Source organism: Haemaphysalis longicornis, unplaced genomic scaffold, assembly GCF_048455015.1.
Source record: "Haemaphysalis longicornis isolate Haplotype H1 unplaced genomic scaffold, Haemaphysalis longicornis Haplotype H1 scaffold_11, whole genome shotgun sequence".
In the NCBI taxonomy this organism is placed as follows: Eukaryota; Metazoa; Arthropoda; class Arachnida; order Ixodida; family Ixodidae; genus Haemaphysalis; species Haemaphysalis longicornis.
The window spans coordinates 83049298-83121386 of NW_027526214.1; the positions used below are offsets into that span (position 1 = coordinate 83049298).

Here is a 72089-nt window from a genome sequence, read left to right on the forward strand (position 1 = left end):
CTGCATGACGAACCCTCGTTGGCGAGGACGCTCTGCGTAGCTGAAGAAGCCCGCCGACTTGCTCGCCTACGTACTCTCGCGTCCAAAGAGCGCTCCAAGAACCGATTTTACAGTCGCCGACGTGATGTTACGTAGTCGCCCGGTCACTTTGCGTGGCTATAGACGCCATTGCGAAAGCGTGGCTGTCCGAGAAGCTTCTGTCCCACTGATGGAGCATCTCAGCGATGTTGGGTATCTTATTTCACGCTTAACTAAAAGTGGGCGACAATCCAAAAAGACACAAGTGGTTCATGCTGCCCATCAAAACGTTGCCAAGAGCTCAGTGTAAGCTAGCTTGCCCAGAGGGCTTCGTCTGGGACAGGAGAAATGTTACGCCAATATTACACGCCAGGGGTTGCAACCAGCCAGCCTCAGCACCGGAGTTAGAGAAACAAGAGAATGAGGTTGCTCTCCGGCTTGGCTCATCATTCACGGACCGCTGTACCATCTGCGCTCGTCGTACACCGTCCAACGTTAGTGTAAATAAATCCATCTCGTAACAATATTTATCTTGTATAAATAAATATATATATATATATATATAGATATATTTATATATATATATATATATATACATAAATATATATATATATATATATATATATATATATATATATATATATTTATATACTTGAGAAAATGGTAGACGCACGATTAAAAACAAAAACAGTGGTTTACTGACGTTTCGACTGCGGGACCAGTCTTCATCTTGAGTAACATACAACGTTGGAGCACGCACGCTTATATAGGTGCAGAGGGTGTGCTGCAGTGTACCCTTTTTTAACAACATTGGCGGGTTTGGGGCGAGGGAACAGGGAAGGGAGGGCATTATACATGTGGCACTATACATGATGACAAACTCTTTTCTAAAAAGCCCTGCCATATTCAACTTCATCCATTAAAAAAAAAAAAGAAAAAAAAAACAAGAGAGAGAACAGGGTAGGGAGCTGTTCAAATACACTGTTCATACGGATTACACGAATAAATGGATGGTGCAGGGAACGACTCGACACACGAAATGCAAAGTACACGAACAACAAATAAATACAGAACAGAAGCCGCCGGTGACGCATCCATTCCTGAAAACACCAATTACAAGCGGTGTGGGGAATGTCAGGGCACTTTACAGGTTCAGAGAAGTCACAGAAGAGCGCACGTGCCAGCAACGCAACCAATTATTTAGCCAGGTAGGAAGTAACTAGGTGTGTCCTGCGTGGAAGCAACTATTGAATCGGTAACCAGTAAGGGTCAACAAGTTTCTGTGTATACAATAAAAGCATGTCACAGCATGATGGAGGCATGCAAAGAAGTGAGTAATGATTGACAGTCCAAGAAGCGGAGAGGTGGGGATCCGCGCAACACGGAAGAAGATGGTGAGTGACCGCGCGGACGGCGCGTTCGCGATAACGATTTTAACCCCCCAAAGGGGGCTGCCAACCGCGGGAGTGGAGGCGTACTGGGAATGCAGCTACTATTCCACGAAAAAAAAGGGGAGACAGACAAGGGTGGGGAGGGGGGGGGGAACGTGTGGTGGCTGACAGTGTTCGGTAGGGCGAATGAAACAAACAAACAAACAAGAAAAAAAAAACACGGTGAAAGGCAAACAGTGAAAATGGCTTAGGTACCCGCCAAAGACGATAATTTCCCCAAACTCTCATTAATGCCTGAAGATGCGGATTTGAACTTATAAATGAGATACGATTCGCGGATTAGTCGATCATGGTGAGAGCGAAACCCAGATTCTAATATCGTGGCTCGGAGGTGGTCAAAAGAGTGCCCAGGAAGGTTAACGTGTTTTGATAACGGGAGAGATGGCAGAGTTTTGGAATGTGACTTGTGATTATTAAACCTAGATCTGAACGAGTTTTGTGTTTGCCCGATGTATTGTAGGTGGCACACCGTACACTCGAGCAAATATACCACATTGGAACTTTCACAGTTCAGGTTTCCTTTGATTTTTAGACGAAAGTCAGAGGCTGAACTGACCGCGGTATCCGTTGTGGACATGTGCGTGCATATTTGACATCGAGGCTTCCCGCAAGGACTGCATCCGCCGGTCGTTTGAGTCCTTATTTTGGATGAGGTCAGGACATCCCTAATGTTTTTGTTTCTCCTGTACACAACCCGTGGGGGTTCGGGAAAAATATGTTTTAGGCGCTCACTTTGGGTAAGAATGTTATAGTGCTTTTTTAGTATAGACGAGACTTTGGGAACAGATGCGGAATGTGTTAAGACCAAGTTCGTTTGCAGTTTGTCGTGGGAGGTTTTGGTGCCTCTGAGAATGTCTGAGTCATTCAGGTTTCGTGCTCTGTCTATAGCGTTGTCAATTATTTCAACGGGATATTTTTGCTTCAACAGTGCACTGCGTAGCTCCTTACAATTATCATTGAAGTCCTCTTCCTTTGAGCAAATTCGACGAAAACGATGAGCTTGGCTATAGGGAATTCCGGTTTTGCAGTGTTTGACGTGACTGCTTTGAAAATGTAGGTACTGTTGCTTGTCGGTCGGTTTGCGGTACAGTTTAGTGATCAGTTTCCCCTCTGACACGGTGACGTTTACGTCAAGAAAATTCAGAGTAGACGGGGAGTATTGGTAAGAAAAAGAAATGGAGGGATGCGCAGAGTTGAACGCGTCTATGAAGGTTATCAGGTTCGTCTGCCCGTGGGTCCAAATCAGGAATACATCATCAATGAAACGCTTATGATAGAGTGGCTTTAAGCTCTGGCTATTCAGAAATTCACCCTCTAGGACGCCCATAAAAATATTGGCATAGTTTGGCCCTACACGTGTTCCCATAGATGTGCCACTTATTTGGACGTAGTGTTTTCCATCGAACTCAAAATTGTTAAGCTCTAGAATTAGCCGAAGAAGAGTGCTTAGTGTAGAGCCATCAACAAGTTTATCAAAGGTTGCTTCTCGGTAAGCGTGAGTTACTGCTCGGATTCCATCGTCGTGCGGAATATTTGTGTAGAGTGACGCAACATCCATTGTAACTAGGAGGGAATTGCTGGGAATATCCAAATCTAAAACGTCCGAAAGGAAGTGGTTAGTATCTTTAATGTAGGAAGGAAAACTAGGCGGTATGATGCTAATTATCGAGTCCACGTACCGCGAAAGGTGTTCCGTGACGGTGCCTATCCCCGCGACGATTGGGCGGCCGGGATTATCTTTTTTGTGGATTTTTGGCAGCAAGTAAAACCTGCCAGCTACAGGATTAAGCGGAACAAGTGAATGGGCGGTTCTTTCTGCCATTATTCCATCCTTCACCAATTGAGTGAGATGTTCTTTAACGGTTTCTTTGAAGTCGGCTGTACGATCATTTTCGAGTGGTTTGTAGAATGACGAGTCTGATAGCTGCCTTTGTGCTTCTTTAACGTAGTCAACCTGGTTAAGTATTACTATTGCACCACCTTTGTCAGCTGGTTTAATTACAATATCAGTGCGGTGAGAGAGGGTTTCTAATGAATTTTTTTCACTGATGGAGAGGTTATGGCGGAAGGTAGACTGCTTTTTGTAAGCTTCAATGATGTCTTGTTGCACGGCTTTGATATACATATCTAACCACTCATCCCGCTGGGGGGGTGGTGTCCAGTGTTGAGGGCTTGGAAGCAATTTAGCAGTGTCACTACATGTTTCGCGGTCATGAAAGTATTCCTTCAACCTCATGGTACGGGCAAAATTTTCCAGATCTTTAAAAAGCAGGAATTCGGAAAAACCCCCTGTTGTTGGGCAAAAACTCAAACCCCTAGAAAGTATGCTTAAATCGGCGTTGGACAAAACCGCATCTGACAAGTTGACTATGTTACTACTCTCGACATCTTCTTGCTGTATGACTGGTAAGGTGCTAACAGGGGACCCGTCTGGTTTAGGGATAACATTATCACGCGAGAATTTTTTGGCCTTGACATGAGACAGCTTATCTCGAACCTTTAATTCGTGCGAGGCCAATGACTCGATCTCATGTTTGTTGAGATGGGGAAAGAGAAGTTTTTCGTTCCTTACCAAAAGTTCAAAATTTGTCTGGTAGTGATCGATAATTATGCGTATCAAGTCCAATGAAGCGGATTTGAGCACACTGTCCCACTTTTCCTTATTTGCAGGCGACAACTCAGATGTGGCTGGTTTTAATTCTATTGCAAGACCTTTGGGCACAATGGAGGAATTGAGGTACTGTTTAAGAGTGGAGGCATGCATCTCATATCGGACACGTTTGTCGGTTAGTTTTCTGGCATCTAAAAATTTCCTAGAGACATTATGGTTGGTTACGTTACCGGCATCAGTAGGGCACAGTCAATCCTTGCGGCCGCGGGGCGGGAACTTTGAAGTGTTCGAACGGAGGTTGTACTGCCGGCTCGAAGAAGCTGCAGTGGAAGGCACCGCAGGGGCAGCGGCCGAGGCGGCGTAGCTGCGCGGCGGTGATGTTGAGGCCTGAAGGGACGGCTCCGCCGGCGCGGAGTTGGTCGGCCAGGTCGAAGACCAGGTTGTAGACGGGCCCCTCCTGCTGAGGCACATGCCATGGGGCACATGCCTGAGGCACATGCCATGGGGCACATGCCACTTCCAAGTTCCCGCCCCGCGGCCGCAAGGATTGACTGTGCCCTACTGATGCCGGTAACGCAACCAACCATAATGTCTCTAGGAAATTTTTAGATGCCAGAAAACTAACCGACAAACGTGTCCGATATGAGATGCATGCCTCCACTCTTAAACCGTACCTCAATTCCTCCATTGTGCCCAAAGGTCTTGCAATAGAATTAAAACCAGCCACATCTGAGTTGTCGCCTGCAAATAAGGAAAAGTGGGACAGTGTGCTCAAATCCGCTTCATTGGACTTGATACGCATAATTATCGATCACTACCAGACAAATTTTGAACTTTTGGTAAGGAACGAAAAACTTCTCTTTCCCCATCTCAACAAACATGAGATCGAGTCATTGGCCTCGCACGAATTAAAGGTTCGAGATAAGCTGTCTCATGTCAAGGCCAAAAAATTCTCGCGTGATAATGTTATCCCTAAACCAGACGGGTCCCCTGTTAGCACCTTACCAGTCACACAGCAAGAAGATGTCGAGAGTAGTAACATAGTCAACTTGTCAGATGCGGTTTTGTCCAACGCCGATTTAAGCATACTTTCTAGGTGTTTGAGTTTTTGCCCAACAACAGGGGTTTTTTCCGAATTCCTGCTTTTTAAAGATCTGGAAAATTTTGCCCGTACCATGATGTTGAAGGAATACTTTCATGACCGCGAAACATGTAGTGACACTGCTAAATTGCTTCCAAGCCCTCAACACTGGACACCACCCCCCCAGCGGGATGAGTGCTTAGATATGTATATCAAAGCCGTGCAACAAGACATCATTGAAGCTTACAAAAAGCAGTCTACCTTCCGCCATAACCTCTCCATCAGTGAAAAAAATTCTTTAGAAACCCTCTCTCACCGCACTGATATTGTAATTAAACCAGCTGACAAAGGTGGTGCAATAGTAATACTTAACCAGGTTGACTACGTTAAAGAAGCACAAAGGCAGCTATCAGACTCGTCATTCTACAAACCACTCCAAAATGATCCTACAGCCGACTTCAAAGAAACCGTTAAAGAACATCTCACTCAATTGGTGAAGGATGGAATAATGGCAGAAAGAACCGCCCATTCACTTGTTCCGCTTAATCCTGTAGCTGGCAGGTTTTACTTGCTGCCAAAAATCCACAAAAAAGATAATCCCGGCCGCCCAATCGTCGCGGGGATAGGCAGCGTCACGGAACACCTTTCGCGGTACGTGGACTCGATAATTAGCATCATACCGCCTAGTTTTCCTTCCTACATTAAAGATACTAACCACTTCCTTTCGGACGTTTTAGATTTGGATATTCCCAGCAATTCCCTCCTAGTTACAATGGATGTTGCGTCACTCTACACAAATATTCCGCACGACGATGGAATCCGAGCAGTAACTCACGCTTACCGAGAAGCAACCTTTGATAAACTTGTTAATGGCTCTACACTAAGCACTCTTCTTCGGCAAATTCTAGAGCTTAACAATTTTGAGTTCGATGGAAAACACTACGTCCAAATAAGTGGCACATCTATGGGAACACGTGTAGGGCCAAACTATGCCAATATTTTTATGGGCGTCCTAGAGGGTGAATTTCTGAATAGCCAGAGCTTAAAGCCACTCTATTATAAGCGTTTCATTGATGATGTATTCCTGATTTGTACCCACGGGCAGACGAACCTGATAACCTTCATAGACGCGTTCAACTCTGCGCATCCCTCCATTTCTTTTTCTTACCAATACTCCCCGTCTACTGTGAATTTTCTTGACGTAAACCTCACCGTGTCAGAGGGGAAACTGATCACTAAACTGTACCGCAAACCGACCGACAAGCAACAGTACCTACATTATCAAAGCAGTCACGTCACACACTGCAAAACCGGAATTCCCTATAGCCAAGCTCATCGTTTTCGTCGAATTTGCTCAAAGGAAGAGGACTTCAATGATAATTGTAAGGAGCTACGCAGTGCACTGTTGAAGCAAAAATATCCCGTTGAAATAATTGACAACGCTATAGACAGAGCACGAAACCTGAATCGCTCAGACATTCTCAGAGGCACCAAAACCTCTGAATGACAATAATGAGAGAGCACGCGCACTCAAGCACTTCTTCGTCCTCACAGTCGTGTCTTGGCGCCGATGAAACACGTGACAGTATACCGTAGTTATGGGATACTTCAATGCTAAAGTAGGCAAGAATCAGGCTGGAGACGGGGCATTTGGGAACTAGGGTCAGGGCTGTAAAAATAGCAGGGGGGATCTACAAGTTGAGTTTGCAGAACGGAATAACCTACGTTTAAGGAATACCTTCTGTAAAAGGGAGAGACGGAAGTGGACGTGGAGGAGCCCGAGTGGGGACCAGAAAAATAAAATAAACTTCATATTATGTGATATGTGGAAGTGCTCTGAAAGGTAAGGTGCAGTGACCACAGGATGGTAAGATCTCGAATTAGGGTAAAGTTGAGGAGGGACTGTAACAAGCTAGTACGAAAAAGCTGAAGAATGAAGTAACAGTAAAAATATAAAAACAGAAGAATTCACGATCGCACAGCAGAACCGGTATTCAGCTCTTTCCGAGGAAGCCGAGCTTACGGCACAGGAATCTATCGTAAACCTTACACGCATTATCACGCAGTGTGCAGTAGAAGTCGTTGACCCGATGGCTGAGACAGGATAGTGGTAAACGTTCACAGTAGACGAAAGATCTAATTAGGAAATGGCAAACCATAACAATCTCCACCGCAGCTGACAGAATAGAACTAGCGGAGCTTTCGAAGTTAATCAATAAGCGTGAGTCAGCTGGCATACGGAAGTATATTATGAAGAGGGTCGAATACGCTGTAAAGAACGGAGGTAGCCTGAAAGCAGTAAAGAGGCATCTTGGCATGTTGAAAAATCGGAGGTATGCACCCAAAGATAAGAAAGGCAATGTCATCACAAAATGGGATAAAATAGTACCTCTAGCTGACGAGTTCTATATGGATCTGTACAGTAGCTGGGGCATCCACAATAATGCTGAACGAGAAAGATGTTCGAAAGAGATACCCATCCCACCAGTAACGACCGAAGAAGTAAAAAACGTTTTGAAAGAAATGAAAGGGGGCAAAGCAAATGTTGAGGATCAGATAACAGCGGTCCTCTTGAAGGATGCGGGAGAAATTGTACTTGAAAAACTGGCAAAAATGTATACCCAATGCCAAATGACCGCAAGTGCACCGGAATCTTGGGAGAATGCGAACATAATGCTAATCCTTTAGAAAGGTGACGTGAATGACCTGACAAATTACAGACCGATCAGCGCACTGTCAGTCATGTACAATGCACTTACCAAGGTAATCCCTAACAGAATTTCTGCAACCTTATATTTCAGTCAACCTAAAGAACAAGCAGGGTCCGTAAATGTTATTCAACAATTGACCATATCTACACGATCAGTCAGGTGATCGGGAAGTGCAATTAGTATTCTGAACCCCTATATACAGCCTTCATACATTATGAGAAAGCATTTGACTCGGTCGAAACGCTAGCAATCATTCAGGCATTACGGAACCAGGGGTAGATGAGCATTATGTAAGAATACTAGAGGATATCTACAATGGGTCCACAGCTACCATCATCCTCCATAAGGAGAGCCGTAAAATACCTATAAGGAAGGGCGTCTGACAAGGAGACAAAATATCTCCAATGGTATTCACAGCATGTTTAAAAGAAGTATTAGGAAGGTTGGATTGGGAAAAGTTGGGAGTAAGGGTTAATAAAGAATACCGCAGTAACTTCAGATTTGCTGATGACGTTGCCATCCTAAGCAACTCGAGGGACGAATTGCAAAGCATGCTTTCCACACTGGGCGAACAGAGTAGAACCGTGGGCCTGAAAATTAATATGCAGAAAACTAAAGTAATGATCAATAACCTCGGGACAGCGCAGAAGTTTGAGATAGGGGGCGAGGCAGTGGAAGTCGTAAGCCAATATATCTACTAAGGGTAAGTTGTGACCCCGGATCCCAACCATAAGGCAGAAATGATTAGAAGGACCAGAATGGGGTGGAATGCATACGGCAGAAATTCTCAGATAATGAATAGCAGCCTACCATTGTCGCTCAAGAAGAAACCGTATGACAGCTGCATTTTACCTATATTCACCTACGGGGCAGAAACTTGGAGGCTCACTAAGAGGGTTCAACTTAATATGAGAACGACTCGGCGGGCAATGGAGCGGAAAATCATAGGTGTAACATTAGGGAGCAAGAAGAGAGCGGAGTGAGTCAGGGAACCAACGCGTGTTAGGGACCTATTATTCGAGATTTAGAAGAAGAAATGGACCTGTGAAGGCCATGTAATGCGAAGGGAAGATAACAACTTGTCATTAAGGGTAACAGAGTGAATTCATGGAGAAGTAGAGAAGGCAAACGCTGCAGGGGCGGCGGAACGTTAGATGGTCAGATTAGGTCAAGAAGTTTGCGGGGATAAATTGGCCACAGTTGGCCCAGGAATGGGGTAATTGGAAAATAATGGGAAAGGCATTTGCCCTACAGTGGGCGTAGATATGCTGGTGATGATAATAACGATGCTGATGACCTTTTGTATTTCAATTCATAGCAGATAAGGAGCATAGCATAAGTGATTCAATCTTGATATTCCATGTTGGTAGCAAGTTCCTCATCCAGGAACTCTCTGTCAGTAAAAGGTTCAATATCTTTATTCAGCAATCTCACCATAACTTCTGTTCTTTGCAACTGGCCCATAAATTCCTTCAACGCATCACATACCTCCCTTGTCATTACGGTAAACCTCAAAGTAGCTTCTCCGTTTCTGCACAGTTTTTGAGCAAGTATCCTCGCTGTTTCCATGTAGTCTTTTGTTTCTGGACGTGCATACCAGACATATCAAAACTCAGATCGTGTTGCAGAGGAAGCACGGCGTTCCTTCCGCTAGGCCCTGCGGCACTCCCCTCACTGTTTTCTTGGAATCACTGTCCATTACGGGAAATCATCGGAGGTGAGGATACGTCATCATAGAGACTGCCCATCGCCTCGGTCACTTTTGGGTACCACCAACGGTTCAGGCCATAACATTGGTCCGTCGTCGCTATCAAAGGGTCCTTCTAAAAAAGCAGGAACTTCTGAAGACTCCGAATCGCAGGATCGCCCTTTTCGCGGGTTTCGGCACCATAGAAAATAAGAGAAGAGACCAAGGGCTGAGACTTCCCTGTGATGCGATGGCGGTTCCATTAACAAGATGGTGGAATGAGGAAGATACAGTTGCTGAAGCGACAGCTGCTGAGGAGAGAATATTGGCACGGATTACGATATTCGCATCGTGCCACAATTATGATTAGAAAGTTGCTACATATATATATTTATATATTTTTCTATATATTCCAATGGTGTTTAATTCGATCAGTTGTCCAAGCGAGAGGCGAGGAAGAGCAGTCTCTTCAAAAAACGCCGAAGCCAGAGATAACCTTGCAAGACGCACAGACAGGCACTGATGATGACTGTTGCAGGTCCGCAGCACACACCCGCGCGTAGATTGGCCATGGTTCCGCACATACCGTTCCCTGCTCCAATTGTTCATTACAATCACCCCCCACCGAAGAAGGAGCCATCCTGGTGACTTACGGCGAGTCCAGGACGAGAGGGTCGTAGTATCGCTTTAAGCGGCGCGACATGAACAGTTTCGCGACCACGACGGCGGAGATCGGCTGACGGAGTTAACGGTTCAACCACGTAGTTTACAGGGGATGGAGAACTGATGACACGGTAAGGGCCGTGGTATTTGCAAAGCAGCTTCGTAGAAAGACCGGGCGTTGTAGAAGGTATCCATAGCCAAACTAGATCACCAGCATGAAAAGTGGGCGAGGAGTGGCTCTGGTCATGGTGCTGCTTCTGACGACCCTGGTCATTTGCCGTGAACGAACGGGCAAGCTGTCGGCATTCCTCGGCATGATGCCTCACTTCGGAAAGATGGCGGCGTTCGGAAGCGTCAGGGCTGTATGGTAGGATAGTGTCCATGGTACAAGAAGGTTCGCGGCCGTAAAGTAAAAAGAAAGGTGAAAAACGCGTTGTGCTCTGTGCCGCCGTGTTGTATGCATACGTCACAAAGGGGAGTACCACGTCCCAGTTCGAATGGTCTGAAGCGATGTACATCGCAAGCATGTCCCCCAACGTACGGTTGAACCTTTCGGCGAGCCCGTTCGTTTGCGGATGATATGCGGTCGTGGTGCGATGCACAATGTTGCATTCGGTCAGAAGCGCTTTAACAGCCTCAGAGAGGAATACCCGCCCCCGGTCACTGAGCAGTTGCCGGGGTGCACCGTGGCGTAGAACAAGGGAACGGAGAATAAATCCCCCGACGTCACGCGCAGCGGCAGCGGGCAACGCGGCTGTTTCAGCGTAGCGCGTGAGGTGATCTACAGCCACGATGATCCAGCGATTGCCAGAAGGGGTGTGTGGTAAAGGGCCGTAGAGGTCGATACCGACTCGCTCGAATGGACGAACGGGGCACGGCAAGGGCTGCAGCGTGCCAGCTGGCTTCGGAGCAGGTGTCTTGCGTTGTTGACACTCGGGGCATGCGCGAACGTACTTGCGCACGAAGGCGTACATTCCCCTCCAGTAATACCTGTGACGCAGCCTAGTATAAGTCTTCAGGACTCCTGCATGGGCGCTCGGCGGATCCGCATGGTGGGCGAAACACACCTCTTTTCGTAAGCTCCGTGGCACCACTAGCAACCACTTCCGACCGTCTGACATGTAGTTCCGGCGGTAGAGGAGGTTGTCTCGAATAGAGAAGTGGGCAGCTTGGCGACGGATGGACCTAGACGGAATTCGTTTTGAAGCTGCCGACAAGAAGTCAACGATTGCAGCCATCCATGGATCCTTCCTTTGTTGGGAGGCCATGTCTGTGAGGGTCAGCGATGACAATAGGGGAGCCGTTGTGTCAATGCATGTAGCATCAACAGGCACAGGGGAGCGCGAGAGTGCGTCGGCATCAGAATGCTTGCGTCTAGACCGATAGATAACACGAATGTCATATTCTTGTAAGCGGAGGGCCCAACGGGCCAGTCGTCCCGTGGGATCCTTTAGGGACGACAACCAACACAGGGCGTGATGGTCGGTGACAACGTCAAAGGGCCGGCCGTAAAGGTAGGGGCGAAACTTTGTAAGGGCCCAAATTATCGCCAGGCATTCTTTTTCAGTAACGCTATAGTTGCGCTCAGCCTTGGTGAGAGTTCTGCTCGCATACGCAACGGCATTTTCGTCGCAGTCGGGCTTGCGCTGAACGAGCACGGCACCGATACCAACACCACTGGCGTCCGTGTGCACTGCAGTAGGAGCGCTGGGATCGTAGTGGCGGAGAATAGGGGGTGAGGTTAGTAGACGTCGCAGGGATGTGAAGGCGTCGTCACACTCAGAAGACCACGCGGATAGACTGTTGTCGCCGTTGAGCAGCCGCGTGAGTGGGGCGACGATGGAAGCAAAATTGCGAACGAAGCGCCGGAAATAAGAGCATAGCCCTATGAAGCTGCGGAGGGTCTTCATTGAATTAGGCTTGGGGAAGTTGGCAACGGCACGCAGTTTTTCGGGATCGGGTGACACGCCGTCTTTCGAAACAACGTGGCCCAGGATGGTTAGTTTACGGGCACCAAAACGACACTTCTTGAGATTGAGCTGTAGTCCAGCTGCAGTGAGACAGCTCAGTACTTGGTGCAAACGAGCAAGATGTGTTTCGAAGTCAGGAGAGAACACAACGACATCATCTAAGTAGCAGAGGCAGATATGCCATTTGAGGCCGCGCAAGATGTTGTCCATCATTCTCGCAAAGGTGGCTGGCGCGTTGCATAGCCCAAAGGGCATGACGTTGAATTCGAAAAGCCCATCGGGGGTCACAAACGCCGTTTTGGGCCGGTCACACTCAGCCACCGGCACCTGCCAGTAGCCGGAGCGCAAGTCCAGGGAGGAAAAGAATTCGGCACCGTGAAGACAATCGAGAGCGTCATCGATCCGAGGTAAGGGATAAACGTCTTTACGAGTAATCTTGTTAAGGCGTCGATAGTCGACACAGAACCTTAGGGACCCATCTTTTTTTGTAACCAGAACTACTGGCGACGACCAGGGGCTTTGTGACGGACGAATGACGTCGCGTTGCAGCATGTCTTCGACGTGTTCATTAATAATCCCGCGTTCTGACGCCGACACTCTGTAGGGTCGCTGCCTCAAAGGTGCGTGCGTCCCAGTGTCGATATGGTGGACCACCGTTGACGTTCTACCCAAGGGAGCTTGTTGACAGTCAAATGAAGAACGGAACGCGTGCAAAAGGTTCAGTAGCTGCTTGCGCTGGGTAGAATCCAAAGCGGTGTCGAGAGACTTCGTGAACACGTCGTCGGATAGAAGCTGGTCGGTGGGGCGGGATGACGTCAGGGCGGTTAGCGGCAGGGTAGGCGCGTCATTGCAAATGTCGAACTTGAGAATGGAGGAAGTAGGTTCAATTTGGCCAATCGACTCGCTGCGAAGCAGACTGACAGGGTTGTCTGTGAGGTTGGTAATAAACATCGTGGTGTGTTCAGCACGCAGCGTAAGGACGGCGAACGGAAGAAATAAATGCTTTTGGCGAACAAAAAGGTCGGATGGTGTAAATAGAACAGGGCCATCCGGCAGGGTACCACAAGAAAGAGCCACTAACACTGAACTTCGCGGCGGAATATCGACGTCTTCGGAAAGTACGAGTTTTGTGTCACCAGAGACGTCACACTGTGGAAAAAGTTCGAGTTCAGCTCGGGCACAGTCGATAACAGCGTGATGACATGAGAGGAAATCCCAGCCAAGGATGACATCATGGGAGCATGAAGATAAGACAACAAATTCAATGGGATAGCAGGTGCCTTGAATACTCACTCGAGCAGTACAGGCTGCTATCGGGGACACGTGTGCTGCACTTGCAGTCCGAGGCGAAAGTCCAGAAAGCGGCGTCATTACTTTTTTCAGCGAGCGGCAGAGTGTAGCACTTATAACAGATATGGCGGCACCGGTGTCGACTAGAGCGAGGGCAGGGACTCCTTCAACAACTACATCTATAACGTTCGGTGGATAGGCACGAGGACTTTGAATTTTCTCTGAGTACGCAGTTCGTGCCTCTGGAACTGCGGGTATTAGTTTCCCACTTCCGGAAGAGCAGGCTGACGGCGCATAGGTGACAGGGAGCGGCGGCGGGGAGAAGGCGATCGGCGATTAGTGAACGTCGGCTGGTCGGTCTCATATGACATTGGGGAAGGCCTCGAGGATACGCGATGCTGAACGTGCCTAGGCGTATATCCTGGAGTGTTGAAAACCTCAGCATGCGGCACCACACGGCGGCAGTAACGGGCGACATGTCCGGCGTATCCACAAGAGTAGCATATGGGGCGATTGTGCGGCGTGCGCCCCGGATTGGATTGCTGCGCGACCACTTGCACTGGACGTCGAAACTGGGAGACTTGCTGATAGCTGGACGGCACAGTCACTGGGATGGTTGGTTCGAACGAATGGGTAAACGGTCGGGGTGGCTGTGTGACACATTCAGCATACGTCAGGGGACCGGTTAATGCAGCCGGTGAAGCCAGGGGAAGAGCAACAGTAGCTACATGGGGAACAGTAAGGGGAGCAGGAGCTGCTACCACTTGGCGATTAGTTGGCAGGGCCTCGGTGACCTGTTCCCGGATGGTGCGCTGAAGAGACGAAGGAAGGCATGAAGGCGGTGCCTCCGTCCGCTGGCGTGGCTCTTGAACGAACGGCACAATCGATAGTTGGCGTGCTACTTCCTCGCGGACAAAGTCCTTTATCTTCGTCTCAAGTGAAGAGTACTCGGAAGTGAAAGTCAAAGCGGAGAGTTCTGCATTTGTCCCCAGAGATCGCCGGACCAGCACTCGTTGCCTGCGCAGCTCATCAAAGCTTTGGCAGAGGCTCACGACCTCCGTCACGGTCTTCGGGTCCTTGGCAAGCAGCATAGTGAACGCATCATCATCGATGACTTTTAAAATATGCTTCACTGTATCTGCTTCAGACATGGCCACGTCGACGCGCCTGCACAGATCTACAACTTCTTCGATGTGCTGATGAAATTCTCCCCCTGCGTCTGAGCTCTTCCGCGGAGGCGTTGTTCTGCTTGTAGTCTGCGTACGGCCGGGCTGCCAAATGCTTGAAGGAAGCGGGTCTTAAAATCGCCCCATATTTTGAAGTCACGTGCGTTGTTCAAAAACCACGTCTGAGCCAATTGCGTGAGATAGAACTCGACGTTGCTTAATTTGGCGGGATCATCCCACTTGTTGTGAGCACTCACCCGCTCGTATGTCGACAGCCAATCCTCACAGCATCATGATCGTCCTCGCCATTGAAGAATGGGGGATCGCGCTGACGGATGGAACCAGCGCAGACGATCTGTGGCATCGCTGGGGCTTGTTGATCAACAGCGTCAACAGGGGTAGTGGGCATTGGGAGCCTGCGGCTTCGAAGCTCCAGGATTCGTGCTGGTTGACGTTGAAACCGCACCTCCACCACTTCCAATGGTGTTTTATTCGATCAGTTGTCCAAGCGAGAGGCGAGGAAGAGCAGTCTCTTCAAAAAACGGCGAAGCCAGAGATAACCTTGCAAGACGCACAGACAGGCACTGATGATGACTGTTGCAGGTCCGCAGCACACACCCGCGCGTAGATTGGCCATGGTTCCGCACATACCGTTCCCTGCTCCAATTGTTCATTACAATATATATAAATATATAAGACAGAAATAAGAGTTGGCAGTCAAGAAAACGGCAGAAAGCAAATGGGAGGATGTGTTAGACCATTGAAACAGATAAAGAATTTGGAAAGAAAGGGGAGAAAAAATGCCCGCCAGGTGGGATCCGAACCCACGACATCCAGAATACCGGTCTCGTGCAGTAACCACTACGTTACCCGCGGTGCTGTTTTTCCGTCTACTTCCTGGTGTATTTATGTTAGGGTATTTTTGTTTCATGTGCTTGGGGTGGTAGCCAGCGCCACTCGGACTTAAGAGGGTTCAACGCTGGTCGACCACTCTGGACATGTCGTAGATACTGGAGTCATGGCCCGGGGGTTAAAAAGAAGGTCCCCTTCACCCCGAGTAGTCCGAGTGGCGCTGGCTACCACCCCTAAACACCGGGAAAAAAATTCAGCAACACAAATACCCCAGGAAGTGGAGGGAAAAACTGCCCCTCGGGTAGCGTAGTGGTTATTGCGCCAGACTGGTATTCTGGAGGTCGTGGGTTCATATCCAACCTGGGAGGCATTTTTTCTTCCCTTTCTTTCCGAATTTTTATCGGTTTCAATGACCTACTACGTCCTCCCCTTAGCTTTCCGTGGTTTTCTTGACTGCCAACTTTTATGTCTGTCTTATTTTCAACAAGCCCCTCATTTCCCATTCTGATTCGCTACATGCATAGCGAGGGCCGGTGTTCTGGCAGTCTTGGTATCATAGGAATCTAAGAGGGTTCAACGCTGCTCGGCCACTCTTGACATGTCGTAGACACTCCAGTCATGGTCCGGGGGTGAAATAGAAGATGTCCTTTACCCCGAGTAGTCCGAGTGGCGATTCCAACCACCTCCAAGCACTGAAAACAAAAATAACCTAACACAAATACTCCAGGAATTGGAGGGAAAAAATGCCCCGCCGGTAGCCTAGTGGTTATAGCACCAAACCGGTATTCTGGAGGTCGTGGGTTCGGATCCCACCTGGTGGGCATTTCTTCTCCACTTTCTTTTTTCCAAATGTTTTAACTGTTTCAATGACCTACCACATCCTCCCCTTTGCTCTCTGTGGTTTTGTTGACTGCCAACTCTTATTTCAGTCTTATTTTCAACGATCCCCTCAATTTCAATTCTGATTCGCTATATATATATATATATATATATATATATATATATATATATATATATACAAGGTAAGTAGAGACAGAGACACACGAGAAAGACATTAAAAATAAAAACACCACAAGTTAACTGACGTTTCAGGAAGAGGACTTCCTTTCTTCAGAATACAGGATAAGTTGGTTTCAGGTTTTATATATACAGAAAATGTAGCAAGGGCGAGGGCAGGGCACGGGAAGGAAGAGTTCGCATAAATGGATCATGGTTTGCGGGCAGCAAACGAATGAAAGGAGTAGAAGAGAGAGCGTAAAAAATAAAATTTATGAAAAGGATAACAAGAACTAACAGTCACACGGTACGATCATGAAAAGAAACAAGGAAAAAAAATTAACGACGTAATTCCCCCCTTCCCCGTGGCAACAGTGGTAAAAGAGGGGAAAACAAGATATGCCCATGCACGTGTAAGACATCGGCAAAAATATCATTCACGTGGAACGAAGGTCCAAAGAAGATGTGCCCATGCACACAAAGGGCGACATCTGCACATACCCACCCGTTCTAAGAGTCTGGGTAAAATGATTAAACATGAGACACTTGGCTTCTGTTGGTGGGAGGCCAGGGTCGCGCCCGAAAGCCGTAGGACAGGCAGTTTTAACAGGAAATGAGTGTACATTGGTATACAAAGAGTGGGGGCAAAAGAAAAAGGGAAAGACATGGTCAAACAGGCCATGAAAAGGAAGAAAATAGAAGGCAGGTGCACACGTATGACGCGCCACCGGGTGGTATGAATCTGGCCGGCGCATGGTACCAGTTCAGGGAACGCGGAGGTTGTCTGCAACGAATATTAGAAAACAACAATACACACACAAAAAAAGAAATAGGACAGGAAAGCAATCACACACGCTGGTGTGCAAAAATTGATTACAAGGTGAGAGTATAAAAAATAACAATGGTACTTCAGCCTTCTACCCAGAACTTAATCTCCAGACTTGCTTGTGAGATTTGCTTCAGTGAAGCCATTGTGCTAAAAAACATGGTGCTAGCACGAAATTATACCATCTACGGGCGCTCGCGAACTGATGGGAGAATATCATCGAGGGAAAGAAATGAACAGGCATAAAACTAGCCTTAGAAATGCATCCGAAATTTTATTCCAAGGAAAGACACGTCAATTTCCCATAACTTTCATTGATGCCAAACGACGCTTACCTAAACTTATAGATGAGGTAGGGGTACGTGACAATTCATAAAACTGCCGTTTCATCGAACGCCGTTTTATCGATGGCGTGTCCTTTTCGTCGAAACCATTTCATAGAACGCCGTTTCATCGAGCTGACTTCGCCCATTTTATCCAATGCTGTTGGGAAACTGCGGTCTCATTTAGTATTGCTGCTAGGAAAGGTAAAGTTTTCTTGTCATAAAAAGGGGCATGAAGCATGAAGGATTATAATTTTGGGTCGCGTAAGAAAAGCGCGTACTTTTCAAGCTCGAGTAGGTGTCACTGTCACTTTCCGTGACGATTATAGGCAACATAAAATGAGTTGTATTTGTTCCGTGTGATGCTGCCTTTTGTATTGTGATTACTGAATTTGGTTAATATTCCCTTTCTTTCGGTTCTCTATAAATTGTTTTATACAAAGTATATAGTTTGGGTTTAGTTTAAAGTTTAGTTTGGGTTTATAGGGAACAAATAGCCAGAATGCACACTTTTCCAGAATCACTAATATATAATCGACCGAATGACTGAAATCATAAAAGTTTATTTTGCTAGGACTATATGAGCTGTATATGCAACTACAATGTACCATGGCATAAAGCTTTCCGCAAACTCTCTACCTGCGAGTTTACATTGGTACGAGGTGTGCTCGAAGGCGTGTTCTTGTGTAACATAGCTTGCCTCTGCTTAGGCTGCTGCTTTCTACGCAAATTTCTTTCAGCCGGTCGTCCGTGGCTTTCTGTTCCTGTTGCAGGTGGCTGAGGAACCGCGCAATGCCGGGATGTCGGATTCCAAGAGCTTTTAAAAACGCGCAGTGCCAACTTTCTGCAAATATATTTTCTCAAGGTAACCTTTCTTCTGCTAATTGCTTAACGGGAGAGAAGGCCGGCCGAAAACGAGGTGGCGCGCGGATCGCCATCCCACCGTGCAGCTCGGGCAACTGGCGTGGCTTTCCAACGACGTATTTTTTTCGAACAAGCATAGCAGCTTCGAAACGGCTCGCGGAAACTCCTTCGTCAGCTCGTCAAACGCCTGACAGCCTGCAAAATTCTGTCTATACGCGCTGAACCTGTAATCTATTAATGTTCAGTCGAATTCAATCGTGAGGCAGGAATGTTAAACCGCAGGTTTTATCCGACGGAGGCCTAAAAATTGGCGTCGCTTGCTGAGGGTGAGAGATTCATGTAGCTGGCAGTATCTAGCGAACTCGGAAAAGCTTAGCTAGATGCCAAAGTGATTGGTCCCATGCTGCAACAAAATAAATTAGCGGTTTTTTTCGCATTAAAATGGTCATGCCAAAATTATCATAATGTAGATCGAAGCGCGCAAAAAATGAACAATCTCATGTGTAGCCGTCCCTGCGGCCTGCAGGCTCTGCTCTTTGTGCACGACCAAATTCAATGAGATTTCCTTGATGAAACGTCCTTCTACCAAACGGCGTTCGATGAAACGGTGTTCGATGAAACGGCTTCTATGAAATGGCATTCGATGTAACGGCGTTCGATGAATTGTCTGCAACCAATGAGGTAGCACTAACGAACCTCGCGATCGTGATGCGTTTTAAAACTAGATTCAAGAATTGTGGCTTTCCGTTGTTCAAAATAATGACAAGAAGTGTTAACATGCTTCAATACAGGCAAAGAAGGGCAGGTTTTTGCATGAGAGCGGTGATTGGTAAACCTCAAATGAAAGGGTGTTTCATTCTGGCCGATGTATTCTTTGCCGCAGAGGGTGCATTCCAGCAGGTATACGACGTTGGCGGAATCACAGTTAAAGTTCCCTTTTATATTAACATAATAGTTTGAAGCTGTGCTGGCGGCGCACTGTGTGGTGGTCATTTGTGGGCATACCTTACACCATGGTTTGTTACAAGGCATGCAACCAGTAGTCTGTGGTCGGCTGATGCTCGATTTGGTGTGAACGTCTCCAAACTTTTCGCTGCGTCTCTAAACAACGCGTGGCGGCTCGGGAAATATTCGTTAAAGGCGTCCACATCGAGCAAAGAGATTGTGATGTTTCCTGGGTGTCTGCCTGCTTCAATGGGATCAAATACATCTTTGGTGCCTGCTACCGCCCTCCTGACAGTCGATCCGAGTTCATCGATCACCTAACCACCTCGCTCGAGGAAGTTACAGCAAAATTTCCGAATTCCATAATTATCTTGGCCGGAGACTTTAATTACCCTGCCATAGACTGGTCGACATTGTCTATTAATGTTCAGAATAACCGCGTCCAATGTGTACAGTTTCTTCATTTGATGCAGCTTTTTCAGCTAACTCAGCTTGTACTTGAGCCAACACGCGGTGACCATACATTAGATCTAGTTCTAACAAACAATCCTGATAATGCCTCCGTTCATATACTAGAAAAAATCAGTGACCACAACATCATTCACTGCACGCTGCCACTATCGCGTCCCGATAAAACAACATTCGAGAAGTGTATACTTGATTACGCACGCGCTGACGAAGAAAAGATGAAAGAAATGCTAACGGCTTTCTGGCCAAACTTTCACCAAAGTTTTAACACACGAACAACTAATGAAAATTGGACTCTCTTTCGCGATAAGCTCAAGGAAATAGAACGTGCATGCGTGCCAAAAGTATTCATCAGAGCACAAGTGAGCGACCCCTGGTTTTCGCATGAAGTTAAGGCAGTTTTAAACAAAAAGAAAAGGTGCTATAGAAAAGCAACACGGTCTGGGAAGCCGGAGGATTGGGTGCAGTACAAAGAAGTAGCAGGTTTAATGGAAGCCAAAATTTCGGAAGCCAAAAACAAGTATTTTAATTTTACTCTTTCCAGCATGCTTCAAACTAATCCCAAAAAGTTCTGGCGCAACATAAACCCTAAATGCACAGCCAAAACTCCCTCTTTAGAAAGCAATATAGGTACCCCTTTAATAGATGTTGAATGTGCTGAACGTTTTAACTTATATTTTAGTGGAGTATTTACCACTGAACAGCCATTAGGAAATTCTATAACCACTGAGCAAATTCCGATAGCCTTTCCAGATGTTCCCGTCGTTGTCACTGAAAATGGTGTAGCTCGGGCGATTGACCGCCTGCCTCACAGCACAAGCCCGGGTCCTGATGGTATCAGTTCTAAATTGCTAAAATTTACGCGTCATCTTTCAGCCCCAATACTTACTCTAATCTTCCAACAGTCAATCAACACAGGATGCATACCTGAGGACTGAAAAATCGGCCATGTAGTCCCGATTTATAAATCTGGTGATAGCGCCCAACCCAGTAATTACCGTCCTATATCACTAACGTCGATCTGCTGCAAGCTACTCGAGCACATTTTTATCACCATATCATGGCTCACCTGAACAAAAATAACCTTCTGTTTGAAAACCAGCATGGTTTTAGGCGTGAGCGATCAGGCCAAACACAGCTTTTCGAGCTTTTGAATGACCTTCACCGCTCATTGCATTCTTCACGTCACGTCGATGCTATATTCATTGATTATTCTAAGGCCTTCGACCGTGTGCCCCATAAGCGATTACTGCTGAAGCTCTCCGCTCTTCAGCTAGACAGCCGCACAACAGAGTGGATCGAAGGATTTTTAACTAACCGTTTTCAGTCAGTCAAACTCGATAATCATGTATCTAATCGCATGCCTGTAAAATCCGGTGTACCACAGGGTTCAGTTCTAGGCCCTCTACTCTTCTTAATATATGTAAATGACATTGCTCATAATTTAGCCTCAAACGTCCGCCTTTTCGCAGATGATTGCGTTATTTATAGAGAAATAACACATCCGGCTGATATAACTGCGCTCCAAGCAGATTTAACAGGTTTGTCAGAGTGGTGTTGCACCTGGCAAATGGAGATTAACACAGATAAAACTAAGCATGTAACGTTTACTTCCTCTAACAATTTCACCCCAAATCAGTACACTATTTCGAATACCCGTATAGAATCAGTGCTGTCATTTAAGTGTTTGGGTATATTTCTTAGTTCAAACTTGACCTGGAACACTCATATAGAATACCTAACAGGTAAAGCTTTTAAAAAACTGGGCCTTCTAAAACGACGTTTACACCTTGCAAACTCCGAAACTAAATTGCACGCATACTGTTCTTTAATTTGTCCTTCATTGGAGTACGCTTCTATTATATGGCACCCGCACCAGGAATATCTAACAGCCTTACTCGAGTCAGTACAGAACAAGGCTGCTCGGTTTATTCTTTCATCATATTCCCGCTATACCAGTGTTTCGGCAATAAAAGCGTCCCTCAAACTTCCGCCTCTCGCAATTCGAAGAAAATACTGTCGCTTATCATTTTTTCATGCTTTTTATCACAACGGTTTATTGCCTTCAAGCAGTCATGTTCATCCGGCAACTTACGTATCAGCACGCATCGATCATGCGCATAAAGTCAGGCCCATATTCGCGAAAACTAACAAATACCAAAATTCACCATTACCGCTTAGTATTGCCGAGTGGAATCTGTTGCCTGCCAGTGTAGCAAACCTAACCGAGTTGTCCTCGTTCCAGAGTGCTCTGTTAGCGTTTTTAGAAAATGAACATCCGCTCTAGTTCTGTATCTATATTCTCTTGTACTATTCTCTTGTACTTTTCTCTTGTACGCCATTTATGTTTTGTTCTGGCTTTTCACCCTGCAATCATTTGACACATGTGACTTGTATGCAATTTTTTGGTTGATGTGCAATCCCCCCCTATGTAATGCCTTTTCGGCCCTTAGGGTATCTCAATAAATAAATAAAAAATAGTATGGATGACACTTTCGGAGAAGAGACTGAATGGGTCAGAACGAGGTTTGTTTGTTGACTGGGGTTTATTGCTTTTTTACAGAGAATGTCGGTGCGGTTCAAGTGGTTAGCTTGTGTAATCGCGTCATCGATCACCTGCTGTGGGTATTTTTGATTCAAGAGCGCGGTTTTAAGTTCTCTGCTGTTAGAATCGAATTCCGACTGGCTTGTTCAGATTCGCAGAAAACTGTGGTATTTCCTATAAGGTGTTCCAGTCTTGCAATGCCTGACATGGCTGCTGTGGAAGTGCAAATACAGGCGCGTGTCAGTAGGTTTCCGCAGTGCCTTCAGAGGCCCCAAAGCCACACCATGCCTCGTACAACCTCCGCAAGAAAGTATCTTCTGCGCCGAGAAACTGACTAGCACTCGAAAAACCCTGAAATGCAGCTTCCTACCCAGTATCAAAGCAGTTACTAAAATAAGAAAGCTTACTATAAACGCTAACGATCCCAATTGCACGTTTCCGCACTTTCACAGTATTTTTCTGCCGAGGTAGCTCCCGTGGGTTTGAGGGTTAGGCTGAGACCTGCAACTGCCGAACTGTCCCCATCCAACCAGAGGACGCGGCAACAAGTACTACACAACGCATCCTTGCAATTAACGCAGATAATTCTAAATCACTACGAGTATATGTTGCATTCCCTGCACCAGGAAGAGGAAATTCTTAGTAAGGAGCTAAATGAAAGAGAAGCATGCCTTCTACACAGACACGAATCCAAAAAGGCATCTGCCATATCCGGAACAAAAGTCCGTAAATTTTCACGAGATAATATTCCTAGCAATGACTACACCTGTAAGAATAAAGCTTTCCCCGGTACTACTGGCTGTCAATTATCTGGAAAAGCACATGAAAATCACCCCTTTGACGTGATCAACGTCCCGAACCATTCACCAGCTCACATCAGCGCCAGTAGTAGTGAGTCTGCCAAGCGAAACCCAAATTTTTATCCCCTTCTGTCAGCTCTACTCAGGCTTTTAAAGCTAACAAAAATCTCACTTGAAATGTGATGAACCTCTCTAGTATTACCCTGTCACCATATCAGATGAGCGCCTTGTCAAAAGGTCTGAAGTTTTTCCCGGCGACTGGCGGTTCTAAAGAAATTTAACTTTTTAGAGACATAGATAACTTCGCCAGAAATATGAGACTGCGAGAATACTTCCTAACCGTACCCCAACCGACGAAGCCCGAACTGCATTACTTAGCCATAAGCACTGGACGCCTCCTACGCAGCGCGATACATGCCTCGACATGTATATTAAAGCCGTTCATCGCGATGTGCGAGCAGCATACCAAAAGCAAATCTCTTTCCGCTGAACATCACAAACAAGGAAAAGAAAGCCTTGGAGGAACCCACCGGTTGCCACGAAATAATAATCAAACCGGCGATAAAGGAGGCCCCATCGTGATCCACGACAAAGCTGACTATGTCAACGAGGCTCATAGACAACTATCAGAATCTACGTTCTACAAAGTAATCCCTAGAGATCCCACTAATAATTATAAGCTAATTGTCAAACAAAAACTCGCTGAGCTTGTTCAAAATCAGGAAATATCTGAATCAACTGCTCGTTCTCTTAACCCCTTAAGCTGGTAGATTCTACCTTCTCCCTAAGATTCATAAAAATAACAATCCAGGTCGCCCCATTGTTTCTGGCATTAATACTATCACCGAGAACCTCTCGCGTTATGTCGACTCTCTAACTCGTGACATTGCCCCCAGGTTTTCATCATTCATTAAGGATACAAATGATTTTCTCACGGATGAAGATGGAAATTGCTAACTGTTTACTTGTTACCCTGAATATAGTATAGATGTGTACTAACATTCCGCATGCGGATGGAATCACCGCTGTATAATGTGCGTAGGAGCTGTCGGTGGGTGAAAAACCTATCGATTCTCTCACCCTTGAAACTTTCCTTCGCCTTATCCTTGAACTTTACGATTTTGCGTTTGATGGTGTCAATTACGTAGAAGCAAGCGGAACATCAATGGGAACCAAAATCGGGCCCAACTACACAAATATCGTTATGGGATGTCTACAGTCAAACTTCCTCGCAACCCTAAATTTGAAGCCATTGTACTGCAAAAGGCATATAGATAAAATATTCAAGATGTGGCAGCACGGTGAAATGGAATTTCTTGCATTTAAGGCTCTTAACCTTAAGCATCCTACTATCTCCCTCTCTCATTCCTACTATACCCACAGCATAAATTTCCTGGATGTTACTGTCACAGATTCTCAGGGCAGCCTTCAGACCAATCTCTAAAGGAAACCTACGGACACACACCAGTAATTAGACTTCCACAGCAGCCATGTCAGGCACTGCAAGACTGCCTCACCTTGTAGCCAATCTCATCGTTTTAGGCGAATCTGCACAAGCCATTCGGAATTCGATTCTGACTGCAGAGCACTTAAAACCGCGCTATTGAATAAAAAATACCCAGAACAGGTGATCGATCACGCGGTTACACGAGCTAACCAGTTGAACCGAACCGACATTCTCCGTAAAAACGCTCCAAAACCTAATCAATAAAAAAACCTCGTTTTGACCCATTCAGCCTCTTCTCTGAAAGTTGCATTCATATTAAGGAAACATCACAATATCTTTGTTCAAAGTGAACGCTTCAAAGAATATTTTCCGAGCCGCCACGCGTTGTTTATAGACGCAGCAGAAATGTCGGCGACGTTTTCACCAAATCCAGCATCAGCCGACCACAGACTACTGGTTGCATGCCTTGTAACAAACCACGGTGTAAGGTATGCCCACAAATGACAGCCGCACAGCGCCCCGCCAGCACGGCTTCAAACTAAAAGGATACTTTAACTGTGATTCCGCCAACGTGGAATACCTGCTGGAATGCACCCTGTGCGGCAAACAATTCTTCGGCCAGACGGAAACACCCTTTCGTTTGAGGTTTACCACTCACAGCTCTCATGCAAAAACCAGCCCTTCTTTGCCTCTATCAAAGCATGTTAACACTCCTAGTCATTTTTGTGAACAACTGAAGGCCACAATTCTTGAATCTGGTTTTAAAACACATCACGATGGCGAGGTTCATGAGTCCAGCCTCATCTTTAGGTTTATTCAGCGTGATTTGGCATCAATAAAAGTTATGGGACGTGTCTTTCCTCCGCTTAAAATTTCGACTCGATTTCTCAGGCTAGTGTTATGCATGCTCATTTCTTTCCCTCGGTAATATTCTCCCATCAGTTCGCTAGCTCCCGCATGGTATACGTTCGTTCTATCACCGCGTTGTTTAGCACAATGGCTTCACGAACCAAATTTTACATGCAAGTCTGGGCATTATGTTCTGTGTAGACGGCTCCAGTACCATTGTTATCTTTGATACTCTCACCTTGTAATCAATTTGTGCACGCGAGCGTGTGTGATTGCTTTCCTGTCTTCTGTGTTTTCTGTCTTGTTGTTTTCTAATATTCCTTGCTGACCACCTCTGCGTTCCCTGAACTGGTACCATGCGCCGGCCAGATCTATACCACCTCGTGCCGCGTCATACGCGTGCCCTTGCCTTCTGTTTTCATTCTTTTTATGACTTGTTTGACCGCATCTTTATCTTTTTCTTTTTCCTTCTCCCGCGCGTTGTATGCCAATGTACACTCATTTACTGTCGAAACTGCCTGTCCTACTGATTTTGAGCGCGACCCTTGCCTCCCAACAACAGAAGCCAAGTGTCTCATGTTTCAATCACCTCACCCAGATTCTTAGAACGGGTGTGTATCGGCAGATGTTCGCCCTTTGTGTGCATTGGCATATCTTCTTTGGACCTTCTTCGTTCCGCGTGAATGATTTTTTGCCGATGTAAAACACGTGCATGGCCATGTCTTGTTTTGGCCCCTCTTTCATCCCTGTTGCCACTGGAGAGGGGGGGAATTATTTTTTTAATTTTTTTACTTCGTTGTTTCTTTTTTGTTTGCATCGTTTTTTTCGTATTTGTACCGGGTGACTGTGGGTTCTTGTCATCCTTTTTAATGTTTTTTCTTTTTTTCACGCTCTCTCTTTCACTTCTTTCATTCTTTTGATGCCCACCAAATATGATTCATTTGTACAAACTCTCCCTTCCCTTGCCCTGCCCTCGCCCTTGCTACATTTTCTGTAAATATATAACCCTGTAACCAACTTATTCTGTACTCTGAAGAAAGAAGGTCCTCTACCTGAAACGTCAGTAAACTTTTTTTTTATTTTTAATGCCTTTCTCGTGTGTCAGTCTCTACTTACCTGATGGTTTCGCGGTATGTGTGCGTGTTTTATTGTTTCCAGACTATTTATATATATATATATATATATATATATATATATATATATATATATATTGGCAGTCAAGAAAACCTCGGAAAGCAAATGGGAGGTTGTGGTGGGTCATAGAAAGAGATAAAGAATTGTTTGAGTCGAAAAGAAAGTGGTGAAAAAATGCCCACCGGGTGGGATCCGAACCCACGACCTCCAGAATACCGGTCTGGTTTCTCATTTCCCATTTTTCTGATTCGCTACATGCTTAGCGAGGGCCTCTGTTCTGGCAGCCTTGGTGCCAAAGGGAGCTTAAGAGGGTTCAACGCTGGTCGACCACTCTCGACATGTCGTAGACACTCGAGTCACGGCCCGGGGGTTGGAAAGAAGGTCCCCTTCACCCCGTGCAGTCCGAGTGGCGCTGGCTACCACTCCGTAGTGCAGGAAACAAAAATACCTTAACATAAATACCCGAGAAAGTGCTGGGGAAACAGCCCCGCCGGTAGCGTAGTGGTAATCGCACCAGACCGGTATTCTGGAGGTCGTGGGTTCGGATCCCACCCGGCGGGCATTTTTTCACCACTTTCTTTTCGACTCAAACAATTCTTCATCTCTTTCTATGACCCACCACAACCTCCCATTTGCTTTCCGAGGTTTTCTTGACTGCCAACCCTTATATTCTGTCTTATTTCACGGAGCCCCTCATTTCCCATTTTTCTGATTATCTACATGCTTAGCGAGGGCCTCTGTTCTGGCAGTCGTGGTGCCAAAGGGAGCTTAAGATGGTTCAACGCTGGTGGACCACTCTCGACATGTCCTAGACACTCGAGTCACGGCCCGGGGGTTCAAAAGAAGGTCCCCTTCACCCCGTGCAGTCCGAGTGGCGCTGGCTACCACCCCCTAGTGCAGGAAACAAAAATACCTTAACATAAATACCCCAGAAAGTGCTGGGGAAACAGCCCCGCCGGTAGCGTAGTGGTTATCGCACCAGACCGGTATTCTGGAGGTCGTGGGTTCGGATCCCACCCGGCGGGCATTTTTTCACCACTTTCTTTTCGACTCAAACAATTCTTCATCTCTTTCTATGACCCACCACAACCTCCCATTTGCTTTCCGAGGTTTTCTTGACTGCCAACCCTTATATTCTGTCTTATTTCACGGAGCCCCTCATTTCCCATTTTTCTGATTCGCTACATGCTTAGCGAGGGCCCCTGTTCTGGCAGTCTTGGTGCCAAAGGGAGCTTAAGAGGGTTCAACGCTGGTCGACCACTCTCGACATGTCTAGACACTCGAGTCACGGCCCGGGGGTTCAAAAGAAGGTCCCCGTCACCCCGTGCAGTCCGAGTGGCGCTGGCTACCACCCCCTAGTGAAGGAAACAAAAATACCTTACAATGAATACCCGAGAAAGTGCTGGGAAAACAGCCCCGCCGGTAGCGTAGTGGTTATCGCACCAGACCGGTATTCTGGAGGTCGTGGGTTCGGATCCCACCCGGCGGGCATTTTTTCACCACTTTCTTTTCGACTCAAACAATTCTTCATCTCTTTCTATGACCCACCACAACCTCCCATTTGCTTTCCGAGGTTTTCTTGACTGCCAACCCTTATATTCTGTCTTATTTCACGGAGCCCCTCATTTCCCAGTTTTCTGATTCTCTACATGCTTAGCGAGGGCCTCTGTTCTGGCAGTCTTGGTGCCAAAGTGAGCTTAAGAGGGTTCAACGCTGGTCGACCACTCTCGACATGTCCTAGACACTCGAGTCACGGCCCGGGGGTTCAAAAGAAGGTCCCCTTCACCCCGTGCAGTCCGAGTGGCGCTGGCTACCACCCCCTAGTGCAGGAAACAAAAATACCTTAACATAAATACCCGAGAAAGTGCTGGGGAAACAGCCCCGCTGGTAGCGTAGTGGTTATCGCACCAGACCGGTATTCTGGAGGTCGTGGGTTCGGATCCCACCCGGCGGGCATTTTTTCACCACTTTCTTTTCGACTCAAACAATTCTTCATCTCTTTCTATGACCTACCACAACCTCCCATTTGCTTTCCGAGGTTTTCTTGACTGCCAACCCTTATATTCTGTCTTATTTCACGGAGCCCCTCATTTCCTATATATATATATATATATATATATATATATATATATATATATATATATATATATATATATATATGTGTATATACAAGATAAGAAAAAATTCGAACAAGGTAAAAGCACGATTGTGGCCCACGTTTCAGCAAAGAGAACTTGCTTTCCTCAGGGCCTGAGGAAAGCAAGCCCTGAGGAAAGCAAGTTCTCTTTGCTGAAACGTAGGCCACAATCGTGCTTTTACCTTGTTCGAAGTTTTTCTTCTCTTGTGTTGTCTACCATCTTCAAAGTTCTACTACTCCATTAATGTGTATATATATATATATATATATATATATATATATATATATATATATATATAGCCAGCGCCACTCAGACTACTCAGGGTGAAGGGGACTTTCTTTTTATCCCCCGGGCCGTGACTCGAGTGTTTTGGCACCAAGACTGCCAGAACCGAGGCCCTCGCAAAGCATGGAGCGAATCAGAAAATGGGAAATGAGGGGCTCCGTGATATAAGACAGAAAATAAGGGTTGGCAGTCAAGAAAACCTCGGAAAGCAAAGGGGAGGTTGTGGTGGGTCATAGAAAGAGATGAAGAATTTTTTGAGTAGAAAAGAAAGTGGTGAAAAAATGCCCACTGGGTGGGATCCAAACCAACGACCTCCAGAATACCGGTCTGGTGCGATAACCACTACGCTACCGGTGGGGCTGTTTCACCAGCACTTTCTCGGGCATTTATGTTAAGGTATTTTTGTTTCCTGCACTTGGGGGTTGTAGCCATCGCCACTCGGACTACTCGGGGTGAAGGGGATCTTCTTTTTCTTCATCTTCATCTCTTCTTCATCTCTTTCTATGACCCACCACAACCTCCCCTGTGGTTTCCCAGGTTTTCTTGACTGCCAACCCTTATTTTCTGTCTTATTTCACGGAGTCTCTCATTTCCCATTTTCTGATTCGCAATGTGTGTATATATATATATATATATATATATATATATATATATATATATATATATATATATATATATATATATATATATATATATATATATATATATATATACATATATATATATATATATATATGTATATATATTTATATATATATATATATATATATATATATATATATATATATATATATATATATATATATAATATATATATATATATATATATATATATACATATATATATATATATATATTTGAGCGAGATTATGAGCGGACGCCTCAGAGCTAGTCGACCTAACCCAGTGCTATCCGCCTGTGCGGGTATGTGGTGCATCGGTGTACGAACATGAAGAAGCAGAAGAACGATCGGCGTGTTGTCTTGTGTAACCCTGCGCTTGCGTGTGCAGGTATTGACCGTGAATAAACCCCTCTCTAACCGGCTGCTCAGGCTTCGGCTATCTCTTTTACAAATGGTGGGTGCTGGGTAGCGGGTTAGAGGATCTTCGTCCTTAGGACTACGATATTCATGTTTTATATCCTTCAGGAGGCAAGCACAATGACGATGATGCCCTTAAGCGTTCTCCTTTGACGCCTGATGCTGATAGCGTTTCCTGCGCAAACGGCTATGAAGCCCCCCTGTAGCCCCCCTTCATGCCAACCGAGCAACTGAAAGAGCCTCGGATCGCTGCTCTTTACGACCATCTGCCCAGTGCCACCCCAACTGGAGCGTCTCGCACACTTCGGCGCAATGAATTTGACTTTGCCATTCATGGCAACGTGTTGTATCGACGCAACTATCACTGCGATACGGGCAAGTGGCTAATCGTCATTCCCAGCCACTTACGCGCAGAAATATGTGGTTTCTTTGACAATGAGCGTCGTTGCGCCCTCGCCAGTGTCCGGAAGACCTACCGACATCTTCGGCTTCACCAATACTGGCGGGGCATGTGCAGCTTTTTGCGCCAGTAGGTTCGCTCTTGCACACACTGTCAGAGCCGTAAAATCCCGCCTCAGCGTGCGTCCGGCCCTATGCACCTATTACCTTGTCCAATGAGACCATTCGACCGCATTGGAATTGACCTGTATCGGCCTCTTCCTTGCACCGAGGCTAGCAACCGCTCTGTCATCGTTGCTGTTTAACACCTCAGCCGGTACGCCGAGACTGCTGCGTTAGCCGCGGCTACGGCCCGCAACGTTGCGTCCTCCCTTCTTCGCCATTTTATTCTGCGTCATGGTACACCCCGCGAAGTCCTCAGTGACCGGGGTAAGGTTTTTCTATCGGAAGTTGTCGAGGCACTATTGACAGCATGCCGTACCGTCCACCGTACTACTACGGACTATCATCCGCAGTGCAACGGGCTAAAAGAGCACTTCAACCGTACACTGGGCGACATGCTGGCTTTGTATTTGGCGTCAGATCATTCTCACTGGGATGCCCGCCTTTAATTCGTCACTTACGCCTATAATACCCCCACACAGTCCACAACGGGGTTTTCTCCCTTTTCTATTTTAGGGGCGTGATCCCTCTTGCTCCATCGACACGATTCTTCCCTACCACGCCGATGCTTCCGAAACGAGGCCAATTTAAGACATTGTCAAACACTCCGAAGAGTGCTGCCAGCTACCGCGATCCTTCACGACCCAAGAACAAGATCGCCAGAAGACCCGGCACGATGAGTCCAAACCTGCCTGTAGCTTTTCGCCCAGCTCTCTCGTCTGGCTGTGGGTCCCGAATAAGTCACCTAGACTATCCACTAAACTACTTTCGATATACAGCGGCCCTACCGCGTTGTTGAATGCACGTGTCCAGTAAATTAGGTTGTCCAGGCGGTCACCCCTTCTGCCCTCCAGCGCTATGGTGGCCGTGAGCTCGTTCACTATCAGCGCCTCAAAGCTTACGTCGAACCACTCATTGTATCGTCCCCGTGATACGCCAAGAAGGCTACTCTTTGACGGGGTGGAAGCACGGGGGCGTGATTGTAGCGAAGAGTATGAGCGGCCGCCTCAGAGCAAATCGCCCTAACGCCGCGCTATCCGCCTATGCGGGTAAGCCGTGCATCGGTGTAGGAAGATGAAGAGGCAGAAGAACGCTCGCTATCTGGTCTCGCGGAACGCTGCTCTCAGCTCTGGCATGTGCACGCTTCTACCGTGATTAAACCCCTCTCTAACCGGCTACCAAGGCGTCGGCTATCTCTTTATTATATATATATATATTTATATATATACATATAAAAATACAATCTATATATAAATGCATGTGTATATATATATATATATATATATATATATATATATATATATATATATATATAACTGTGTTTGTGCGTGGGGTGCCAGCCAAACAATCGCCTGCATAGTTTGAAAAACGAATGTTGGGACCATATTACTGACAAAGCCACTTGCTTTCCATTTCTAAGACGGAAGGGTTAGAAGGGTTGCCTTAATATATCATATGGCACAGAAAGAAAGGATAGGATGGGGACTATCTTTGTCCAGTTTAACCTCAGACCGGCAGACGTGGCGGCGCTCTTTGCTTGGAAAACAGACATTAGGCGTACCGGCGAGAGTTTGACCAGGGCTCCGATACTACAGCTCGTGGTTTCTTACGCTTCCCCTATAAAAACCTCAACACGGTTTTGTACAGCTTACGCTGGATGGATCGGTGCCCGCGAGTTTGTCAATTCTGTTCCCATAAATACTGAAGGTGTTCCGTGCGTGGAAGTGTACGAAACCTGTAGAACAATGACTTTATGCATTAGGGGTGTCCGAGCAAAAAAATGATTTATACTGCAGACACAAAAAAGGCTTTGAATTGAAATTTTCACTGTTTAAAAATGAAACGCAAATTGTGTGTAGCTACAGAATAAACAAAAAATTTAAAGGCGATTTTAAATATACATTTTAAAGATAAAAACGCAGCGAAGGCACAGTTGCCAGGTAATATTTAAGGGTTACATACAGCTGCTGCAGAGAATATGCATGGAGTGGCGATGTACAAGTGGTGTGGGATAGTCTGTGTGCACAGAATCAATGGTTAAAATAGAGGTTCAAAATGCAGTAGCACCTTTTCGAGACCCATCTTCAGAAGGTAGTTTGCAAATATATGCAACAAGCAGGAGCCGAGAATGCCCATCACAAACGATACAAAATTCTTAAAACCCGGCAGAACCAAAAGTGGGGGGTCACAATAGGTTTTTTCTCAAGACAATGTTATGCTCTTAAAATTTTTAAGACCAAAGGTAGACTGCGACCAAAAGCTCTTATTGCCTTGCAATTGCGGGAAGAATTATGCACAGGTTCTAAGAGGAAACCGCATACCATGTGACATACCCAAACAGAGTGCAAAGAAAATTGCAGAATCCTCAGTGTGGGCGACATCTGAGTTTTCAAAACTCTCCGCTTTCCCCTAAATGTGGAGACCTACAAAAAGAATATGGCTCAGTTGAAAACGGCTAGAATGACTGTTTAAAAATGACAGTAGCCAGGAAGACACTTGTAAGAATACAGAAAACACGAACGAGAACTGAACGAAAACGTACACTTAACGAAGGCCAGTTGACGTACTGCGGTGCAATGAAAAAGTCACTGTGAAGCGGCGCCATGCCTAAACAAATTTCACAAATTGATATAAACATCGGCAAGTCGTTGTCCTTTGCAAGCCTTTTAGGCTCTGCTTGAAGAAAGTTATCAATAAAGCCGGGATTTATTGGCGTATTTAACCATCACCAGCACTTTTGTGATATTGAAGATAATGTGGCGTCCGACCAGCTGAAAAGCCTCTTGCAGAGACTGCACACGCTCCGTCAATTCAAAAAGGATGCTTCACTGAAGCATAGCAGACTGCAATAAATATTGTTTCTGCAGCCTTGCGTACAACTTTTGAGGAATATGTATAGCGCTTGTTCACATTCGACAGCTCATTTATCCTATCTAACAAAGCACACATTTTAATAAAATAAAAGACTGTTTAAAGATTTATTGCTTTGGAATGCGGCAAATATGCAGTTCTCAGCTTTAAAGTGGAGCCCCTCAAAGTGAGTGTGATTCCCTTATGTTGCCATCTGCTTAAACAAGAATTTATAAAAAAGAAATATCAGCCACTTCATATAAATTTTTGATTCCGATACAAGGGTACCGATGGCACGACACAACTTATAGGTACCGATGGCACCGATGGTGCCGATGGCACCACATATATCATTGTTGTCATCCAAGTGCCTTGTCTGCGGAGGCCTTATCCAGTTTAACAGCATTGTTTTCCAAGAAACCTGGTACAGTTACCTTTGCTTATTTACATGTACAACAATTTCGCGCGCTGTAATTTACTGGCAAAGTCACGTATAATACATCGATACATACCACACGTAGGGTGGACGTGTTTTATTCAAAACAACTTGTTCCCCATGAATTCTACTAAGGTTTTTTGCAATTTAATATATTGCTTTGAATCTGAATCTAGGATACCACTGCGTGTCAGTGTGCGGATGCAAACTATCCTGCCAAGTAACACATTTTTACTACTAACACAATCATTTCACTGAGGAATCATTGTGCCCCATGTAAAAAAATATATTTCAGTTCAACAAGCCTGCCGATATTACCTCTGGGGAAGGGTACCCCTGGCGGCGCTCAAGCTCCTGGAAGTCATTTCCGACCTACCTACAATAACCATCGTATGGAACCCGGGACGCGCCTCACTCCCTGGGAATAAAGCAGCACATGCTGCGGCCCGCGAGCTTCACTTCCGAGCGTTTCCTGCAGGGCCAGGAGGCTCGGACTTTCCGACGGCCACTATCCATCCTCTTCCACCCTGCTTCACCAACATCTTATCCCACTACCGCCACGGTCGCCAAAAATATCCTCCGCCGCACCCTCCCTGTCCGTCGAAGAATCCCGAATCTGGCGCAGACTACAAACTTGCACATACTATAGCTCCACCGTCCTCTCCAACATCTCCCCCTCACTGTTCGAGTACAACTGCCCGGACTATCAAGGTCCAGCCACCACTGCCCACTTAGTCTTCCTGTGCCCTCAACCCCCTGTTCCTCTCCCTTCCCCTACCCCCGAGCAGTGGAAATGCGCGTTGACCAGCTCGGATCTGCAGGAGCAGCTCATCTTGATCCAGCGGCCCACGCTAGCAGCGGCGGCACGCGGCCTCCTGAACTGGGGGCGCCACCCACCGTTTTTTTTTCAATAAACTTTTCGCCTCCTCCTTTCCAAAGTTCATATGACGTTTTAAACGTAGCTTATTAACGTCGCATTTCTGAAGGAAACAACAAAAACTGTTTTGTGTGCCTAAATACCACGTTCACAAAGTGCTCTAGGATAAAAGAAACCTTTATGCGAAAAAATATAACGGGCGAAGCCCCTTAAGGGCTCGAGCTGTCGGCGTCTCCTGTCCTTATCGTCATCGTATCTCGTCTGATGTAGTCATCGTGATAAAACACAGCAACGCTCGTTTTCGAACTCCTCCCGATAGCATGTAACGCGTAAGAAAGGAATGTACGGGAACACTTGTTTTTCAACGCCGCAAGCTAGGTGGCTGCGCGCTTCAGGTACGACACTTTTATAGCTAACGTTTAAATGTGTACCCGCCAACACGTTTATATACGTGGGCGAAACCTCCAAGGAACCCGGAGTACACTTATAGACTGCATTCTTCACCCCGTATCAGGTTTCACCTTAGTAGAGATGGCCCGGGATTTTTTTCTTACCTCTTTACTCTGAAATATATTTTGCACACTGTTAGCTTCTGATTGGACATGCAACAACAGACAGCGTTTTCAGTCTGTCAAAAAGAGAACACGGTGCTAAACGTCTGCCTTCTTACGCATAATATCGGGGTATTTAACAGCGATATTACTGTTGTACTACTCCTATTTCTGTAATTGGTAATTCCAAATTTTTGTCGGCTTATTATCCTAGTGTTTCGTCTTTTTTATCCTTAGTTGTCCGTAGGAGTTTACAAAACGTCGAGACATCCAATAATTTGTACATATATTGTATTACGAAAAAATAAACTAGGTTTACTCAAGGCATCCATCATTCACCTTGGCCACGTCAGGCGCCCTGACAACCACACAGGGTACTAATTACTACCAGACAAATGATTTTTACTCCAGCATTAAATCCACGTGACAAAATTTTAAAATTACTTCGTTTTTTTTTGTTCAAATATACAGTGCACAAAATAAACTTTTGCACAAATTAAAACTAAAAAAAATTAATGTACGACCGGTGTTTATAACTGCAACAATTTTACTCAAATATTTTGTGTGTACTCAATTAGTGTCCAGAAATATTTTATAGAAACAAAGGGCTGTGCGAAATTAAATAAACGAGTGGGTTGTGCATTCTAAAAAAGGATGAAAAGATGTTCGATAGGAACAGCTATAATTATTCCTCGTGGACAAATAAAAACCCAAAAATCAAAGTAATGAAGGGTTTGAATGAAATCTCTACTCATTTATGAAGGACCTAAATCCTTGTCAGTGTATTGATCCTAATACTTGCGTATAGAAGATCACTTGTGTCATGCAGTTGGTTACATACCATTCAGACACTTTTAGGAGAACCTTGTTATCTCAGGTCAAACTAATAAAACTGTGCATTCTTGTAGAGCCAATGGGACCTTCTTTCTCAGCTTAGAACACTGTGTTGCGCCAAGCGTTTACGCCACAAAATGTCTTATTGCGCATTCCTTGCTAGGGTATGCGGAAGAAAAAAACGAACAACCTCTGTTTAGTTCCCGCGCGTGCCACGCATGTTACTGCAGGGCAAACTGCTAACCTTACCTTCGTGTAGCGGTGGGTTACAAAGCGGTTATGGAAGAAAAGCAAATAGGAGTGTCACCACAAAAGGTGCGTGCGGTCTGCCAGCTCCAGCACCACATCCACGCTATCGATCGGAGAAGTCCCCTTCGTCATGCGCTTTGCGTGTTCACAGAGTATTCCCATGCAAACAGCAAGTTTTCGCTGGACAACCTTCCTTTACTTTTTTTGGAGCCACCACCAACTTGTTGGGTGCCGTTCTTACTGTATTGTTTTCTAGGAAAAACACCTCTTTCTAAGCAATGGCGGATGTGAAAGCTCGAGAGAAGGCGCAAGTTTTCTCACCTATTGCCTAAATCTAGTCACTCACCGGTCGTGTCTTCAACAGCTTTGCTTTTAATCGGTTTTGCCAGATTGTAGCGGTTTCAAAATTTTAAAACTGGGTCAGATTCTTCATTACGACTGGACCTTTCAGCTCATTCGTGCTCACTGAAATTGTAATTGTAAGGAATGCAGCGCACGAATTCGTATTCCACATGTAAGGTAACGTACCGATACTATGATTTACACTTCCGGGACCACGGCAAACACATGTTCACAAACAGTAGAGTAGTGCCTCTGTTGCGGATGCAAACCACCACTGCATCTAAAGCGAGGTGTTTTTTCTTGGCCTAGCAATAAACACATATTGCAGCTGTTTTTGGTTGCCTCAAAATTGACCTCTTTAAGCAATGCTGAACTGCACCTTGTGATCTAATTTACGTACTTGTGAGTACAACACAGCACCTAGATGTATCTACTCTACAAAACATTAAAGTGTAACTTTTGAGGCGTGTACGTTTATATCATGGAGCCAGATGACAAACATCCTTTATAGTAGAGAAGCAATATGTTCTGGCCAATTAAAGTTTAGCTTTTGTTTTTCTTGTGCAGCCAGCTTCTTAAGTGATTTTAAGGTTAATTTTGTATGGTTGTGTTTTATTCCGCGTTCTACATTGTGCTAGTTATGTTCAAAAGTTAGGTTTATATAAAATGCGACTACACCTTTCTGATCCTAATCAATCTGTGAAGTTTTATGTTTGAAATATATAAGCCAGCATCTCTCTCCTCAAGATGGTTTAATACCTTTTTGTGTTACTTCTAGAGCTGCAGCGCTTTCAATACTCGGAAGCTGGCTGTGTTCGAGTTGTTGCCCACAACCTGGAAGCCTCACCTACAAACGAAGCACCTCCGTGACACCATTCGTGCTCTATTTGACCTGTATTTACTACACTGTCATAGCCAGAGTATTTTGTACTCCCGCACTGAGCACCTTGAGTAATCTTGGTGAAGGTATGGGCGACACCGCGGACCCCGAGCTCCCAAACATAAGCTGGAAGAAACCGTGGCGATGTGTTGTACGGTGAAGGGTAGAAACCGTTAACGATGGCCGTCGGAGCCTAGCTCAAGCTCCGGCGGGTGCGCTGCCTGTCTGTTTACCAGGCAGGGAGCTCCGAGACCTCTTCAGCTATCAGAGCAATGCTGTCGAAGATGTACCCCCGTCTACCTGCTTTTTCACAAAGCAGGGAGACGATGTAGACCCGCGTTCGTGAACCTGGGAGGGTAGGGATACCCTCCAGCCGAGAGACGACATGCAGCGTGCTGGTGGTGACGGTGACTGACCCCCGAACAGCCGTGCTCGGCGGTGTTTATTACCCGGCAAAACACAAGGTTGCCCACCGAGCCTGGTGGGGCCACTGAACTTAGCGGCCAACGAATATCAGGGATGGGGGGCGCCACACACTTGTCACACCCCTCACCCCCAAGTTTGTTTGTCCTACACAAACACAAACCACCTGTCCCCCCGGCGAGTACTGGTCCGGAGGTCTCCGCAGTCTCTCACTCCGCGGGAGCACAGGTGTCGAGGCCGTTGTGGCAGCATTAGGTGCTGCCTGTGTCATTCTCGCACCAGCGGTCAGCCTTCCCCGTGTCGAAGGACTTGTGCGTGGCGCCACAGTGGCGCGAGTAGCACCAGCCCCTGGTGCTGTGCTGTCAGCGGTCGGTGAAGCAGGCTCCCCTTGAAGGAGTCCAGGCTGAGGCAGTGCAGCGGGCCCGTTGCCAAGCAGTCCGGCTGCACCAGCAGGGGCGCCAGCACCTGCTCGGGCGCGTACGGGTCCCCGCACAGCATGCATAGCATCCGCCGCAGGTCCGGCCGGGGCCCCGCGAGCGCGGGGAGCGCCTGGTAGATCTGCAGCCGCTCGATGCTCTCCACCAGCGCGCACAGCGCCTGCTCCAGCCGCACAGGGTCCAGGCCGCCGCCGTCGTCCACGAAGGGGCACTGCAGGCTCTTGGCCCGGTTGATGCCCTCCTCGCGCAGGCAGTCCCCCTGGCCCGCAAACACCATGACCAGGGGCAGGCCGTGGAAGGGCAGCCGGTCCTCCTGCTCCAGGTTGGCCAGCAGGGTCTTCTCGAGGCTCTCGCGGATGTACTCCAGCCCCAGCTGGCTGGCGTACACGCACAGGCCGCCCTGGGGCAGGGGCTCCGTGCGGAACGAGTTGTGCGGCAGGCCCACGTCGCCGTCGATCCTGAAATCCAGCGCGTACTGGGCCTTGTCGTCGAGCCGGAAGCCCTGTGGGTGCGCCTGACGCATAGCCTGCGCCACCTGGTGGGCGCTGGCCCTGGCACCCAGCACCACCAGGTGCAGCAGGCGGCCGTTGGTGCCCAGCACCCCGCCGCCGTTGGTGCCGGCCTCTCGCCGGTGCAGCAGCTGCTCGATGACGCCGTCCATGCAGTCGGGGTGGATGGGGCAGTGCTCCCTCTGGCACCTGAAGGCTTGCCGCTGTGCCGGTGAATGTCCCCACCTCAGGCTGGAACAGGGCCTCGAACTTGGTCAGGAGGTCGGGGACGTCTGCCACTGCATGCACTGCTTCCTGGTACTCCGGCAGCCTCACGCCCAACGCCTGGATCCAGTTCCGGCCCAGCAGCGTCGGTGAGGGCCCCTTGGTCAGGTACAGGGGAAGGGTGGCCTCCCTGTCGCCAAGGCGGACGCTGACCTGGGCTTGACCCTCGACTTGGGCGAGCTGTCCGGAGTAGCTGCGCAGCACGACGCCCGACGCCTCGACGGCCACGCCAGGGAAGGTGCGCTTTAAGGCTTTCCCGGCCATGACCGACACACTGGCCCCTGTGTCCAGCTCCATGGAGACGGGGCGCCCGCAGACTTCGACGGTCAGCCAGTATGGCGGCACCAGCGGCTGCACTGTGGCCGGTTGCCACATGTCGAACATCTGCGGGTCTTCGGCCACGACGTGAAGCCTAGCCGCTGCACCCGAAGCTGCTGCCGCACGCCCCCGCCGCCTACCCTTGCGCCGACTTCCTCGGCCGTGGCCTGGCGCGGAACCTGTGCTCGACGCCGGCTGCTGCTTCCGTCCGTCTGCCGTCGTCCCCCCTCGGCACGCCCGAGCAATGTGCCCAGTTCTTCCGCACGCAAAGCACTCCGCTTGCGCGAACTGGCACTGGGAGGGGGGGGGTGGTCACCACCGCAGCGAACGCACCTGCCATGCCGTGCCGCCATCTTGTTCACCGCCGCCTCCGCCGACGGTGAGCCGGCCGCACGGGCTAGCTTGCCCGCGTCCTTGGCCGCAGCCTCCATCGCCAGCGCTGCCTTCACGGCGTCGTCCAGCGAGGGGTCGGGAAGCTCCAGGAGTCGCGTCTGCATGGCGGGGTCGTTGATGCCGCAGACGAAACGGTCCCGGAGCAGCGAGTCGAGCTGCTCCCCGAAGGCGCAGCCGCTCGCCAACCCTCGCAGCGCTGCGACGAACTGCCCGAGCGTCTCTCCGTCTCGGCGGCTCCGGTTATTGAAGCGAAAACGCTCCATTAACGTCGACGGAGCCGGGCTGTAGTGCGAGCGTAGCGTAGCGAGCAGCTCACCCAGCGGCTTGTCGTGCGGCGTGGCCGGCTTGAGCAGGTCGAGCAGGAGAGCGAAGACTCGGGTCCCGCAGCTGGCCAGGAAGATGTCGCGCGGTTTCGCCTCGGGTGTGTCGTTCGCCCGGAAAAACACGCCGACTCTTTCCTCCTAGACCGGCCAGGCGGACCCTTCACCCTCGAACGGCTCGAGCCTCCCGTACAGCGGCATGGCGTAATGGCGGCTGGCTTGAGGGGGCGGTGTCTCGGCGTTCTCGGTGGCGGCGTTCACGGTGACTTCGGCCGCTCCGCGGGCTTCTTCCCTCGTCGCCAGTGTCAATGGCGACGAGTGGCGACGAATCCCATCCTCGTCGCCAGTGTCACGATCTAGACCCGCGTTCGTGAACCTGGGAGGGTAGGGATACCCTCCAGCCGAGAGACGACATGCAGCGTGCTGGTGGTGACGGTGACTGACCCCCGAGCAGCCGTGCTCGGCGGTGTTTATTACCCGGCCACACACAAGGTTGCCCACTGAGCCTGGTGGGGCCACTGAACTTAGCGGCCAACGAATATCAGGGATGGGGGCCGCCACACACTTGTCACACTATATGGTATTGTTTAAACCCCCAAACGTGATTGGTCCCTTAAAAGGGGCCAAATTGAAGTATCTTTTCCCTGATTGCCACACTTAACCTTTCCTGAACCGAATATTATTTCTCTATTTCTTGTGATGGAATCCCTCTCTCCAGCCTAACCTCTTGCATTGCATTCAGTGTTCTTGACTGCAAAATATCTTGAAGACATATTTGGAACGTCTTAAGAAGCCAAAAAACAAAGGAATGGCGAGGTCCTTGTCGATGTAACCGAAAAAAAACAGGCCACAAAACTTCGAGCTCAAACTCGACTGGCTGATCTGCATATTAGGGTCACACACCACCTGAGCCTCAACAGCTCCCAGGGTGTGATGTCTGAGCCAGATCTGCTGAACGACACGGAAGCTGATCTCCTTGCACCCTTAAGGATTAGGGCGTCACTGCCGTGAGGCGGATCAACATCCGTAGAGACAACAAGGAGATTCCCACTAAGCACATATTCTTGACCATTACCGTTTAAAAATCTCGCAATATATAAATGCTGGCTTTATCCCTTGCTCCAGCCATCCTTACATGCCGAACCTATGGTGCTGTTTTAAGTGCCAGTGGTTCGGGCATGGCACAAACTCTTGCCGTGGCCGAACAACGTGTGTAAAGTGCGCGGCACAGAATCATCCCACTGACAACTGTTCATCCAATGCCTTCTCTTACGTGAACTGGGGGTGCCGCATCCGGCACACTCCCGCAAGTGCAAAAAATTTCAACTTCATAGAAACATCGTCAACTCAAGGTCACTAAGAACATCCCCATCCCAGATTCGCGGAAAAGGTTCGCCTCTTTCCCCCTGGGGAGCTACGCCGACGCAGCTTGCCGGGCGGCGGACTGGCGTCGGGTAATCACAGGTAACCAGTTCAGCGAGTATGGCCTGGTTCGTCCCCAGACACCACTGGGTTGCTTCAGACCGCCCCACCCGTCACCACACCGCTTGCTGAGGCAGCAACGGTTGTGGTGGCAATCACTTCCGTTGGGACCAGTGCTGCTCCCTCGCCTCCATCCCTGTCCTCCAGTGCGTTAAAGGGTGCCGAGGGGATGGACATGGGGGGCTTCGCATCGGCTCCCACCGTACCGCCAGTGCCACCTCTGGCGCCCCTGGGGCCCTCGGCGTGGCGGGTCAAACGAAGGGCCCCAAAAGGTTGGCCAAGTCCGAGGGGCCCGGTCCGCTATGCACCGCATTGACATCTGACGAGGAGATGGACGTCGGGCCGTTCCTGCTTGCAACGCATCGCAAGTAGGGGCCTCCGACGTCCAAGCCTACAGAAAGGCCCAAAAAGCCAAATGCTCGAGTAACAGCCTCGAAAGACACATGAACACACAAACACACTGACTATAGTAGCTACTAAATCTCCACAATTGAAAGAGAAAATATTATTCAATGAAACTGCAAATCCCTGTTTAAAAATCTTCACGATGTCTACGAGATATTTCATTTGGACGAGCCAAATGTGATGTGTCTTTAGAAAACGCATTTGAATTCCAATACCACAAATTTTGTAAATAGTAAATGGTATTCCGAGAGGACAGGGATGGTCGCACACCTAATGGCGGTGTGGCCATAATCGCCCGCAAATCGTTAGCCTGCCACACTGTTACTTTGAACACTGTCCTTGAGTGTGTAGCAATTCGCAAAATATTATTTAATATGTTGATAACAGTATGCTCCATACACAGTCCTGCTGGCCTTGCACATTCGGGCTCTGACTTCGAGGCGCTGGTTGACAAGCTGCCCGAACCATACATTCTCACAGGCGACCTTAATGCGCACAACTCTCTTTGGGGTTCCTTCATAACGGATGCCCGCGGTGGCCTGATGAAGACATTCCTAACGTCTTCGATAGCATGCTTTTTCAAAAACACAGCCTACATACCATAACTTATGGAGTAATGCATACTCACAGCTTGACTTGGCTATTGGTTCTGCAATTCTTTTTCAATGTCTGGAATGTGGTGTGGGTACGGTCCCACATGGTAGTGACAGCTTCCCCACCTCCATAACATATATAGGTAAAGGCCCTTGCAGTCTACCTTCCCTCATCAGGTTTAAGGAATAAAAGCAAACTGGAGTACATTCACAGAAACATCTCAACTACACAACGCAACCATAAAACATCTGCAAGTGGACGAAGCAGCCCAACTCTTCACTGCGCACATCCTCTACGCAGCCGAAAAGCCGACCAGTGCAACCAGAGGAGGCCGTTGTGGAATGAGGGCTGTAGGTGGGCACGTGGGGCCAAACAAGGCTTGGGGTGTCTTCGGTCGGTACACCACGTCGCAGAACCACATCTCCTTGAAACCGGTTTAGGCCTTTGTAAAGCGTGTGCGCAGTGAGGCGAAAATGGAGACCTGGCGCGCCTTTCTCACGTCCATAAACCTAAACACACGCACACAAGTTATGGACACGAATACGTAAGCTTAAAGGACAACAGACACATAGCCTGCCTCTTGTCAGCACAGCATGGGACACACTTGAAGAACCAGGCGAACGCACTAGCACAACACTTCCAACAATAAGTCTGTTTCTGCACACTAGAAAACACTTTCAAAAACCACAAACCATCTTAATAAAAGAAGCCCTTCCATGAAAAAGCAAAATCAAAATCGTCTTACAACTGGCTGCCCTGAGCACACGTAAGCCTTCAGCCCCGCATGCACACAACGTTACATACACAATGATAGAACACATACATGCAGACACCTTAGAAACACTTCTCCACTTATACATTAAGATATGGCTTACGGGGCACCTTCCCACGTCTTGGAGGGAACCGATAGTATTAGCCTTTCATTAATAGGGAGAGGATCCGACCTTTCTCGCAATTTATGGTCTCATCGCACTGAAAAGCTGCCTGTGCAAGCTGCTTGAGAAGATGATTAACTGGAGGCCAGTGAACGTTTTGGAGTACAACGGTCTTCTAGAGAGATGCCAGGCAGGCTTAAGGTTTTGGCGATCCACGAATGATCAACTTGTGGCCTTAGAGTCACATTGCCGCAAACGATGTATGTGTTTCTTAATTTGTTGTTTCTTTCACTGCCCGGCAACTCCCGGCTCTGTTATGTGTGTCGAGAGCGAAGCACGTCTTCCATTCATTATGTTGTTGCCGCACGGGCTATCTCATTCAAGCTACGCAGACTGTTTCACCCTACCGTCACTAAACCCAGAAAAATATTCTTGGATCTATAATGTTGTGAATGTAAGGGACGGTTCCAGGAACACATGCGCAGAAAGACAAAGGCATGCGTAGCAGACGCCGCGGGATTCGATTTGACGACGCTCGCCTGCGCAAGTCACTTTGTTGACCGCTGCTTCGACGCCTCTGTATTCTTTTGATTGGTTATGGGAGCACAGGTTCGCTCCAATAAACTTGTTGATTATTTAAGAGACCTGCGTCGTCTTTGGCTACGTGACATCTGGTGGAAGCGAGGGGTACGCACCTTTTATGCTACCAACAACTTCTGGAAGCCACCAAGCCAGTCCAACTAGAGCCAGCCGCCGACTGGAACGCCTCCCACCCGAGTTTTGGTTCCTGCCAGATGAATCCAAAAGAAAGACCGCTGCAAACACCCCCATGGTTCAAGAAGCAACATCACCAATCGTCCTGCAGCAGCCACGGGAACTGCCATCACTCCGAGGAGCCCCGCAGAAGTCCCAGAAGAATGGTTGGAGAAACTGGAGCGCGTCCGGATGTTCAACAGGTGGGACGACCCATAAACTTTCTGGCATGTTTTCATTTACTTGGAAGGTTCAGCTCGCACTTTTTCAAGAACTACGAGAGCTCATTCACCAACTGGGCTCACATCCAAAGCGAGTTCCTTAATACGTTTACTACCTTGGTCAGAAAAGAACGCGCAGCGCTGTTGCTTGAAACTCGAACGCAGCACCCCAACGAAGGGGTCATGATCTTTGTCGAGAAGATGAAGCGACTTTGAGGCCACATCTAGCGTCGATGCCGCTAAAAGAGGCTCGGTTTGCGAGGGTTCTCTGTCGACGCAACCCGCCCACGAACCGGCCAGCGCCCATCGGAGATCGAAAAATACCTGTCCAACACAAGCCGTGGACCAGCCCGTTTCAAACAATCGCCGTCGCCCAACCTATACCAGTCGCCCAACCGCCGTAACCATGCCGATTTCGCACCCCAGCCCCCGTTGGGGACAAGAAAAGCAGCAACATCTGCAGGTAAAGTTGCACGACTGCGGAAAAATAAATACCCTCCCTCGACGCAACAACACGCGGAAGACGATGATTCCGGACATGTCCTCAGCCCGACGACCCGATCTAACCTGAACACGACGACAACCACACGGCACGAAGCATACCCGACCTGACAAAACCTCCCGCTGAGACGACGACCACCACGATGCACAGTGCGGGATCGTCAACACGCACAAGCCGAGATGCGACGCCACGACGCACCCGGAACTCGAAGAAGGCAGCGTCCGACCTTCAGCTGTCCATCGACGGCTTTGAAGTAGTCACCCTTATAGACACGGGAGACGACTACTTAGTCATGACCGGGCCATTTGCGTCTAAGCTGAAGAAAGTTATGACCAGATGGGGCGGTCTGCACAATCGCACAGGAGGACGCCCCCTCGTGATGCCAAGTGGAACGTGCACATCGCGCGTCACCATAGCCGGCACAACGTACCCTACGGCGTTCGTCATTTTGCCTAACTGCACCCGCGGCGTAATTCTCGGAATGAACTTTTTGACGGACAACGCTGCAATAATTGATCTATAGACCAAGTCTATAAGTTTTTCTTCCGATCACTCCATGACGCCGGAACCGAACCCCGAACACCGTGCTGCTTTATTGATCGTCGATGATCATATAACCCTGCCACCCCGCAGAAGCTTAATGATCACCGTCTACGGTGAATATGGCCCTCCTGACGTCAACGTTATCGCAGAGTGACCAAAGGCTGCTTCTAGGCCGCTTTGTCTCTGTATTAAGAGGCATTGCGCGCTTTCCGCAACGTCAATCACATGTTTTGGTCACTAATTTCTGCGACGAGTACCAGCATTTAAACAAGGGCGCTGCCATAGCGTTCCCCGAAAGAACGCAAGAAGCAAGTGATGTGATCGCGGTTGCCGAATTTGAAGACGCACCCGAAGAGACTTTCAAGCTTCCAAATCCTTTCGACGTGAATCCGGCGTACCCGCAAGTAGACCGGGAAACATTATTAGTTGTGAACGCAGCTCATTGACTCGCGTTGTCCCTGCATCCATTCAGCGTTGTAGGCGTCCAACCCTCCCCCATTCTCCTTGCGCGCCAGCTGCGCTCTCCGCCGCTCACCCCCTCTCCTCTCCGATAGCGAACACTCTCGCGAGGGGCATTGGATTGGATTCGATTAGATTGGCTTGGCTTGGCTTGGATTGAATTGGATTGGATTGGATTGGCTTGGATTGGATTGGATTGGATTGGATGAAAGTGGATTGTGTTGGATTGTGTTGCGTCATTGCTGCGGCAGACGCACTGGCGCCGGCGCGTCCCCTCACCGTTATGCGCGCTATAAAACACGGTGCCTTTGCCGCTCCGCTTCATCGTTCCAGCGCCGTTCCTCTGCTCTCCAAAGCTGCAACGTGCACCCCCTATGCGCCGCATCTACACAAGTGTTCCCGCGAGGGAAGGTGGGAGTTTTTTTCGCTTTGCTGCGTCGCTTCAGATAGTGTTTTTCGTCAAAAAAACTACGCCAGGTACCTCTAACGAAGCCCCGATTAATAACCGTAGGTGGAGCCCGACCTACCCGACAGTCCCCGTAACGCGTCTCTTCACACGAGCAGGAAGCCATCCAGACTCAAATCGACGAAATGCTCATTGACGACATTCAGCCATCAAAAAATCCCTGGGCTGCGGCGGTCGTCCTGGTGAAGAAAAAAGACGGCACATTAAGGTTTTGCGTTGACTACCGGCGACTGAACAAAATCACCAAAAAGGACTTTTAAACTCTCCCCCGAATTGACGACGCCATCGACCACCTCTGCCATACAAAGTACTTCTCATCGATGGATCTGAAGACGGGCTACTGGTAAATTGAAATGGACGAGAAAGACCAAGAGAAGACTGCATTTTTTACCCCGGACGGCCTATACGAGGTCACGGTGATGTTGTTTGGGTTGTGCACGGCACAAGCACCTTTTCAACGAGTAATTAACACGGTGCTAGCCGGCCTGTACTGGCACAGCTGCCTCGTATACCTGGAGGATGTTGTGGTATTCTCCCCGACTTTTGACGAACACCTTCGGAGGCTCGAGTCTGTACTCGCGGCATTCCGTACGTCGGGGTTAACCCCGAAGCCTCAAAAGTGCCGCTTCGCGTACAAGGAAGTCATGTTTTTGGGCCATGTTTTCAAAGCCGTGGGTGTCCGGCCTCACCAAGCTAAAACTTCCGCCATAGCAGACTTCCCAAGACAGAAAGATAGGAAGGGCATGCGGAGATTTTTCAGACCATGCGCCTACTATCGGCGCTTCATCGCAAACTTCGCCCGCATTGCCGAGCCGCTCACGCGCTTGACGAAAAATACCACCCTTTTCCGCTGGGAAAATGCCCAAGAAAAAGCCTTCTGCGAGCTGAAATAATGCCTACCAACTACTCCCGTGCGCGCGCATTTCGACGAAAAAAGCAAAACGGAAATGCACACGGACGCCAGTGATATAGGCTTGGGTGGCGTCATCCTACAAAATCAAAGCGGGTGCAAAAAAGTAATCATCTATGCCATCCGTGTCCTGTCAAAGGAAGAAATAAACTACTCAGCCTATTAGAAAGAGTGCCTCGCGGTTATATGGTTCGTTTCGAAATTTCGACCATACGTGTACGGAAGACCATTCAAGGTTGTGACGGACAACCATGCGCTGTGTGGGCTCGCAAATTTTAATGACCCCTCTGGCCGTCTTGGTAGGTGGAACTTGCGCCTGCAAGAATTCGACTTTACAGTAGTCTATAAATCCGGAAGGAAAGACTCCGACGCGGACTGCCTGTTCCGCGCTCCCATCAACCCAGCTCCACAGCACTCCGAGGAAGACAGCGCGTTCTTCGGAGTCGTGACTGAGGGCAACATGGCCACCCAGAAGCGTGCCAACCCCGATCTACGCGTCATGACGGACTACCTCCAAGGATGCAACGTCGCCGTGCCCAGGGTTTTGAAACGCAACTTACGGGCATTCAGCCCGAAAAACTCCTTCCTCGTCAAGAAGTATTTCAGCCCCGTAACGAGAGCGAATTACCTTCTCGTTATACCGGCGCATCTCTCTGGCGAAATTTTGCAAGTGTGCCACCACGACCCGTCTTCCGGACATCTCGGCACAGCTTGCGCAATCTACAAAATTAAGACGAAGTACTTGTGGCCGCGCCTTGAATCCGACGTCACACACTACGACCGGTGCTGCCGTGACTGCCAGCGACCACACACGCCGCCGACGAGACCTGCCGGAGTTATGCAGCCGATCGCCGTCCCGTCTAGGCCCTTCCAAAAGATTGGAATGGACCTTTTGGGCCCGTTCACTACAGCCATATCCGAAAAAAAGCGGATTGTCCTAGCGACAGACGACATGACACGCAACGCAGAGAAACGCGGCGCATAGCGTGCAGTGCTTTTCCCTATAGTGGTTGTTTCTCTCATTTTGGATTTGATTACAGCCCCCCGAAGGGGGTCTTGGGCCGAACCCGGCATCTTCCGATTGGGGCTCCTTAAGAATTGTCCAAATTCTTCATAAGCCATGCTGTGCTGCGACTTTAAGCCCCTGGTACTAACGACATGGTGCTCTTACTACCAACGCCGCGAACTGGTCGTCGGTAGTAAGAGCTGTATTGGGCTCCGTCCTGAAAGCGTGGGTGCATAGAAAATGTTTTCTTGGTATTTTATGGCAGCTCCACGTGGAACCGTGGATGACACCTTGTGTTCCCTTGGGGCACGCGCCCACATGTGCGGAAAACAGTGGTAGTAACTGCGCCCTGGGGTTGTCTTGTGATGCCACACACCGCCAACATTACGGCTAACAACAACAGATCCGCTTTTAAAGAAACAGAGGCAATTTTTTATAATAATGACACGCCGTACCAACGTATTCGCGCAACATTGTTTACTAGTCCTACGTATACAATGGCGAGTAGGCTTCTTATTGGCTTGAGTTTCCAAATAATCACAATAATTTTAGTCGGAATTTAAGCAACGTTATTGTTTCTGGTGGCCACTTTGAGAGCAAAAATTCTACCAGCAAATAATAAAGCTGATAAAAACAGCAGGAATCACAAAATGCCTTTTAATTTGTTTTATGTATTTGGAGTGTTGCTATAAGTGTGTGTTTTATGTTCCTATTTTCGCTGTTGTGTAAGTTTTCCAATGAATTACCCGTCACTTTCGCCAACCTGCTCTAGAACCAGAGAAAACTACTGTGCTCGAAACTATATCTTACCGGATCAAGCTGAAACAAATTTAGCCATTTGGTTACGCATAATCGCATACATGATGTGGAAATTGTTTTCTTTTCTCCATGAAGTTCTGAGTAATACAAAACTCTTCCAAGACCAACCTATATCATTGCTGACATTTCGTTTCCCAAAAGGGACAATGCCCTTAATGCATAAATACTCTTTAAATTCCACATGTGTTGTAAATTGCGCCCGGTGTTGTACATACTTTCCATGGACACTTCCGTTACTAGAAATGTCGAATTCAATTTGGTCTTCTTCATAACCAACACACAGAATTTTCATTGCAAATATTTTGTCAACCCCCACACGGGGCGCCCTTGAATATTCTTGGTGACGGTATTTGCGACACCGTGGACCGCTAGCCCCCATTCATAAGTTGTGACCAACCGTGACGATGTGTCTTAAGGTGAAGGGTAGAAACCTCAAACGTTGGCCGTCAGAGCCCAGGTCAAGCTCCGGTGGATGGGATCCCTGCCTGCTTACCAGGCAGTCTGTTCCGGGACCTCTTCAGCTATGAGAGTAAGGCTGATGAATAAAGCAGCGCGCCTCCGGGCTTAGATATTATGCCGTATGGTATTTGAACCCCCCCCCCAACGTTATCAGTCCTTGAAAAGGGGCCGGACCTAAGTATATTTTCACCCATTGCCATCCTTAACCTTTCTTGAACCGGAAAACTACTCTCGATTTCTTGTTATGTAATCTCGTGATACCGGCCATTCTATAGCGACATCAGTTTTCTTTCTTGATTGCTAAATATCTTGAAGGCATAACTAGAAAATCTTACAAGACTTTAAAACAATAGACCGGTAAGGTCATTATCGAGGTAAACAACAAGCAGCAGGAAATAAAGCTTCTAGCTGAGACACAAATGGGTGATGTGGACATCAGGGTCACCCCCGTTCGAAGCCTCAACACCTCCCAGGGTGTTACCACTTTGCCACATCTGCTGAATGAAACAGATGCAGACCTTCTTGAGGGGTTGAAGAATCAGGGAGTCACGGACGTGAGGGCATTGCGGCCGTGAGGAAGGGAAGCACCCTTCCTCTCACGCTAGCTATTGACCCATTGCCCTGACCAGAAGCCTGTGCAAGCTTCTTGAGAAGATGGGCAACAAGACACTCATGTACTTCTTAGCGTACAATGGTCTTCTCAAGAGCTGCCAGGCTGGCTTCAGGGGGGTGAGATCCACCAACGATCAACTGGTTGCGTTGGATTTATATATAAAGGATGCCTTTGTACACAAACAGTTCTGTGTTAGAGTGTTTTTTCACATCGAGAAGGCCTGTGACACCACTTGACGTTACGGCATACTTAGTGACCTGAATTCAGTCGGTGCTTTGGTGAGCATGTTAAACGCCCTTATTTGTTACGTGTCAAAGAGAACGTTTCGAGTGAGAGTGGGTAGTGCATTGTCAAAGGTTCACGTGCAAGAAAATGGCGTGCCGCAAGGTGGCGTGTTGAGCTGCACTCTTTTCATAATTAGGATGGACTCTCTTGGGAAGGCATTCCCACCTACAATATCTTATTCCCATTCGATGTATGTAGATGATATCCAGATTTCTTTTAAATCATGTAATCTGTGAATCTGCGAACGTCAAGTTCAGCTGGGCCTCAAGAAACGTGCCGGCATGGCAGAAAAGTATGGTTTTCGACTTAACCCTGGAAAAACTTCTTGGGTTGTATTCTCCAGGAAGCGCGGTGTCCATGCCTACCCAAACATTAGTCTTAATGGTGTGTCTGTTCCTGCTAACTAGGAGCACAAGTCTTTAGGTGTTGTGTTTGACCACAAACTCACTCACGTTGCAAACATCGAGGAAAGCGAGCATAACTGTCTCAAAACAATACATACCCTTAAGGTCCTCTCACACCAATCGTATGGTTCCGATTAGGAACTCGTGCTACACCTGTATACTGCTTTCTTTGGGTCTCGTTTCGACTATGGCAGTGTGGTGCATGAATCGGCGAATAAAAGAGCGTTGCGAATGCTTGACCCAGTGCTACACTTGTAGCTACGCCTTGCGGCAGTTGCTTTTCGCACTAGCCCAGCAAAAAGTTTGTATGTCCAATGTACCAAGTGGTCCCTTGAGAACCAACGGACCTACATAAACTTGCTTTATGCTTTCAAATTTTTTCGCTGAACAACCATCCTTTTTATCCTGTCTCTAACAATTCATCCAGATCTTTGCTCTTTGTAATCGCCCATACGTTACTCTGCTCTTTTCGCTTAGAGTCAGAGAACGAGCCTCGGGTCTCAGCGCTTCGTTTTTAGATGTGTACACATCATCAATTTCAAAATTTTACTGCCTTGTAAAGTTCGCCCTGTTTCCTGCGACCTTTCCTTTATAAAACTAGACAACAATCTGCTACCACGAGCAGCATTACTGCAGCACTTTCTGTCTCTGCAGTTTAAATACCCATGTGCGGAATTTTACAGTGACGCTTCTAAAACCTCCTCTATAGTGTCGTGCAGTCCTCATGACCCAAATTCCAATGAAGCAGAATTATTAGCGTAAACGCGATCATTTTTGAGGCAGTACCGTAGATGATATTGCTCATTGTACAACACATTATTAAAAATCAAATTCCCAATTCCATCATCCATACAGATTCCTTGGGTGTTGTTTGTGTACTATCATAACACAAGCACCGAAAAACCACATATCAATCTTGTGCTCAACAGTCTATGCGCAAAAAGCGTGAGCTGCGAATCTGCTGGATCCCAGGACACGGTGGGATGGCTGGGACCGAGTTATCAGACGAGAGGGCCGCTGGTGCTGCATTTAGGAACACTGTAGACATTACAACGGTATCCCAGACACAGCTCAAACTACATACAAGATAGCACTAGCATAGAACATGGCAAACACACTGGAGTGAACAAACAGGCAACAAACTACATGTAATAAGCCACACTTGGGATGGTACACAGCTGACTCACACGACCGACACACGGAGGTCGCCTTAGGTAGGCTACGGATAGGGCACAGGCATGCAAGGCACTCGTATGTGCTCACGGGATCTCCTAGACCCGATTGCAGCAGTTGTGGAGAGGCCTTATGCGTAGTTCACATACTCATTCAATGTAAGATACCCGACACCACACCACGGAAACATTTTCCTTAACTGTACAGGGAACACATTCCGCTACAGTCATCACACTTTTTGGCCGACAACCCAATGTTTTCTAACAATCGTATTTTTCAGTTTTTATCAGACTTCAAGTTTTTGCAGCTTCTTTTATATGCATTATCACACTGGCGCTATACACCAGCCATCCTAATGCATTCGCGTCACGTTTGGTTGTACTATACAATTTAATATTTATTTGCACATCTGTCCACATGAAATAACTTTGTCTTTGCCGCCCTTTGCCCGTTGTTGGCCTTGCGCCATTCAACACAAACCATCAACATCATCAAAGAGTCTGTTAACGCGTGCCGTATGGCTCGACAATTGTTATCTCTGCCCTTAATTCGTGTGATTTTCGATAGTTAGATTGACTGAGGAAATATTATTTACATGCTGCACACATAAACTACATGGTTTGAAAAGAAGGCTGGTGCGCAATGTTGAAACAAACCATTATTTCAACACAAAAAATGCTTCCTTCAAGTAAATTCTTGAAGGGTTTTTTGCCTTTATCTGTGTTTTTCAGAAATTGCGCTGCTTCATATCTATATTCAATGAAAATTGACTAATCAATATCATGAATTTAGCATGGCTTCTGCGCATGCCTTGGCCTCTTTTTATCTTTGTAAGTGAAAATTTATTACGAGAAATTCTTCTTTTAGGTCACGTCGCGCTTTATGATATTGTCACGGAATATGGCGGACAATGCCCCAGCCACTCATCCACTACAAGGGTGATGATGACGTGGATCATGGTAGATGAATTTTGCTGGAATGTATGGGCCCATCATTCCCATCCTGGCAACAGCGTAGCACTGTCGCGGACGGGTCGTTATGGTCGTTGGTATGTGGAGCATGTCGCACAGCTCCAGCCCCGCCGTGACCACAGCTCGCTCAAATTCACGGCCCCAAGACCAAGCCCGTGAGATGCCAATCAAAACCTGTCGAAACAAGCCGTGATGAGACGAACCACAGTCCAGTTCCGAGCCCTCCTGTCGGACGTGGATCTGACGATCTTCAATGCTTCGTCGCCGCTGAAGTCATCAGGGTGGCGGGCAAGGCATCAACAATCGCGTAATCGTCATCCGTGACTGCAAGCAACTCCTCACTGTATATCTCCATCGCATTGCCCATCCGCCTCACAATAATCGCAACGTTACGAGGCTTTGACCGGAACGGTCGCCCTCAACCGGGACACATAGGCGGCCAATGCGGCATACTGAAATTGCTCAAGACTAATTGTGACGAGTGCGACGAAGAAGGGGCTAGGTTCTAGCGCGTGCTATGTCATGGCCGCCATGTATATTCTGTAAAAAGATCGTTGCTGATGTTGTCAACTGTCCTGCCGGCAAACTACAATATTTTAGGTTTGGGCCGTCTTCTTTTTATATATAAATGTGTATTCAACGGAGTGAGGAAAGTAGGACTTGCAAGGAAAGGAGGACCCACAAAAAACTTAGAGAGAAGATCCAACAACTGAGCAATCATGCAAGGGGCTAGAATATTTCGGCCATGTTTCTAATTTTAACTGGGCTGCTAAGGATGGCCTGAATTTGAACTGAAGAGAATGGCACCGAACCTACAAACTCAGATCTACAAAACCATGGCTGTCTCTCCAAGATGCTCACATTACATGAAAACTGTTAGGTGCATGTTTGGATTTTAGGACAAACCGACGAAACATCGTTCTTGTAGAGTCAAGATTATCTTCAAGGTCAGAAGTCCAGACGCTAGAGCGTTGCTTTCTTGCACAGCGAAAAATAGGCCGTATACCTGCTTGCTTCTTTACCCGTAATGACGTTCGCCTACCACTTTCTTCATAGCAATAAAGGTTTGTTTACGGAAATTATATTTCTGCCGTCTTCAGTCTCCTGGCATGCATTGTGTGGTTAACTCCTGAATACGGCAAGCTTGGCATTGCGTGGGGTATTCTATAGAAATATAGTTTTAAAAGAAAAAGTTTGTGAAGCTAAAAAACTGTGGTAATTAGGGCTCGTTGGTGCATAGTTTGATAACAGCGCTAAGACAAGACTTAGAGAAGGCGAAAGAAGACTTGATGCTTATGGTTGTTAGTCAGGCGAATAACACCATAATGAAGGGATTGCAACCATAGTCAAGAACAATAACAACCATAGGCGACTATGGTTGTTAGTCATTGCCAGTATTGTGTCACATTCTCTGTTACCTGTCCTAGCACTGTTATCAAACTAAGGTTGTGAAGCCACGATGTATTTATTGCTTGTAAAGATCACTGTCTACTGTACTAATTTCTCGCCAGAGTACTCACGGTGCTGTCTCTCCGGTGACGCACAGGCACCACTGCACCATGACCGCCATAATCCATCATGACTGCCATAATCCAGCTTATAATCCATCTAAACCGCGTTGCAGGTACGCACGGTGGAGCGAAAAATTCAAAGATAGTGCCAGCGAGACCGATGCCGCCAAGGGGACCCTAAAGTCTGCGGACCAGGGCCTCTGCCAGATGGCGTCCCTTTATTCAGCTATTCTGGGGCGCTCTGTAGCTCTATAGCTCTAAAGGAACCACCCTCAAGAGCCTATCTATAGAAGAACCCCGCAAGTTGAATTTCTGGAGGAACAGATTTTTTTAAGAAACCTTTACCGTCTTAACCGATGCCGTGGTGCGCCTATCATCATGCAAGAAAGCAAACGTTCCCTCGCGACTACGTTGTATGCTGGTGAGTGAAGTGAACGAGAAAAAATACCGCCATCTCCACGAAGTGAATGATGACGAGAGGGGTGAAGCTAAACTGCTGAACCGTAAAACCGTCAAACATTCTCCCGCACATCATCTGAAGACTCGACACGTGAAGCTTACCACCGCTCCGTTAACAAGCCTATCGACGATGTCGATGTTTGTATTGATTATGTAGGGCTTCTTTGGGACCGTGAGAATCTCCATGGGTAGGGTGGCAAATCTGCTGTCTGACATTTTACCCACCTTAACCGTCGCCTTCTGCAGACCGTCTGGTGTCGCGTATCCACAATACGTGTCTTGAGCTCGCAGGCGACGAATGCCAACCTCTTCTTCATCCTCTCCCCCTTGTTGGGTAGCAACGAACGCGTTGAACGTTTTGGCCTCTTCGAGCAATCTTTGGTTGGCCAATCCCTAGGGGGATACTGCCACAATCATCATTATAGTGCCGGATACAGCAGCAATGAGGGACGGGACAGGGCCCGAGCAAGAGCAGCTTTGCCCCTAAAAACGCTTCCACTGGGCGGAATTCTGAAGTAGGCGCCGAACCGATTGCTACATGTAAACATTTTGGAATTGGTTTGGAAAACTCAGACGAGTAACATAAACGCACGAAGAAATCAGTTCGTGCAAAAGTTTGCACTCGTCTTGTCCACTCTTCTCTTCGTCCTCGTTTTTTGTGCAAACCTATTACTTTGTACGTCATGAACAAATTTGCCAGCAATCAAATCCTATTGAGAAACAAAAAATTCATTAACGGACGAATGGCCTTGGTCTAAGTTCGTAAGGCATTTAGCCTCTAGAAGCCAGCAATAACTTGCCATTGTGATGTGTGTAAAGTTAGGCCTAATGTCACATAATAGTTTTAACACCTGAAGCCAACACCGACTCCAAAAATTGGCTCACTTAATGACATGCATCAAGTTCAGGCCATACACTCCAAACCCACATGTTAGGCCGACGTAGTGCACACCTAAAAGTTGCTGTAGGTATTCTGGAAACGTGGTGCGCAGTTCTAAGCAGCTCATACTCGAAGTGCGGGATTGCCAAACCAAAAAATGTATCACGAGAATGCTGGCGTTCAACCATCGTCGTCGTTAGACATAGGTGGTGCTGGTGTTTGTGGCCCATACACTGGCGTATAGCCAATCAGAGAGATGGGCCAAGATTTCTTTTCATTTAAAATAACCAGATAAGGCAAAGAAGTACCGTGGAAGAAAAATTTATTACTTATATTTAGGAGTCGTTAAGGCAACAAAATCGTTCAACAAGTCGTGTTATCAGGTCGTATTAGTAATCGGAATCGTTTTAGCAAGGCGGACGTGCCATCTGCGAAATGAAGAATTGGATGGGGGGACAAACATCCACATTCTCTCTCTCTCTCTCGTAGTGCCCCCAGAAGCGGAAAAGAGGAGCAATGTTAATGGCAGTCCAAGACGTCGCATGGGAGCCTCCAACAGCCTTCTTCGATAATGAGAGAATCGGCAGCAAAAAAGGAGGAAATGTTCATCCGATTCAATTTCTTGGCAGAAGTGGCATGAGGGTGAGGTTGTTAGATACGCCCGATGTAGGTACCGAGGAATGGGGGGACGCCACAACAGAACGAGGTCAGCGAAATTTCACACAAACAAGCTTGGAAGAGGCTAGTTTTACAACGGAACCTGAGATGTGCGAGTTCGGAAGAAGTGGGCAGCGAGTGATGAGACACGCCCTGGGGCCACAGGTATTCGCGAGAACGGGCTGGCAACACGCAAGCGAAGGGGGGAAGCACAGCTGCACTGGGCAAAGTCAGTGCCATTAATCCTAACATGTCAGCGGCTTCATTAAGGGCTAATCCACAGTGGCCAGGTAGCCACACAAGCCTGGCACTGAGAGGGTCCTAGGAAAGGATTATATACAAAGAAAAAAATCAGTGAGTTTAATCACTGCAAATGGTGCCGGTTTTTTTTTCATTTTCTAGGTAAAAGATGAAGCATCCATGTCATTTTTTTGTGCGGAAGACAAAGAGAGAGACAGATAAACTGGCAGAAATACCAAAATATTTGTGTTTCGCAGCTCAAGAAACACAGTCGTGCTTATAATGTCTAATGGCTCGTTCGTTGAAAGAGTAGGAGGGGACAAGTAAGAATGCCAAACTCAGTCAAGATCAAGCGAGCGCACTGAACGTTACCGGAGTCAAAGCTGACTTGTTTGCTCCGAAAGCCAACAAGTCACCTAGACATTATGGCATTTCGATAAGTGTGCTGCGCAGAAATTCTTACCACATTAAAGCTGTTCTTTTCATTCTAAACCATATCATTTTGAGTGGCATCATTCCCATACAGTTGAAGAGGGCAATAGTTTTTCTTTTGTATAGACGAGGTTTTCGAAATAAAATTGAAAACTATAGACCTATCTCTGTTCTATCCTGTATAGTTCAGATATTGGAGAAACACATTTTAAATGTTATGACCAGTTTTTTATCGACTCATGATGTTTTCTCCCCATCTCAGTATATGTTTATTGGAGGCAGAGGTACTCAAAGCTTGCTCGAGGAGATTTCTGATTTATTAAACTATACTTTCGATAGTAACCAGATTGCATCTGCATTATTTCTTGACGTCAGTAAAGCTGTCGATAGCGTGTGTCATACCCTCCTGCTCACCAAACTACAAACACTAGGTTTTCGGGGCAACTTTCTTTCTCTACACGAAAACTTACTTGACAGAACTCAGCTTGTCCGCATTGGTATATTTTCAAGTAATGCTTCTTTTAATAATTCAAGTGTACCACAAGGGTCTATACTGAGTCCTCTGCTGCTTAACTTGTATGTTAACGATCTCGCCTATTCTGTGTCGTCCTCAATATTTCAGTACGCCGATGACACGGTTCTTGTTTATTATGCTTCTCATCATTCTGAAGCCAAAAAGTCGCTTCAAGTTTCTGCAATGGAAACTATGAGTTGGTTTACGGCCAATTCCATTGATGTATTACCAAAAAAAAACAGCTGATTTGCTTTGACAATCAGTTGAAAAAAGTTTACTTAACCTAATCTTTATTTCTACACTGAGCGGCCTGCTCTTTTTTGAGTTGTATTCCTGTAAGTTATGTGTCCACTGTGAAGTATTTAGGTTTGTACTTCGATAGCGACCTTTCTTGGGATTCCCACTTAGCTTATGTATGTACAAAAATTTGTGCGGTATCATCTTTGTTGTACAAATTACGAACTTTATTCCATTTGTGCTTCGAAAAGCCATTGTACGTTCCCTTTGTTATAGTGTGGTTAGGTACGGTATTGCAGTATATGGTCACTGTGCTTTACGTTGGATAGAGCGAGTCAAGGCCATTTTGCGTTTTTTGCTGCGTACCATTGCATATGACTTGTTTATTAAGATAGATTACAGTGTATTCAAAACCTTTGTGCTGCCCGATTTTACCTCGCTCCTAAACGCAACCGTTATCTTAAAACATTTTTGGATAAATAGATTAATAACTTTTTACACTCCTGCTCGGTCCCTGAGACCGAAGCATCGTTACGCAATTCCTCGTTGTTCCCCAAGGTACGGGAAAAGAACACGTCGTTATTATGTGCCAGCTATATTTACACTTTGCCATGTGACTTTTTTGCGCATGCTTCTAAATATCAACTGAAAAAGGCTCTAAGGCGCATGCCCTAGAGCTCTCCAGAGATTTTGTGAGTACTGCATGATTATCTGTTCGTGGTTGGTACTGTGTACTGTAACATATATATATTTTTTAAACCCTTTTTGCTGCCAGGCTCTGCCTGACAAACCCGTTGCGGCTTAGGTAGGCCTGATTACGTACAAGACTTCTTTTTGAAAAATAAATATTAATAATAATATTATTATTAATCGTCTGGTCGTTCAACTGGTTTCATGCGAGAGGCCTGGGCCAGTGCCGTTCGAAAATGTGCAGATTTACTCGGCGCTTTCGGCGAAAAACCGAGCTATGTCCAAGAAACGTCGACTCCCTCATCCACTTTCCGCGCTCCCGGCTCGTCCCTCCCTGTAGTGCTGTGCACGGTCGGTGTGTTTTCTATGGTGCAAAGGCATCGCGGTCTCTGTGAACTATCATCTGAAAACCGAGAATTCGCTGCTAGAACATTGGCAAGATTGCCCAACGTAGTGGCGAAACCAGAGAAGGGCGCTCCGAAATAAAGTTAAAAAAAAGTCCCCCGCATTTCCCCGAGGGGGAGAATGTGAAAGTGCGAATGCACGGTTGTCGGCCCGCTTGCGGCGCTTGCGCTGGGCACCCGCAGCCCACCGCCTCGCCGCCTTCTCTTCCATCTCTTCCATCGGGTTTGTAGTATCACGTGTACACCACGCAGTTATCAAGCGCTATAACGCCGTTGAGTCGCCAACGCAACGCCGCTGACGACGTAGTTTGAATGCGTTAAAGATATAAGGAGCGTTCCTAACTCTGAAATCAGCGTGGCTTCCGTGGCTTAGTCGGTAGAGCGTCGCGCTGCGGCCGCGATGTCCTCGGATCGAAACCGGGCGCCGGATGCTGTTATTTTTTTATATAGTGTAGTGGCCTGGCTGGCGCGCCGAGAGAGGCTGTTGCGAGCTGGAGAGTAGGCGAGGTGGGAGACGAGGCGCTACGCGAGCGCCCTCACGCGTCGGAAATCAGTCGCCGTTGCTAGGCACGCTAGCTAGCTCCGTTGCTAGGCTGCGCACGGACGGACGGCGGTGGACGCGTGATTCAGGGTCGCCTAAGAAGTGCATTCGAACTTAAAACTGGGAGGGGAAGGGTAGAGTATTGAGTTAATAAACAGCGCTAGATACAGGATTACAGAAAGGCACGCAACACCATGTCTGTCTGCCCTTTCTGTAGATCTGTTTCTAACGCTATGTTATTAATCATTTCTGTACCAACTGTCCCGCCTTCAATTGGGGGTAGAGTATTGGTCTCTTATGTACGCATGGCAATATCTAATTCATTTCTTTTTGCGAAAGTGCAGAACATTTGCTCGGGTAGTTTTTGACGTGCATATATGCAGTGCCTACGTAGTGTTTGTTCTTGGTTTCTAAGTCTTTACGTGCCCACGAACGACTGTAAGCGAGTCCTTCAGGCATGTGGCGATTTACATTTATTGCTGTCACATGTTTTTCTGAAAAGTACATTTTTATTGTTGCATGAGCGAACAGACGTCGTCTTGCGCAAAAAAGAACAATTATTCATTGTTGCATGCGCGGACGGACGTCGTCCTGTGCACTCTTAAGCAAAATTGTTGTTGAGCCAGATCTTTGGTATACCAAAAATTCTTGCATATTCAAGAAGGTGGTCGTAAAGGTAACGCAGTTTCATTGTTCATGTTTCATCTTCCAATACGTTGCGCAGTTTTTTACCGGTGCTCGTTTTGAGCGGGAAAGAAAAATATCAATTACACTTTCTGAATGCATGCTCGCACCACCATGCATAAAAAGTTCATCTTAAACTTCATCTTTCTGTGCCCTCCGTGAATACATGAGTGCCTAAAAAGAGTATTCATGCTTAGGGGACTATTTCTTTGCTGTGTATGAAAGGAGCTATTCAAGAACATGTATTTTTGGCTCTTTGGTTGAAGCGTTTGGTAGTATGATTTAAAAGAACACCGAAAAGAAATAAACTTTGGTTCTTCTTGACCCATTGTTTTTGGCTTTAAAGAGTTGGTATTTTTCCTCCGTAAATTATGTCGCATTTCAATTCTGGCCCGTTCATTCAACTTTATGGGAAGAGGCGAAGTGAAGTTTACACGTAAATGTTTACTGCTTTGCAATGATGTTTAAGTGCCAATTATGTCTGAATGAAGTAGACAATGTGTTGTTTCTGGTGAAGACGCCGCAGCGTGCTTAAACAAAGAGCAAAGTTATTTTCTTATGGAACCGAGTAATAATTTCGATGACGCCTTAAACCACCAATAAACTATAGCGCAATCGGTAGAAACCAGACCTGCTACCGAGTAGCCCCGGTTTGAAATATCATCCATAAAACGTGTTTTTGTATTTATTAACGGGTTTCTTATGCGATGGTTTATCAGCTAACACAAACACCAACACATATTACAATATCTCCTTTTATTCGCAGGAATGGGAACTTATAACATTCGCTCTAATATAAGTTCTGATGACGAATATACGCAATAACCGAGGAACAACATTTCAATGGAGATCAGTGTTTCACTTTCTTTTTCTGCGTAAGGACAACGGAGCACTTTATTGTAAGGTGCGTAGATGGCGTCTAATTTTCTAGACATTTTCGCACCTACTATACATCACGGCGCACAAAAGAATGCTGTCCCAGTTCCGCTTTAGTCGCACGCCGCGTAACCCTCTTGTATCCATCGCTTCGCCTCGGCCATTCTATATGTTTTGATTTCTATTTTGATGATCAGCAAATACATTATCGTAAACGCAAAGTGTGCTTTAAATTTCTTTCTGGTACGTGCTATGTCATTGCTCTGTTTCAAACACGAAGTTTGCGACGAAAGTTCAATTGACATGTTCTATCTCAACGTTCTGAATGTATCACCCAATTCCTGCAAAAGCCTTCACTGAGAGGCTAGCAGTATGTTATTAACAAAATAAATAAATAAAAAGATTGATTGTGGGGTTTGCCGCACCGATTCGACGTAGGCGATGAGGCGGGCCGTAGTGGAGGGCTCCGGATTACTTTTGCTCTGTGGGGATCGTTAACGTGCGCCGAAATCTCGTACACACGGGCGTTTTTGCTTTTTGCCTCCATCAGGAAAGCGCCCGCCACGGCCGGCAACAGCAGCCGCGAACTCGTGTTCAGCAGGGCAACGCCTTAGCCACTGAGCCACCACGGAGGTTGATTCGTATTTTTTTAATTAACAAAAAGAAAGGTTTAAGATGATGAACTTCCTTCAATGTAAACGCATTTATCACCGAGTTCATACTAATTGGGTTCTTCAGTGTCTCACTCCTAATAAAACTGCTACGTAACTCTGATGATTTATAGACTGCATTTGTCTGTCGAATAGTGTCGCCACCATTTGTTTGATGAAACTCCCCAGGCGGCCTAGAGCTGACCAAAGTGAAGCGGAAGCTCAGTTTTGTGAGTTGGAACGAAGTCCTCTGGTTTTGTTTGCTATAAAATGTATGATTTTTTGCAAAGTAAAATGACAACAACGCTTCCCAAGCTGGGGCCTCTTCTACAATGCCAAAACGGAAGACCTTTGCTTGTTTTTTTTTTTTTTCACAGGAAGGACGGAACTGCGGTGATTGGAAGGTGGCTATTCGGCGACAAAAGACGGACTACTTCGTGGTCGGTTATAACAATGTGTCTGCGTAAACTAAAAATTTCGACTCCGATAATATTGTAGACGTGAAGGACATAGTTCAACGGGTTGCCAGCTTGTTTAATAACAGTAAGCCGCCATCGCATACGCCGGGATCTATCAAACCAGTATAACGACGTCATCGATTCTTCTTCTGAAGGTAAAAAGCACGTGACACAATTTCAAGCAAAAAAATTGCATGGGTTTGTGGGTGGGGATAAATTCAGGAACAGGTATGGAACGACTGCCGTAAAATAGCTGCTGCTCTATGCTGCAAACTGTGTGAACGATAGATGAAGCGCTTCAATACTTGATTGGTAGCTTCTTGCTTTTTTAAGCGAAAAAATATACAGATTTGTGTGAGAAAAGATAGCCCTACGTGATGGTGGTAAAATTAATAAAGCTCGCGGAGAAGTGAATAAAAATGCAGCCTTTTGCGATAGAGCATGGCCTTTTTATTTTGCAACACTTGCTCCCCAATCGTTTTGTCTGATCAAAATTTCAGTAGAAGTGCATTTGTTAACTGCTTTTTAATTTGCACAACGTTGTGCACAGGCTGGTACTTGAGAACTGTAGTGTTGCCTGTTTGCTTTTGTAATTTATTTGTGTATTTGTTCCGTGTGATGGACATTCCGAGGCTAGAAAAATATTTATTGTGTGCTCAAAATTGCGCATGCGCGGCTTTTTTTTGTGGAGGGTAACATTCCCTTTTGGAACATGGAAAAAGTTCAGTATAACGTTCTGTGTTTGTCGGAATTGGCTATTTGCAAGAATTTAATAGCTTTGTATCACCAAAACACTCGATCCCCCATCTATGTTGTCTTCTAATCTTTCTTTTTATGGAGCCCTTTGAATTTTTGTGCGCAAATACAGAGACGTCCAAGTGGCCATGCTATTCTGCTCTCACTTGTAGGTTTATTTTCTCTCCGCTATGTGGTGATCACTCTAACACAATTAAGAGATTCTTGATGTGTGAAGTTTGAACGAAGCGATTTTTCCCTTTAAACCTTTTTTTTTTTAATTTGAAGAACAGCTCACCCTCACCTTCTATCTATACCAACCAAAATTTAGCAATTCGTGCTAGTAACGCCGCATGTGTGTATTTAAACGTTCGGGTGGCGTGTAAAATAACAGAAAAAATAAAAATCCGATTTTTTTTATACACGTGAACCCGGTCGCTGGCGTCTGTAAACCTCTTTTCTTTGGTCGAAAACTGTATATTTCTTTCGCGCTACAAAGGCTGAAAGGCGACATTATTAACCTCCATTGATGATAGCCCCCAATAGGAATTTTCTGAAACCAACCCGCTTCTTGGGGTCTAAACGTTTTCTGTGGCATGTATAAATACCCTGCAGAACTATGGGACCCGTTTCCATGCCCGCGGGCCGCCTTCTGCAAAACTCTTTGCTTCAGAGCAACCTTCATGACATTTAAAACTATAGTGAAAGAATGAGATGCTTACCTTCTATTGGGGCCAACCCGCTTTCTTATGTTGTACCTGAAAGGCCGCGTTTTGAGTTTAAAGCATTGGCCGTGGCGCATATAAAGAGACAGAAAATGCGAATATTGTTTTTTCGTCTGCGTCTTCGGGACACCGTTTTTAAAACCTATTCCACCCGGTAGACAGAGTTATTTACCTTTTGTTTTTTTTTGTGAAAACATAGACAGAGAGATGCTGAAGTCATAGTGATGACAACCCGTTTGTTGATCTTTGTGCAAGTGAGCTTGCGTCTTTGTTTTTAAGCGTTCTTTGCGTCTTTGTTTTTAAAAACCGAGGAAATCATGCGATTGTAATTTCTTTTCGTGTGCGTGTTTTGCAGTTCCGCAGTTTTGTAAAAGAGTAGTCTTTCGAGGGACACGTTCTATTTTTGGCGAAACTTTCTTTGGCGAAACGAAACTTTCATAATTTCATACAAGTAACACCGCCTCTTCGTTTCGGAACTTTTGGCGAGGTGCGTCAAAGAACTGATAGAAGCACGCAATCGTAGTAGCTCTTTGCGTGTGCTGGGCACCGCCTTGCGGAAAATACTTTTTTGGGCGACATCTTTATTTGCATTGCAGTGTTTCTGTTAACTTTAAAATTTCGATATGCACTTCTAAAGATGCCATGCCGTTTTTACAAAGTTTGTCGAAATGCGCGACTTGGTTTTTAAAAGTTTGCAGTGGCGGGTATAAAAGCAGACGGAACTTTGCTATCCTAGCGTTCGTTCACCCGCATGCCAGCGGTGCTAAACTGTATAATTCTCTCATCTTCTCCTCGAGCTAAATGTTTATTTTTTCGGTATAATAGCAAAATATATAGGGAGTCGCTTCCAAAACTGCCAAAAAGGGGTATGAAATGAGTATAACTAAGAACGCCTGTTGGTTTTTGAACACTTGCTGCATCGTATATAAATAAGACACACAACGTTGATACCTTAATTTTTCTTTGTGCTCGAGCTGCGGACAACGCCATACTTAATACTAGTTTCTTATTTGCGCCTTAAAAATTTCCTGGATTTTGTGGAACAACAGCGAACATGTGAAAGGCCTAACTTCAATCAATGCCAACCATTTTTTTTAATTTCTTACTATTAGGAAAGCGTCTTGCAGTCTAAACGTTTGTCGCGGCGGGTACATAAGAGCCAAAACTATTCTATCCTAGTTTCTTCCTGCGCACGCAGAAGACATCGCAGACTGTAAAACTATTTTCTTCTGCCCGACATTTTTTTTTCCATTTTTGCCGCGAAGCCCCATAGAAAGGGTGAGAGGCTTTAATCGCTTTCAAGTCAGAGCCCTTCATTGAACTTTGTGCAAGAAAATTTCCGTAGTCTTTTTACACACTTGCGGCGGCCGTTTTAAACCACAGACATACTTGTGCAATCGAATTTCTCTTTGTGCGCGTGCCCAGGATTCCGTCGTCTTCAAAAAACACTTTCTTCTGGACGACCTCGTCCACGTTCAGAGCACATGTGGGTCCAGGCTTCTTGTTCTAGCATGTTCGTTTTTACGATATCTGGCCACCATTGTCGTCCTGCTTCACGCAGAACAACAGAAGCCTCGAAAAGACACTTATTGAGAATAAATATTTGTGGTAATCACTACCACCCGCTGTAGTTTGTTCCTGCATCGGTGGAAAGTACACAGGATATCCGCAAACAGCTAGTAAAAAATGCGAGTGAACACGCACAATTAAAACAAATTACGTAACCACACCAAAGTCTCTTTGCTCTAAGGCGCACGGCAACAGGTTCAGACATCGTAGTTTATTCGCAGAACTCAACCTAAAAGACAGAACTGTTCTCTCATGTCAGTTATTCTTGGCGTTTATCTCGATGTCAGTACAAAAAAGAGTGTTCCGTCAGATTTCCTAGGGTGCGCCTTCGTAGATCAACATACCAGCTCTTCCTTGCAAAACACACGCGTTACAGTTCCTTGTCATGGATCGCGTTTCCGGTTGGCGCTTTCGGGTAAAGAATGGCGCTGAGGTCAATGCACTCCTGTCCCCCAAGGGTGACCGCTCTTCTAAGTCACCCGAGCCGGCGCTTCGTGCCGAACTCTAAGTATGGTCAGTGGTTTCTAACACTCGACATCTATTTGAGGCGCAGGCTCAGGTTGGAATTCATAGTACTTGAAGGCAATCATCCCATGTTCGCATCCCAATTCCTGGCCCATGTTGACTTAGCCGTCAATATGCGTCAACATCGCCACATTGACAGCAAGATGCGTCTTTCCATTCTGAGGGCATTGTGTACTGCCACACCATGCATACCATCACTGTGCCAAAGGCATCACCCAGCAACTCCATCACCTGCTCAAGACAGCCCTCGCTGCGCGTCTGGAGCGAGATCAGTTGGTATTCCTCATGTTATTGTGATTCTTGACCTGTGGTTCTCCGTCGATATTGTGCTTCTCAGCAGACACACCGTTCTTCGTCCGCATGTAGGCTGTTCAAAGGAAGAACATGCCTACGGCGCACCTAAGCGGCTTTATGGTGACTTTTTGGTCCCTTCATCATCAGCGCGCACGTCTCTGCAGTACATTAAAATGCCTGCAAAACTGCATTCACAATCTGCGTCCGGCTCTTCCTCTAACCTCCACCGCAGCATCATTTTACATGCTGACATTGCATCTTCGAACCACAATTTCCTCAGATGAAGCGCTGTAAAGGCGTTCCTTACACCCCCTACAATAAACCATAGTGTTCTCAACAACAAGCCGAAGTCATTCACTAACCTATTGAATGGCCACGAAGGAATTTTTTGGTTAGACCGTTTGACACGAATCTACCTCGAGCCGCGATCAGACAAACTCCGTTTCCAAGTAACAGGCCTAACCTCCAATCTGGTAACATCTGATACCAGCGTACGCCTGCAAAGTCTCGTGCAATCCGACATCCCGCATAGGTGGCGGGACGTGACCGCCCGTTTGTCGGCGATTTAAGCTGCCGTGTGCGTCCGGCCACCAAACACGACACAAAGAAACACGCGAGCGGCATGTCGTTAGTGCGCCAGCATAACATGCGCAGTTAGATTCCTAAAGCTGGCCAAGCTGGTATTTTGTCTTGCGCACTGCGCTGCCACCCGGCGATCCTCAGAAGTTCTATTTAAAATATAGCAATGAGAAATAGCAGCTCAAACCAGGACTGCTCACGCAAACTGACGGCTAGCAATGACGACGATGATAATTATTAACCTAACTATAAACCTTCAAGCGATCATTACTACAAATTCAACATGTTTATCACAAACAACGAGACAGCCATATGTTAGACGCAGTAAAGCAGAGTTGGAACGGGTACTCATTGTCATCTACCAGGTCCCATACACCACGCAATCTTAGAACACTTGATATCGTTTTCAGGTATGGCATGGTGAAGGCTCCCAAGCTTCACTTATACTAAGCAGGGGCTTAGTTGAGTAGTTCTTGGAAGCGGAAAAAAGGGCGGAACTGTAATGCCAACAGAAAGTTAATGTCTAGAAGCGCGGAGCCGCCTTCGCTACGTAAAAGAGTGCCGCAGAAACACCGGAGATATTTTTGGACTCATCTTGGATAGAAAAATTCATCCACCGTTTTGTCTAACGACGGCGACCGTTGAACACAAAGGTTTCTTGAGATGGGTTTGTTTGCAGGTCAACCACCCACTGCTAGTATGGGCCACTCGTAGGTACGCACCAGTTTTCTAGAATTCCAACACAAACTTTCCGATGTGCATTCTGAAAGCCAAACGTTTCGGTATGGGGTGTACGGCGAGAATCGGCACCTGCTGCTTGGCGTCGAATGAGCAATTTTTGAATGCGTGCAGGGTTAAGGTGTAAAGCCGAATGCGTGACGTTTATAATCCCTAAAATGGGAAGTGAGGCATTGTAGCTAACAGTAATCTTGTGGCTATCAGCCTTATGGCACGCAGACGAACGTGATTCTCATGATATGGCGCCTCTGTGTAGCAGCTGTCGATGCTCCCCTCACAACGTGACGTTAGGCCTATGTGCGTAGCGCTGGCGCACACCTGTGTTCCCTCCTTCCTGTTCTTGACATGGGCCTATAAAATAGAGGCGTAGCGCAGATCTCGCCAAGTGTCATCGGAAAGATTTTTCACTTTGCTGCACTTCAACACCAATCATCATCATCGTCAGAGAAAGGTCACTTTCCTCTAGAGAGCATTCACGTTATATCAGGGTAGAAAAATAAAACTTCGCATTAAATATTCAAATTTGACGTGAAGGTAATTCGTTTTTGGCCCTGCCTAACCACGTCTTCCACGTTCCAAGAAAAACATCTCCACCGGCGTGAAAAACTACGCCGACACCCAAACCTACTCACCTAATCTACGTCTTCTACAAGTTGTGCAACAACGAACCTAAAGAGCATCGCCCGATGTTGCTCTTCTTAAGTCGGAATCTAGACAGCTCACCATGCAGTGATAAAATCGTGTAAACGCTCCCGTCGCTCTCATCGTCCCAGGGAAACAGGAATACACAATCAGTATACGCAGAAAACATTTTCTGTTATCAGCCGAGTAGCGTGAAGCTGCTGATGAAATAGCATGGTGCTGCGCAAGCCAGGATACGATCCAAAACAGCGAGGATATATAGAGAAAACAGGGAGGAGGACAACGGACAACCTTTAAAAAACCTACGCGTAACTGCGAAGCGCTCAGTGAGGCGACCATAAACAAGTACTGGGCAGTCACTTCGAGTAACCCAAGCAGCAGAGGCCGATTGCCATAGATTGGAAACCTCATGGATCCCCATTCGCTTCCAAACTATCTGCCACTCACCACTAACACGGCTGAAAGATTGCTTGAGTGGTCTAAATTAATCCGGAGTCCTCCACTAGGGCGCGCCTCAGCGCCTGCGATGCGTTGCCGCGTTAAACCCTACAATGAATCAAGATTTCTTGAGCGCCAAGCAAGCGACGACCGGAAGTAACGTCACACAGAAAGCGGATAAAAGCGCATTTTGGCCACGCGCTGGCCGAGCGCCTTGCATGTGCGAAAATGGCGGTTAGCAGCGCGTAAAAAGGCAACAACGAAGCATGAAGTAGTTACCTAAAGAGCCACAGCGCCGTGCCATGTAACAAAGCGTACTCAAACTAGAGTGCAGAGTATTCAAAATAGCGTGTAAGATAGTGTTACACGTTCTCTAGGGATGGGTCATTTGTGTGTCCTAACGCAACGGTGTCTGTCTGACTACTTGAGCGCTGTGCCTTTGCGCGTTCTTTTTGTCCGCGGCTAGGCTGGTGGATGGACGCGTCGCTCCGACGTCTGCGTCTCTTTTGCGGCGTTGAAACCGCTGTAGTACTCCTGGACATGCCTGTAAGGTGCGTATTGGTGTCGGCGGATGTGTTTGAAGTGTACCTGACCTGACATTCATTGCCTGCTGCTGGCAGCCTCTGAAAATGTGAGTCACCATTTCATTTTTACTTGCGCTGTACGGGAGAGATCGCTCTCGGTTGCGCCAAAACTTCAGCTGTCGTTTCTAACAATTGGCGTGCGTTAGCGCTGCTTATAGTATTACTGGTTCTTGCGAAGAATGAAGCAGTCACATACATGGGCTTCTATTTGTGTGACGCCAGTTTTAGCTATCTTCTTTCCGGCTTTGTGTTTTCCTAACAAGCCTCCGTGCTCCTAATGCAGGTTCACGGCTTTCAGCATGCGTTGAAGCTAGATTCCTGTGCAGAATAGCTACATATGTGTTAGGCTTGCTTCATTATATACAGCTATATATGAAGCTTTGTTTCACTATTTCATCGAGCAACTGAAATATATTGATACAGGGTAAAGCTGTGTTTAGAGTGGTGTATTTACGATGCACATTCAGAGGCTAGTTATAAGAAACCACGATAGAAGAGAGCACCGCGCAAGCCAGGGAGCGAACGCGCTTCACCGTCAGCTACCTCTTCATCTCTCTTCTTGATGATGATGCCCGCTAGCACAGTACATGAATACCGTCCTATTTGTGAGGAATCTAATTAATGCCCCGTAACACAACCCCCACGGTGGTAGGAGCGCCGTCTCGGTGCTTGTCAGGGTAAAGCTGTAGGTTGCGAGCGGTATGACTTAAGACGCGTGACGTGGACGACGTCTGTTTGTGGAGAGCGGGATGAGTCTGACGGAACCAGCGGGGTGATTTCGTAATTGACCTCCGTCACTTGGCGTACGACACGGTAGGGGCCGTAGTACCTGGCTAGAAGCTTTTTCGAACGCCCTACACGGCGTGCAGGACACCAGAGCAGCACCAGGGATCCAGGTGCAAAGTGGCGGGTGCTGTGGCGGCAGTCATAGCGATCCTTTTGAGAGCGCTGGGACGAAGCAAGCCTGACGCGAGCAATGTTGCGGGCAAAGTCAGCGCGGGCGATGGCGTCTTGTGCATATGCGGAAGGTGGCAGAGGGTGTTGAAATAGAGTGTCCAGTGGTAACGTCGGCTCTCGGCCGAATAGTAGGTAGAAGGAAGCGAATCCGGCAGTATCAAGGCGCGACGAATTGTAGGCAAACGTTATGTAAGGCAAGGCAATGTCCCAATCACCATGGTCGTCAGAAACGTACATTGACAGCATATCTGTTAAAGTCCGGTTAAGGCGCTCTGTGAGGCCGTTGGTTTGAGGGTGGTAGGCGGTAGTAACCTTGTGAACGGTTGCGCATGAGCGGAGGATGTCGTCTACTACTCGGGAAAGGAAGTATCGTCCACGGTCTGTCAGGAGCTGCCGAGGAGCACCGTGGTGTAAGATGACGTCGTGCAGGAGGAAATCGGCTACATCAGTTGCGCAGCTGGTCGGAAGAGCCCGCGTGATTGCGTATCGCGTCGCATAATCGGTGGCCATGGCAATCCACTTGTTGCCGTTCGCAGACCGGGGAAACGGACCGAGGAGATCTCAACCAACTCGGAAGAATGGCTCAATAGGTATATCGAGCGGCTGAAGAAGACTGGCGGGTAGCGTGGTAGGCACTTTTCTGCGTTGGCACATGTCACAGGCACCGACATAACGGCGAACCGAGCGGTGGAGCCCCGGCCAGAAGAAACGGCGTCGCACGCGGTCATAGGTCCGGGAAACCCCTAGATGGCCAGCTGTTGGAAGGTCGTGGAGCTGCCGTAGTACATCTGTACGAAGGTGCTCAGGTACTACAGGAAGCAGATCAGGACCATCCGGGCGGACATTGCGGCGATAGAGGACGCCATCCTTCATTTGGAACAACCGCAGTGAAGGGTCGGAAGGGGCAGCCGTTAAGCGGGTGATGATCCTGCTCAAGGAGACATCAAGGCGCTGCTCAGCACCAAGCTGTTGAAAGGAGGAAATAACAAGACCGAGGTGGCGAGTGAGTCGCAACTTGTAGGATCGGGAGGCTCGACTGGGTACCGCGATAGACAGTCAGCGTTTTGATGGAGGCGGCCGGATTTATAGACTACAGAATAAGAGTACTCCTGCAGCCGCAGAGCCCAGCGCCCGAGGCGTCCGGTCGGGTCTTTCAGGGACGCAAGCCAGCATAGCGCGTGGTGATCTGCCACGACGGAAAATTGTCGACCGTAGAGGTATGGGCGAAATCTAGCGACAGCCCACACTAGGGCAAGGCATTCTCGTTCAGTAATAGAATAATTTCGTTCAGCTGGTGTCAGCAGGCGGCTGGCGTAGGCAATAACGCAGTCGTGGCCCGTTTGGCGTTGAGCTAAGACGGCTCCAATGCCGTGACCACTAGCGTCAGTCCGTACTTCCATGGGAGCGGCAACATCGAAGTGAGCTAAAATGGGCGAAGTTGTTAAGAGTGAGATCAGGGTCTTGAAAGCCTGAGCTTGCTCACTTCCCCACGAAAATACGGAATCCTTTTTGAGAAGGTCGGTGAGAGGGCGGGTGATATCAGCGAAGCCTCGGATGAAGCGACGGAAATAGGAGCACAGGCCTACAAAACTTCGAACGTCTTTCGATGACCGGGGCACCGGAAAATCTCTAACCGCCTTTATTTTGTCGGGGTCAGGCTGCACTCCATTTGCGTCGACAAGGTGGCCCAAGATAGTTAGTTCGCGCCTGGCGAATCGTCATTTCGC

At 47.3% G+C, this 72089-nt stretch overlaps 3 non-coding genes across 3 annotated transcripts; all 3 read left to right on the forward strand.

The window, feature by feature from the left end:
• Positions 1–27184: 27184 nt before the first annotated feature.
• Positions 27185–27257, forward strand: Trnat-ggu (transfer RNA threonine (anticodon GGU)). The gene has a single exon. It is a non-coding gene; the product is annotated as a tRNA-Thr (tRNA).
• Positions 27258–27649: 392 nt separating this feature from the next.
• Positions 27650–27722, forward strand: Trnat-ggu (transfer RNA threonine (anticodon GGU)). Its single transcript has one exon. It is a non-coding gene; the product is annotated as a tRNA-Thr (tRNA).
• Positions 27723–28113: 391 nt separating this feature from the next.
• On the forward strand, positions 28114–28186 carry Trnat-ggu (transfer RNA threonine (anticodon GGU)). The gene has a single exon. It is a non-coding gene; the product is annotated as a tRNA-Thr (tRNA).
• Positions 28187–72089: the final 43903 nt, after the last annotated feature.